Source organism: Humulus lupulus, chromosome 5, assembly GCF_963169125.1.
Source record: "Humulus lupulus chromosome 5, drHumLupu1.1, whole genome shotgun sequence".
Classification (NCBI taxonomy): domain Eukaryota; kingdom Viridiplantae; phylum Streptophyta; class Magnoliopsida; order Rosales; family Cannabaceae; genus Humulus; species Humulus lupulus.
This window is the reverse complement of record NC_084797.1, coordinates 217,890,164-217,962,252: the sequence shown is the minus strand read 5'-3', so window position 1 is coordinate 217,962,252 and position 72,089 is coordinate 217,890,164. Positions and strand designations below refer to the sequence as shown.

General features: G+C 39.5%; 2 protein-coding genes across 4 annotated transcripts; one reads left to right on the top strand and one right to left on the bottom strand.

The window, feature by feature from the left end:
- The first annotated feature begins 25,545 nt into the window (after positions 1 to 25,545).
- Positions 25,546 to 28,645, top strand: LOC133778172 (metal tolerance protein 1-like). 3 transcript variants are annotated; one of them, XM_062218035.1, is made up of 2 exons: positions 25,546 to 25,804; positions 27,251 to 28,645. In XM_062218035.1, the coding sequence occupies exon 2, from the start codon at positions 27,251 to 27,253 to the stop codon at positions 28,490 to 28,492; it is 1,242 nt and encodes a 413-aa protein (XP_062074019.1). In that variant the 5' UTR covers positions 25,546 to 25,804; the 3' UTR covers positions 28,493 to 28,645. The 3 variants fall into 3 exon arrangements, with proteins under 3 accessions (XP_062074019.1, XP_062074020.1, XP_062074021.1); XM_062218036.1 differs by lacking the exon at positions 25,546 to 25,804 and adding an exon at positions 25,839 to 25,965; XM_062218037.1 differs by lacking the exon at positions 25,546 to 25,804 and adding an exon at positions 26,398 to 26,421.
- Positions 28,646 to 29,220: 575 nt separating this feature from the next.
- Positions 29,221 to 30,684, bottom strand: LOC133778173 (caffeic acid 3-O-methyltransferase-like). Its single transcript, XM_062218038.1, has 4 exons — positions 30,235 to 30,684; positions 29,832 to 30,142; positions 29,683 to 29,747; positions 29,221 to 29,588 (listed from the first exon to the last, which is right to left on the bottom strand). Exons 1-4 carry the CDS (start codon positions 30,636 to 30,638, stop codon positions 29,292 to 29,294), a joined length of 1,077 nt encoding a protein of 358 aa, XP_062074022.1. The 5' UTR covers positions 30,639 to 30,684; the 3' UTR covers positions 29,221 to 29,291.
- Positions 30,685 to 72,089: the final 41,405 nt, after the last annotated feature.

Sequence of the window (72,089 nt, the reverse complement as noted above, 5' to 3'; positions counted from 1 at the left end):
TAAAAGTGCATGAAAACAATGCATGTACACGGGCATACGAAACTAAGAACTTAAACTTACACAATGTAGTCGGCGAAAACAGAGAGATTGATGACCGAACAAGTGGTTGCAAAGACGATCTCACGGAGTCGAAGAGGCTAACGTTGCTTTGTCTTCTTGGCTTGGAGAACATGCAAGAGCTGGGCAATTAAATTTATGGTTTTTCTCTTTTTCTCTCTCTGAAAGTTTGAAGGCAAAATTAAAATGGGGAAGATGATGGAAATGTATTTATAGACCCCTGGGAATGTTAAAAGCCGAACTAATCTGGGCCATTAGCCAGATTTCGTATCCGATCCGACGGTCAGGGACCAATGAGATGATAGTACCATAAAGTTGGCAGGCGAACGAACGTGGGCAGGATTCCAAGGCACTCAAGTACTTTGATTGGTCAATGCCGGGCTGACACGTGTCCACACTCGAATGTATTTGATGGTACAGTTTCAAAGAGGAGCAGTTCAAAAGTTTCCTTCTCATAGGATTCGAACTGATACTTTTGAGGGGGCAAAATGTTACACCCAGATTTCGAGACAAGAGGTTATGACCCTGGGCTCGTTAGGTGTGAGCTCGAAATGTAAGAAAACATCATATGGTCCAGCCGTAAAATCTCTGAAGTAAAACAATGACCTCGAAGATGTGTAACCTCGGAGTATTTTCTGAGTTTGAAATGGCATGACATTGGGATATATCTTTTATCGATTGTCTTTAGATAAGACTGTTATATTATTTTATAATATAATGTAATATTATATTATTTTATAATATAATGTTTTAGATTAAATAAATGTGACATAGAGTGTCACATATTGTAACATATAATAGAGAGTTACATTATTTGGATATATGTGAAATATCCAAACATGTAACATATTTGGTGTTACAAATTCATCACAAATTTGTAACTCCTAAATATCACCCATTATTGTGTAGATTTGTTGTTACACAATATTGAGATGAATTTCTTAAAGCCATATGAGAAATGGCTGATAGAGATGTGATTTTAACTCCCATATTGTGTATGGAAGTTACAAAATCAAGTGGGAATAAATTGGAACATTTTGGAAAAAACTGAAAATATGTTGCTGAAATTGACTGAGGGCCGCGGCGCCTGGAACTAGCGCCGCGGCCCTAATGGCTGACAACTTCTATAATTTCAGTTTTTTATCCAACTTTGAACGATTCCAACAGCTTAGTAACTCCCAATTCTCTATTTTAATTCCATAAAACACCCAATTAATCATTGGTAACAGCCATGGGGGTTGGTGGAATTTGAAATTCAAAGGGTGTCTCTAAACTCTATAAATAGGAGCCTAATGCTCACTTGTAAGACACACCATTTCTATCCACTAGAGCACTTGGCTAGAAACACCTTGAGGCTTGATTATTCCAGAAAGCATTTCCAAAATCTGAGAGAGATCCCTTAGTGCTTGAGTTAGGGGGAAATAAGCTTTTGGACAAAGGTTTTAAACCTTGTTCAAGTTGGTGATCCCCAATCCTCTTCACTTAGGTTGTGTAAGTAAGAGTTTGTTTGTGGTTTATGTTCTTCCTTTTATTCTATTGTTCTTCTTCTTATTCTCTTGTTTTATTTACTTGTATATTTTGTTTAAGAGTTGTAATCTCTTCATTTGGTCCAAACACTTTATTTTATTTGTAACTTTTGTTTTGAGTTGTACTTTACTATTCTCTTCTTCTTCATCATCTTCTTCATTTCCTTTGTTTTATATGTATTTTCAGTTATAGAGTTGTAACACTTTATTTAATCAATCTTGTCCATTGTAATATTTTGCATAGAGTTGTAACATTATCTTACCTTTTCCATTGAGGCAATATTATTTTTCCTAACAAAGACAAGTCCGAACTTGGGAAGTGCAAGCTCGGGTGTGACAGCCTCGATAGTACCTACCTATCCCGAGCATGGCCTGAAGTTGGGTGACAAGTTCGTAACAGTTCCATAAGTCTTGACAGTCACAATACCGACTGCTGATCTCGAAGACCTGATGAGTCACCTGGGATAGCCCATTACGTGTGAACATATTTATTGTTGTGTAATCCCAATATTTAAGGGATACCATTTAACCAATTATCCGTTCCCAATTTTCATGGGATGTTTCCATGTATATATGATATATTGCATTTAATATCATTATTTCAATTGATATGCAGATTATCTTCTCGAAATATGTGGGAATGTACTCTGTAACCTTTCCTATAAATAGAGAAGGAATCCCCACTAGTAGGGGGCTGATTCTCTGATTTCTGACTTCTGGAGAGAAAGCTTTGGGTAATTCATCTCAGAAGAATTTCCAGAAAACTCCAAATCTTAATAATATAGACTCGTGGACTAGGCAGAATTAACTGCTGAACCACGTAAAAACCTTCTGATCCTCTTCTTTAAATTCATTCACTCCATTTTCCATTTGCTTAATTGCTCTACTGTTTAAGTTGACGAAAAACGGCGTCAACACTTCTATATTAATCACAATTACTGTGTTATTGAAGAATTCACTTGAAATTCTGTTTTTAGTAATGACCAAATTAATTAAACCATGTGAATTAATTAAAGTCCAGAATGGTAATTAAATGTTTAAACAGATTTTAGTTCTGTCGGGACAAAATCCGAACTTGTCACGACAGAAACTTAACACAGTAAAAAGACTGTGCAAAAACAATAAAGAACACAACGAATTTTTTCAAGGTTCAGAAACTCTTTCGGATAACCTACTCATTGGGGTCATGCCCAGAGAATAAACCAACTAATAAAGAATCACAAGTACAAAATATTGACTTAAACAAAACAAGACTCCCTCTTGATATTTGCCGCAACTTTGTTGTACTTCTCTTCACTAATCTGATTCTGATTGAAACGCTCAACCACTTGAACTCCCTTCAATGGCCAGCGAGTGCTTGCATCCTCTCGATGCAAGACTTGTAAAAATCCTCTCCCGAAGATTATAAAAGTTGTGTTCAAATTACAATGTGTATTCACTCATGAACGTGATATAAACTCACCACAAAAACTAAACACTCATTTTTTCACAAGATCGCGTGAATACTATGATCTTGAATACAAATAAGGAACTCTCACAAATATTACAAAACACTAGGGGTGTACACGGTTTGGTTTAGAAGAATTTTTAAACCAAACCGCTCATGCGGTTTTTTCAAAATGAAAAACCAAACCAACCATTAAAATTAAAAAACCAAACCAAACCAAACCATAAATAAACGGTTTGGTGCGGTTTGGTTTGGTTTTAACCAAATAAACAAATTATTAAAATTTAAAACTTTTTTTATTATAAAATAATTAACTAAATAATTGTATTTAAATAATAATAATAAATTTAGCTTTACTTTTAAGACCATAAAAGTCTACAAGAAGCTTATTGTCTTTGTTGTTGTAAGTTTAAGTATTTTGAATCGTTTTATAGAAGTGAGAAAAAGAAATGTTTACTTTCTAAACAATGTGGGACTTTACATTTTTTTTTTTAGTTTTAGAAACTTGTGCATGTATTAAATACTACTAAAAACATATCATAAACAATTAAATTGTTTGGCTTGGATGGTTTGGTAGACTTTATATTAACTCAAGTGTAAGGAGGGTTCAAACCTTTGAACCATCATTTCTAAAAATTATTTTTTTAGAAAAAATCATGGTCTGGTCCAGTTTAATTGGTTTTAAAAAATAAAAAACCGTAACCAAACCATTAAAGTTGAGCGGTCCGGTTAAACCAAACCATCGAAAAACGGTTTCATTGGTTACAGTTTTTGGCGATTTGGTACTGTGTGGTTTGGTTCCAAACCGCGGTTTGCGGTTTATATGAACTGTTGGGGTTTTATGCCCTAATTAAAACCCAAATTCTTTGTAATCTCATTTTATTATCAATAAAAGAATAGAAATCATTTTTTGACTTGGTCAATCACTTTGCTCACATGTTTTATTTTCATGATTATTTGTTTAATATAAACTTCTATTAAATCCCGAGCATATAGCTAATCTTATTTATAGTGACGTAATCACAGTGGAATATAAATATGATTATATGTTCAAAATAAGTTAGTCCTATAATTAGTCAGTACACCGGATTTACACTGACTTGCCAATCTACGATATGATCTACTTACACATTACAGTGTTATGTTCTTTCCAGAACATTAGCAAAGTAGATAAGATCGGATGTATTTGTTACATCGGACAGGACCGATATTGACAGTTGATAAGATAAGTAAACATACCGTTATTATCTATTCTAGTCATATCATATAGTTGACCATAGGTCAATTCAATCTCAATTCTGAGTGGTTAGTATTCTAACTGATTGTATTATTTGAGTTCTTTGACTTGTTCGTTACCAGCTTACCCTACGGACTAGCCCATACTTACATCTTGGGAACTCGGTAGTATAATTGAGTGGGAGTGTTAATCATAGATATGAACATCTATAGCTTCTGATGAAGAAGTGAAACGATGGTTTCCTTTTATTTTGGTTCAAGGTGATAAATGATAGAGATCTCATTTCAGTAATTAAATTAGTTTACTGAAATATCATTTACAAGGAACTAAGTGTTTTAAGGATAAAATACAATGCGGGGTAAAATAGTATTTTAGTCCTATCTCATTGTAGACCGTCTATAGTGGATTGAGTGACAATTATGGTTGTAACAATGGATAATTAATAGCGTATCTATATTTGTTATAGAGCGTTCTATGAATTCAAGAGTGCAATTCCGAGTCTATAGTGGAGTCACGAGGAATTAATAAGTTAGTAAATTTATCTGTTAGATTTATGATAACTTATTGGAGCTTGATTTCATAGGCCCATGGTCCCCATTGTACCTTGGATAAAATCATCTAGATAGTCTCAATTAATTGATTTAATTATCAATTAGAATTATCAAAGTTGACCAGGTCAATTTTGGATAGTTTCATAGAGTTGTGTAATTTTGAGAAGAAAAGAGAAATTATGGCAGATTTATTAATTAAGATAAATTGGTATCTAAATTAATAACTAAATTTAAATCAAGGTTCAAATTATAAATAATTAATTTGATAAAGGATTTAAATAATTATTTAATTAATTAAATCAATAGAAAATAATACAGGCCTTGATTTTAAGTCCAATGGGCATATAATAAAATGGGAAATTTCACGGGCCTATTGCCCATGATAATTTCGACCTAGGGCTTCAAAATGACTGTTATTTTATTGATTTTTTAATTAAATTAAATGGCCTAATTGAGTCTATAAAAGGAGTGCTTAGAGAGAAGATTAAAGAGACGATAGATAAGTCACAAGTCAGATTTTCTGATAGTTTTATATTCTCTCTAAACACAAGTCATTTTCTAAGCCACTTTGTTATTTTCTCTTCTTCTCTCTATATCTATCTCATGTGTTGAAAATTGCCCACACTAGTCTAGGTGGTTCTAAGGATACATTGGAAGATCGTGAAGAAAATAGAAGATCGGTTCAGTTTCTTGATAATACTCTGCGACAAAAAGGATACAAGAGTTAGAGAAACTGAAGGAATGACTCTTAATTCCGCTGCGTATACTGTAAGTATTCTATTCTTTGTTTCTCTTGAATTCAATTTTAGAAACATGTTTTAGGCTATCTCGTTTTAATTTGTTTAATATTAGATATACATGAAAATAAACAAAGATCCTGTATGAGTTTTTGCAACATGAACACCCCTACAAAACACTCACAAATTATGCATCTAAGAGTTCACTCTTTCTCAATGCCTTAGAATCCTATTTATATAATCTATTTCGTGCTCATCAAGACTGAGAAAGAATCTCCTAATAAAGGCAATAATATTTGAAGATATTATTGATTGATGAAGAATTGTCTTTTTTAGAAGATGCTGATCCGACATATACGATTTTGGTGGAGACAGCTGTTACACCAAGATTTCGAGCCTTGAGAATTGTAATCTCGAAAGCTGGTTTCGTCAGGTGTGAGCTCTCAATATCTAGAATACGTGTTTGCACCCTAGGCACCGAACCTCGAAGCTGGGCAGCCTCGAAGTCCTTACAAGCTCGAAAGATAGAATATCAGAGTGCGTCCATTGTCGGGTAACCTCGGATCAAGTGGCCCGAGATTGGCTTGAGTGTGAGCTCGGGATAAGGCGGCCTCGGTGGTACTTACCCTTTCCGAACTGGTTTCGAGAGAGCAAGACAACTTATACTTTGCTCAGAGACTTAGACGGACATGGTGCCGATTGCTGACCTTGAACGGCTTAATAGGTCACTTGAAGAGACACAATCCATGCTTTCAAGAGATATTATTGTTGTAACTTCCCTACAATAAAGGGATATTTATTAGTCAGTTACACGCCCCCTGGTCTTCAGGGGATGTTTCCTTGTTGATAGGAGTTACAGGCTTTAGAGCCATTAAATTTATTAATATACAGAATAACTTCCCTGAACGTGTGGGATAGTATTAAGAGACTTCCTCTATAAATAGAGAAGTCATGTACCTTTGTAAAGGACCAAAATTTTGTGATCTTGAGAGAAACTCTAGAGAATTCGTCTTTGAAGAATTTCCAGAAATTTCCTAAGTTCTAGTAACAAAGACTCATGGACTAGGCAGAATTAACTGTTGAACCACGTAAAAAATCCTCCTTGTTTTGTTGTATTTTTAGGCCATAATTATTTACTGTTTACGTGCTCTACATTTCAAGTTGATGAAAAACGGCGTCAACAGTTTGGTGCTTTCATTGAGAGCCTTAAGCAGTGTGATCCCTGAACAAGTTATGACCGCAAACGATCAAAACATTCCTGAAGAAAACTATCCTAGACGTCCTGGGAAGCAGCCAATGGTAAACCCGGACATTGAGGAGAGAAGCGAGTCCTCCGATTCTCAGGGACCACCAACACCTCTAAGGGATGAGGATATGTACTACAATCCTGAACGGTATGTTCCCATTGTGGAACTTGAGAACCGACAGCTGAAAAAACAATTGGCTGAAGCTAATAAGCGGAATGAGGAGTTGGCTAGGTTAGCTGCAGAGGCTCGGGGAGCTCAGCCCCCACCTCCGCATGAAAACCAAGCCCCTCCTCTGAGGGACGTGCATGTTTCTCCCCACAGGCCTCTTGGACGTCCACGAAAAAAGGTTGCCACAAGGAGGCCAGAGCAACCTCCGGCACCAGCAGAGCCATCCGCTCCCTCGAGACCCCGAAGAAGTACCCGAGCTAAGGCTCCGGATAATTCAACTGCGGAGGTACCATCGGGAACTGGGAACAACCGAGCCCATGCAGAGGCTCAGACTCAAATCCCTGGTAACACGCAGAATGCAACCGATCCGTCTCGGGCGAACTCCGGACCGTCCAGGCCTCGGAATGGGAGGCAGCCACCGTCGCCTATACGTTTCCCACCATCGCCTATAAGATACCCTTCACCGCCTCGCAGGAATGCTCAACCAGTTCGAGATGATGAGGAAAGATGTGTGGGAAGGAGGCAAGGGAACAGAGAAGCCTTCAGAGAGCGGAGAGGCGCCCCATCTACAAGAAGTCAAATGTAAAGCCCCGATTTTCCTAATAAGGGTTAGGACCTTGATTAGGAGGCTGGGAGGGCCATAATTGAGTTATGATGCTATTTAATGATCATATGCATGTTTATGTGAATTATATTATTATATGATGGTAAATGCATGCATATGGGTTTATTTATGATTATAAGGGTATTTGGTAATTTGGCCGCTGTGGGCATAATTGTGTATTTTGGGTGCATGTTTGTGATTAATTAATATGGCCACATTATAAGGTGGATTGGTTCGAGCTATTCGGCATGAGACGATCATGAAATGTAAGTGTTCGGTCTAGTCATAACGGGTTTAAGTTCGGGGCTCGGGGTGAGTCTCGGGGTCATTCCGATGATTAGAACATTACCGGGAATTATAGGGTAATGGGATATGATTTATTGGCACTTGAGAATATTGGGAATAGCGGGAATTTGAGGGTGTTAATTATAATCAACGAGATAGGCTGGAAATGATGGTTTTACCCTTGGGAAGGCTTTAGAAACTTGTAATGACCTAGGGGCATTTAGGTCATTTGGGTTGGATTTATATTGACTTTCAAAGCTGTAGAAACTCATAACAAAAACAGAGCATCATCCTCATCTCCTTCCTTCTCTCCCGTACATGCTCTTCCCTTCACTTTCCTTTGAATTTTGAGAACCCAAACCGAGGCAACAAGCTAGGAGATCAGGTGGGAGCTTAGGAACTTGATTCAGCCATTGAAGGGGATTCAAAATCAAGTTTGAGGTAAGTTCCAGCCATGGAATTTCTGGTTTTACTCTGTTTTGGGCTTTAGTTTTCAGCTTGTGAATTCTTTGTGGAAAGTTTGGATTAATGGAAGTTTTGATTGATGTTTAACTTGGGTTTTGATGAGGGTGAGTTGTAGATGATGTTTAGTGGTTGAATTAGGTGTTAGGTTGATGTTTGGGACTGGTTTGAAGGATTGGTTTCAAAGAAAAACGCAGGGGAAGCAAGCTGGTGGCTTGCTGGTTTGCGTAAAGGGCCGCGGCCTGGCTATGGTGAGCCGCGGCCTATGTGTGTTTCTGGGGAGGATTTTACCTTTGTCTGAAGGTGAGCCACGGCATGGCTGTGATGAGCCGCGACCCATAGAGGCATATTTGGCCAGAAATGGGTTTTTGACTTGGGGATGCTAGCCATAGGCCTCGGGGTCGATCTTACTACCCGGTTAAGTGTGGATTGATGTCCCGGAGGCTAGATATTGGTTTGGGAACCTATGTTGATCATTTTTATTGATGGTATCCTATATTTGGTTATGACTAGGTGACCGCTAAAGGACTGAAAGTTGATCGTTCTCAAGGGTCGCTCTTTTAATCATTCTAGCTTAAATCTGAGGTAAGAAAACTACACCCTGTGTATATGTGACATGCATGGATATTCTTGATGCATGTTGGTTGATTATTAAACGTGACATGCATGGCTATTATTAGTGCATGTTGGATTGTTAAATATAATGCATATGATGCATGAGAAACATGTGATTAGGACATGCTTTATATACTGAGTATGATATCGTTCAGAGCTTGAGTCTCTGTGTTCGTGCATGGTCCTAATTGTACTTGTACTAGTTGAGTAAGCATGTTGAATACCTTGTATATGGATATTGGATATGTGATATATGTTTGGTGGCATGGCTTACTTGTGTGTGGCACTGACTTATTAACTAGAATCGACAATGGTGTTAGATCCATGTGTGAAGCTGTGATTTACTAGTCAAGTTCACAATGGGTTGAACACTGGTCGTGTTTTACTGACCTAAGAGTCAGAAGTGGCATAGCGTCATGAATGCCGAGCCAAATGAAGATTAGATCTAATCGATATCAGCAAGAATGACTCATATGGGGTATTAACGTTGGACCGACCCTAAGGTCGATGAACTTATAAGCGCTTGTCTGGTCTAAGACCAGTTATTCAGAGCTAGGGCATATGGCCCCGGTGACTGTTTGTCACATGGCTAGGGAACGTTGTTCCAAGGTTATGACTCTATGGTCATGGGGAAAAGGTTATGTTGGTGACTATTCACCATACATCTATCCTGTTCAGACTTATGAAAGGTTCACTTATCTGTTAAGCCCTGGTGACCCTATCGTCACATGGCTAAAGGGTGCTGTTCCCATATTAGAGACTTTTGTGATAGTCACCTATTTGTTTGGACTGTTGGTCCTGAATAAGTAATACAATCACTGTTGATATTATATCATGTTATATTGTGTTTTCTTGCTGGGCTTCGGCTCACGGGTGCTATGTGGTGCATGTAAAGGCAAAAGAAAGCTGGACCATCCTTGAGTTAGAGAGCTTAGGTGATGACGTGTACATATGCAGCTGCTCGTCCGCCACGGCCGAGGTTTAAAGAGGAACTAGGGTTAAACCCTGTTTTTCCGCATAGAACGGCCTATTGTAAATATTTTCTTGTAGTAGACTCTGAAATTATAATTTTGGGATCCCAACATATATATTAAGCGTTCTAATGAAACGTTACATCTTATCCAAAGCTTTTAATCCCTAAACCGCTAATCATACCTAGTACACGATTTTGGCCAAATGACTCGGTTAGCGAGTTTAGCACTGTTTACAAGGCACACCGTAACGGTCCCTGGAGTTTAGGGCGTTACATCAAATGTCCCAATCTCGCACTGCAGAGATGAGGCAGCATGAAAGAGACCCATCTCGAAATAATCATGCGACGAGTCTTACTAGTGATGACTCAAGAGATACTAGATCACTCAGTATGTATGATCGAGGTCGAAAGAATACTAGGAGCCCCAGGAATCGCCCCGACCTGCGGGAGCACTTGAATCAGAATCGGGGTAATGTTAACCCAACGAACTTGGACCTGAGGGATCGCCTAAATGGCCTTAAAGATCCCCTGAGGAGGCGCGAGCCTGGAATTATGATCAATGACAACCAATTTCAGGCAAGACCCTTCGCGGACTCGGTCCAGGAAATAATTGATCAGTTGGAGAAGGCCTTCAGACTTTTGCAAAATGAGCAAGGTCGAGGTCGACATGAAGATTCTGACGAGGAGCTCGAACAGTTCGCTCCCCATATTTCCAATACTCTGTTTCCTCAAGGATTTCGGATCCCTCATGTCCCACCTTTTGAGGGAAAGTCCGACCCGTATTGCCATCTGAGTACATTCAATACCATAATGAGATCAAGTAACGTGGGTTACGAGCTCAGGTGTATGTTATTTCCAGCATCGCTTACGGGACCAGCCAAGAGCTGGTTCGAGAAATATAAAAGACATTCAATCACTTCTTGGGAACAGCTATCTAAGGACTTCAAGAAGCAGTTCAGAGCCATGATGGGGGTTAGACCTGAGGCATCAACTCTGACTAACGTTCGGCAGCAGCCAGGCGAGACATTAAAAAGTTACCTTACGAGGTTTAACTTGGAAGTTTCCCGAGCTCGAAATGTGGATGACAGCGGTCATCTAATGGCTACCCAGGCTGGAGTAATGCCAGGAAGTGCTCTCTGGGACGACATGCAGAGAAAACTGGTGAGATCCTTTACCGAGTTTAACAAACGAGCACAGAGGTTTGTCAATGTAGAAGAGGCGAGGTCGACACTGAATATGACCTCCCAGCCCGTAACTACAACGATAAACGTAAACTCTGCTTCAACCTCGGCGGACCCACCAGCCTCAAAGCCGGCTGCGGAAAACCCTTCCAAGAGAAAGAAGAACGAAGGGAGTAACCCCGAGGTCGAAGGGGGAAAGAAGAAGAAGGGGGAAAGATATTTCTCCGTGTACAAAGTGTACACCGAGCTCAACGAGTCTCGATAGAAAATATACCTGGCTAATGAAAACCAAGTCCCCTTCAAACATCTAGACCCCATGAGAAATCAGAAGTCCAAGAAGGACTCCAGCAAATATTGTCGATTTCACAGAGACACCGGGCACACTACTGATGGGTGCCGATAATTGAAAGACAAGATCGAAGGATTGATCTCGAGAGGCTACTTTAGACAATATGTCAAAAACCAGAATACTAATCAGGCGTCTACAAGCCAGAGGGCAGCTGCGCCACAACCTGCACAAAACAACAATTCCCGAACCAGGGAAGAAGATAGGCCCCCTCCAATTGATGGAGAAGACGTGATAACCATTTCGGGAGGGCCTCATCTCGCGGGAATGGGCAGGAATGCCCAAAAAAGATATGTGAACGAGCTAAAAACTGGGGACGAGTCTCCTTATGAACCCGAACCTAGAGCTCCAAAAAGTCAAAAGATTGAGTCCCAACCAATAACCTTTACTGAGGACGACGCGTCCCATGTTCAGTTTCCTCACCATGATCTGCTGGTCATCACTCTCCAGCTGGAAAATAAGAGAGTTCACTGAGTTCTCATAGACAATGGGAGCTCAGTAAACATTCTCTATAAGGCCACCTTAGAGAAAATGGGACTCGCCCTTCGCGACCTAAAAGCATGTGCAACAACACTGTACGGTATTCAGGAGAAGGGACCACTTGCATGGGATCCATTGAACTCCTCGTAACCTTGGGAGACTACCCAGTCTCAGCAACCAAGATGATGGCCTTCGGCCTACAACGTGCTGCTCGGAAGACCCGCCCTAGTAGGGCTGGGGGCAGTCTCGTCTATAAGGCATCTGGCCATTAAGTTCCCTACTCCTAGTGGCATCGGGACATTGAAGGGGGGCCAGTTGGCTGGAAGGGAATGCTATAGCATCTCCCCAAGAGGAAAGAAACAGACGAGCGCATAGGCACTCGTCATTATTCAAAATAAAGATGGGATGATCTTGGAGATAGATGAAGAAATCAACTCAAGGGTGGAGGAGAAAACTGACCTCGAACCATTAGAAGAGCTCGAAGAAATCAAGCTTGAAGAATCAGATCCTTCCAAAACGATAATGTTCGGGAAACATCTCCAGGAGGAAACTAAATAATAATTAATTTGCTTCTTGAAGAAAAACCAGGATGTCTTCGTGTGGTCACATTCGGACATGGTAGGAATAAGTCCGAACATGGTGAGCCACGCACTAAATATCGATAAAAGCTTCCCACCGAAGCAACAAAAGCGAAGACAACTGGATGACGACAGAAAAAAGACACTGAAGGAGGAGGTCGACAGGTTAAAAGCAAACCGATTCATTAGGGATGCTTTTTACCCTGACTGGGTAGCCAATCCAGTGTTGGTCCCAAAGCCTAATGGGACTTGGCGAACTTGCATTGACTATTCGGACCTCAACAAGGCTTGTCCAAAGGACTGTTTTACCTTACCGAGGATTGACCAGCTCGTGGATGCCACGGCAGGGCATGGACTGATGTCGTTCATGGATGCCTATTCTGGATATAACCAGATTCCCATGCATGCCCCTGACCAGGAACATACGAGTTTTATAACAGACAAAGGACTATATTGTTACAACGTCATGCCATTCGGGCTCAAAAATGCTAGGGACACATACCAGCGGCTCGTGTACATGATGTTTTCGGAGCAAATAGGGAACAACATGGAAGTTTATGTTGATGACATGCTAGTCAAGTCTCAACTTAACGATAACCATGTTGATGACCTCGAAGAGTGTTTTGCCGTGCTCCGGAAGTATAACATGAAGCTTAACCCTTAGAAATGCTCCTTTGGGGTATCATCCGGAAAATTCCTGGGTTTCATTGTAAGCGCTCGTGGGATAGAAGCTAACCCAGACAAGATCTAGGCCTTGATCGACATGCCTTCACCTCGAAGACACAAAGATGTCCAAAGTTTGACCAGCAGGATGGCGGCGCTATGTAGGTTTATCTCGAAATCTACAGACCGTTGCCTTCCATTTTTCAACCTATTGAGGGAAGGCAAGAAATTTGAATGGACGAAAGAGTGCGAGCTGGCCTTCCAGGAGCTTAAAAAGCACCTCGCAGAACCCCCCATCTTATCAAAACCTATTACAGGAGAAGTGCTATACTTATATCTTGCCATTACTGAACACGCAATAAGTGCAGTGCTCGTGCGAGAGGAAGAAAAGGTACAGCGGCTCGTATATTACATCAGTAAAAGATTACTGAGGGCAGAGTCGAGATACCCCTTGATGGAAAAGCTAGCTCTCAGCTTAATTCATTCATCTCAAAAACTTCGACCCTACTTTCAGGCACACCCCATCCATGTATTAACTGACCAACCACTGAGGCAAGTCTTGTCTAAGCCAGAAGCTTCAGGTCGACTTCTTAAATGGGCGGTTGAACTCGGGCAATTCGAGATCACCTACCACCCAAGGACGACCATTAGGGCACAGGCCTTGGCAGACTTCATAGTGGAATGTACCGGCATGACCAACGATGAAGTTATAACCCTGACCCACGAGCTGTGGAAACTTTACGTTGATGGATCATCTAATGAGAATGGATCGGGGGCAGGGGTCATTTTGATTACTCCCGCAGGAAGAAAATTTCATTCTGCCTTAAGATTCGACTTCAACGCATCGAATAACGAGGCCGGATACGAGGCTTTACTGGCGGGGCTCCGTATAGCCAAAGAGCTAAAAGCTAAAGCAATACATTGCTACAACGACTCCCAGCTTGTGGTTAACCAAATTTTGGGAGAAAACCAAGCTCGTGGCACGAAAATGGCAGCTTACTTAGAAAAGGCAAAGTTCGCATTGGAACATTTTGAGTTTTATGCGATCGAACAGGTTCCCCGAGAGCAAAACTCAAATGAAGATGCCTTAGCTCGGCTCGCTACTTCCATCGAGAATGATGAACTAAATGTTGTTCCAATAGAACATCTCTCGGCGCCTAGCATTAACAAGCCGGAGCAGGAAGACGTGTGTATGATTGATTCTGAGCCTACCTGGATGACCCCGATAGTTGAATATCTCGAGACCGAAGTCCTTCCGAAAGATCGGAACCAGGCTCGAAAGTTAATGTATCAAATTCCCCTTTACACCATTTTGGATGGAAAGCTGTATAGAAGGAGATATTCCATACCATTAATTCGGTGTGTAACTCCACCCGAAGCCAAGAAGATCATTGAAGAAATTCATGAAGGGTTCTGTGGAGACCATACTGGGGGGCATAGCCTGTCCAAGAAAATCATACGCCAAGGTTATTTCTGGCCTACCATCAAATCAGATTCTTTCGAATACGTAAAGAAGTGTGATAAGTGCCAACGGTTCGCCACGATTCCTCGAGCTCCACCATCCGAACTGACCATGATGACTTCCCCATGGCCATTCGCTGTATGGGGAATCGACCTCATAGGCTCTCTCCTAACTGGCAAGGGCGGAGTGAAGTATGCTGTAGTTACCGTAGATTACTTCACGAAGTCGACAGAAGCTGAACCGTTAGCAACAATAACCTCCAAGAAAGTCCTTGACTTCGTGGTAAAGAACATTGTATGCCGATATGGGATGCCGAGGAAAATTTTATCCGACAACGGAACCCAGTTCGATAGCGACTTGTTCAACAACTTCTGCGAGAAAAATAGAATAATAAAGAGTTTTTCGTCAGTGGCTCATCCCCAGGCGAATGGCCAGGTCGAAGCTGTAAACAAAACTCTCAAGAGTTCGCTAAAGAAAAAGTTGGAGGAAGCAAAAGGACGATGGCCCGAAGAATTGCCCCAAATCCTATGGGGATATAGGACTACAGCCCGAACATCAACAGGGCATACCCCGTTCTCTCTGGCGTACAGTTGCGAGGCTATGTTGCCTATTGAGGTCAAAATTCCTACAATTCGAACCCACGCTTATGACCAAAGCTCGAACCACACTCAGCTCGAAGAAACCTTAGACCTGATTGAAGAAAGAAGAAACGAAGCTCAGCTAAGAAACGCTGCATACCAACAACGAACTACCAGGTAAAGTTCGGTGTGGGAGATTTGGTGCTAAGGCGTGTATTTTTGGCAACGCGAGATCCAGCAGGTGGCGTGCTCGGGCCAAATTGGGAAGGACCCTACCAGATAGAGTCAGTCATCCGATCTGGTGTCTACAAGCTAGCGAGATTGGATGGGAGCCTAATACCGCGAGCATGGAATGGAGAACACCTAAGACCTTACTATCAATAGTGTAGGAAGGATGTTGCCTGTAACCATGCTTGTCTATTTGTACTGTTTTGCCTACTTTTGGATTTTATCAAATAAAGAGTTATTTCGTCTGATATGATTTATTTCTGCGATCTCTCTTAATCTAATAACCTATGGTCATATTCATAGGATATTAAGGGGGCATCATTGGTATATATACAAATACTACCAGCTTGAAAAATAAATTAAGACACACAAAATACATACAAGTGTTTGGATATAACCAAATGCGCGAGCTAAGGTAATTTGGATATAACTGAATTATAAAAAACATATAAGTGTATGGATTACAAACCAACCACGACCTTAATAGGTTTGGAGCAAACCAGCTAAAACTAATCGACGATAAGTTGGAACATAAACCCACTTCGAGTTAAGTCGAGATCGAGGCTGGAGTATCTTATAAAACTATAGTTTCGAACTCATAACCTCGGAGAGATAACCGAGGACAAGAAAAAGTAACTAAAAAATAAGATATAACTAAACCGTTTGCATTACACACCATACAAGTACTTTCAGGTTCATGGTTAAAGTAATATCCGACCTTGACGAGTAACGAGATCGGAAGCGGATAATTCGAGCAAACTGTGCATGAATGCATTGAACCTCGAGCCTAAATCCAAACTATGTTTGTGAGAATAAACAAACATACACGATTCTTTAGTATAAAATGTGCAAAATATTTCGAATTAAGAAATGTAAAGCATATATATATATAAAAAAAAGAAATTGTATCAGCCCTACGGGCATAAATTAAAACAATTACAAAAAATAAAGGGACGCAGCCCCGAGATGAGATTCAAGAAGGAGCAGTCTCCTTAGACTTCTCAGCACTAGAATCTCCAGGACGAATAGCATGACTATCCTTCTGAGTAGCCTCCCGAGCAACCTCCTCCGCGTCAAGCCGAGCTTGCCATTTGGCCACAAACCCTTCCTCGAAAGAACCCAGAAAGCTGGTATCGAGGTCAGCGTTGCTAGCCCAGATCCTGTACATGGCTTGATCGACCGCTTTGTCCTTCTTCTCTTTGAACTTGTTAAGGAGGCGGGCCTTTTCATTTTCGATTATCTCGAAAGTGGCAGCCTTCTCCTCCTCGAGCTTGGCATTAGCTTTCTCCAGCTCCGCAAGCCGAGCATTAATCTTTTCAAGCTCTGTCTTCGAGTCCTTGAGTTCATCAGCCGTTTTAAGCTGGAGATTCCTCGACTCCTGGGCCAGGGACATGCTCGTGTGCACCTCATTGGTCAGCTTATAATTAAGTTGAGCCAAGACGACAAGAGCCTGAAACACAAAGAGATTGAATTAGAACATAAGCCAAGTCACATAAGCAATTAAAAGTATGTTGCGAAAATTACCGCGACAGTAAGTTCAATACTCTTATCATAAAGAGTATTGTAGTCTTAGGCCTTATTCACAAACTCCCAGTGATTAGCGTCGAATCCTGTAAGACTTTGACCCACTCGAGAAAGGATATCCGAGCCAATTACAGCTCCGTGGGCCCCGGCGGCACTATCAAGCACAAACTCATCAACATGAGGTCGGGCTAACGGCAGGAGTGACTTGGAGGTTAAGGGTTTCTTCGGGTTTGGCCGAATGTTGGAGGAATTGTGGCTGGAGGAAGCATGGCAGGTACGGTCGAGACGAATGCGTCGACCTGGGCATTCGGGTCCTCGGCTGTACTCGCAGCAGTTGGAGCCGGTGGAGTCTTCTCAGTGCGCTTGGGGATTTTGGAGGGTCTGTCTAACCTCCGCGAGCCTCTCGGGCGCTTACTCTTTTGAGCCCCCTCGCCACTGTAGAGCACGGCGTCAAGGTCAGAGTCCATAGCACCTGCACAGTTGCAATCAAGATTTAGCATGGTGCTAACAAACGTAGAAGATATAAAAAAAAAAACAAGTGGAGAAAAACCTAACTGGAACTCTCCTCCGAGCTTGGGCTCGGAGACCATGAAATTCCCCCATCTTCAGAAGAGGCGGGGGGAGTACCTTCCCTATAGGTATACATCAACCTCGAAAGGTCCCTATAGTTGTTGGTCCCGTATTGGACGGCTATTCCGTCCCATACCTCGTTCAGGCTATACAAAGTATCGTATTTCCTGAGCCAGCTATCGAACCTATGAACTTGTTCATCTACCCAAATCCATACATAAAAATGATCCCTATCGTCCTCGCACAATACTAACCTATCGGGTTTGTGTTTTAGTAAGGTGGGAGACCATATTTTCGAGCTTAGGATGACTATACCTTGATTATCCGAGCTTGAACTTGAGGCTTCATCGTTGGCCTCGTTCCCTGATTGCGGGCTCCTTCGGCGAACTGGAGGTGGAGGCCTCACCTCTCCCCTCGGGGGGAGGATGCCTGTAGGAAAGGGCACGAGCTCCCAGCGGTCGTATTTTTTGTTGGACCAGTCCGAGGTAGACTGGCCATCTACCAAAAGCCCGCAAGCTCGAAGTTTACCTTCATGCAAAAGGTACGAGAGGGACCTCCTGCCATAAGGGAGTTGGAGCAGGGTCTCCCTATGCTCCTTCATCTCGTTAGAAGGAGTGGGACGACGATAGTTGGCTGGAAAATAAGATACATTTCAACTAAGTACAAGCCTACAGACAAAAGTTTGAGCACAAAGATGAAGGAGGTTGGGATACTTACGAATCCGTCTGAATGAATAATATCGAGACGGAGATAGGCCATCCATCCAGAAGAAAGCCTTCTTAAAATCAGGAGGATGATTGGGAAGATCCTCAAACATCTTTTTCTCCTTCGGGTAGCTCGAAAGGTAATAGAAGCCATCTCCTCCCCGAGCTCGGGAGGGATTGCTTTTCAAACAGAAAAGATACAGGATCTCTTCTGGCGTCGGTCCTTCCCACTTCAGCTCATGGTATATCGACTTCAGGGCAGACATAACCCTGTATGAATTAGTGTTAAGCTAGAATGGAGCCAACCCAACAAAGTCCGTGAAGTCCTTGAAGAAAGACTTCAGAGGCAGTATTGCTTGATGGCTGTCGTGTACCACACAAATTTAACAATGATTTTTCTTTCAATACTTCCAATTATTTCAGTATAATAGCAAGCATAGGTCGAACCCACGAGGACTATCGTTCACTTTATTATTCAAGAATTAACACTAAAACTTAAAAGGGGATTTTGATTTTTAACTCAAAATTAAATAACATAAACTAGAAGCAATTAAAAATTGATAATACGATATTAAGAAACAGTTAAAGGTTAATCTCCACCCTCAACAATCATTCCTAATCACTAATAAAAAATATTATTCCAATTTCTCAATTAAACTATTAACCCCGCAGATAACGCTAAAGCAGTCAATTATCCCAGTCTCCCTATTATAAGTAATCAAGGTGAAGCGCTCAATAATTAACTCTTTTATCTAAGCAATAAATCTATGAAGCATACAATCTATTTAACTTAGATAAAGCATTAAGTCCTATGGAAACAAGTTAATCTAGGCAATAAATTAATGAATCATATAATTCATTTAACCTAGGTTCTATTTTTCATCACAATCAACAATTCTTTTGACATAACTATCTATTGTAATTTATCACATACACTTAGAATCCTAAACTATTAGGTTAGTAGTAATTCTAAGATGACAATTGAACAATGTAAAACCTTAATTAGTTGGCCACCTAACAAGAAATTACAAGATTCATAACATTCAATTGGAAAAATAGAAACAATCTAATATTGAGAGAAATTAAAGAACAATATTCATTATCAATAATCAAGAATTCATGTCTTGGGTTTTGAATTAACCCTTAACCTAAAAAGAACCTACTCCATAATAGTAATCATAATCACAAACATAATTATAATTAAAATTAAAGAGATTAAGGGAAGAAAAGAAACTAGATTGATGAACAAAAGTAGTGTAGTCTTGTAGTCTTCTCTTCAGCCCTTTCTCAGTTTTTTTCTCTCTTAAAACCGTAATAAAGATCCCTCTCAAATTAACCCTAATTATCCTTTATAGTCTCAATTATATTCTAATTAAAAAGTAATAAAAAATCTGAAAACGACATCGCAAGCTGCGACCTGAAAAATGCGAGCCGCGGGATAGAACAAAATCTGTGCCTAAATCTGTCCCTCAGGCAGCGGCCTGAAAATTATGCGCAGCGGCCTGGCACCCTAGGTAGTGGCCTGTCTGGAAGAAAAAATTCTGAAACTGCAATTCCATGTAAAGTGCTGCGGCCTACCTCCAATTTCTTCAATTCTTGATCTTAGATAGCTTCCACGCTGCCACCACTTCCACATTTCAATCCCGAAAGCTTTGAATACTCCTAAAACTTTATTTTAACTACACTTGCCATCAAAATGTCAGATTTATCATCATAAAACGCAACGTAGAAAATATGTTGTAGAATCACGAAACTTAGTTAAAACTATTAAAAATGCTATCATAACACCATCCAAGCATAGAAAAACTTAACAAATATTAATACCAAAATGACCTTATCATTGCTCCTGCCTTCATATGCTCCTGGCTCCAAGCCGCATACCTCAGCTTGTTGTCAGGATTTCCATCTCCTGGAGCATGGCAGCTTCGCTCGTGGGAAGTAGGGGCTCGACACCTTAACGAGCCTGATAATCTTATACTGTGAAAGGCCAAGATATCGTTTATCTGACCTAGCGAGGTAACCGAGCTCCAATAGTGCTCGACCTCGAAAAACTCCCTCCTTGGCTGCGAGGTAGAGGGCTCCCCCATTAGTGAAAATTGCAAGTCACCTGGTTTGAAGGCAACTGTCACTTTGAGTTTAGGTTCGAGGGGGATCGGTCTAGGCCCAGAGTCAGTCTCTGGGTAAAGAGCTTCTCGGAGAATCCTTCTTTTCTTCTCTATGACCTCGACAATTTGGCGATGGTAGTGAGCTCGGGTTTCTTCTTGTTCGCGAGCGAGATCGTATTCACGAATCAGACGTTGGTTCCGAGCAAACAACGACTTCGGGCTCGGAGTTTTTGGTGAATATGGGATAGCAAACGATGACCCCCACCGTCTTTCCAGATTCTGTGACATCTAGCAAGAAAGAAAAAAGTGGTGAGGGTCATGCATGCAAGGAGTCAAGAATGATGATCTTGGTAGGTCAAGCTCGAAAGTGCTAGGATACGAGGCGAGTTCGGTCCAGAAGACCCGATTAAGTGTCACGAGTGTATTCCACGAAAAAGGGAGGGAAGTGGATTTAATTTTTGAGAATCTCGAAATATCAGGGAAAAAGGTGGCGGTTATTCAAAAATGGTATCCTTGGGTATCATGCATTCTTTAAAATCAAGATTTTGTACCCGATATCTTGGTGTACAAGAGACGTCTACAAGAATTTGAAAACCCAGAGAAAAAAAAAGAAACTCATATTTGGGGTCTTCCTACATTTGAACTGGATTCATAACCAGTGATGGGGAACCTAAACTAATACCTATCTGTCAAAACTTCCTAGCATGTCAAACTAAAAAAAATAAAATAATAAACCAGCACATTCCCAGAAATAAAAAAAAACAGCATAGACAGAGACTGGCATAAAGAAAAAAGAAAAGATCATCAGATACTTACGCAATGAAGATGGCGATTGCAGAGAAATTGTTGATTGAAGGAGAGGCTGCAGGTATAACCTCACGATCTCGAACAAGCTGGCGGTCCTTTGCTTCTTTGGCTGGGAGAACATGCAAAAGCAAAAAGCTTTCTGGGATGGCCTCTGGTTTTGTCTCTTTTCTTTTTTCTCTGATGAACGTAAAGTAAGAGGAAGAAGATGTCCAAGGCCTTATATATAGACAATCAGAAATGGTAAAAAGGGGTTAATCCGAACCATTGGCCAGGATCCTTATCAAATCCAACGGATAGGGATATACGACAAGATGGTACCGAAAAAGTGGCAGGCGGACGATCGTGGGCAGATTTCCAAGGTACTCGAGTACCGTGAGTGGGCAATACCCAACAGACATGTGTCCATACTCGAGTATGTGTGACGGTACAGTTCCCAAGGAAAGTAGTTCAAAAGTTTCCTTCTCATATGATTCGAACAAATACTTTTGAGGGGGCAAAATGTTACACCCAGATTTCGAGCCTTGAGAATTGTAATATCGAAAGCTGGTTTCGTCAGGTGTGAGCTCGCAATATCTAGAATACGTGTTTGCACCCCAGGCGCCGAACCTCGAAGCTGGGCAGCCTCGAAGTCCTTACAAGCTCGAAAGATAGAATATCAGAGTGTGTCCATTGTTGGGTAACCTCGGATCAAGTGGCCCGAGATTGGCTTAAGTGTGAGCTCAGGATAAGGCGGCCTCGGTGGTACTTACCCTCTCCAAACTGGTTTCGGGAGAGCAAGACAACTTATACTTCGCTCAGAGACTTAGACGGACATGGTGCCAATTGCTGACCTTGAACGGCTTAATAGGTCACTTGAAGAGACACAGTCCATGCTTTCAAGAGATATTATTGTTGTAACTTCCCTACAATAAAGGGATATTTATTAGTCAGTTACACGCCCCCTGGTCTTCAAGGGACGTTTCCTTGTTGATAGGAGTTACAGGCTTTAGAGCCATTAAATTTATTAATATACAGAATAACTTCCCTGAATGTGTGGGATAGTATTCAGAGACTTCCTCTATAAATATAGAAGTCATGTACCTTTGTAAATGACCAACATTTTGTGATCTTGAGAGAAACTCTAGAGAATTCGTCTCTGAAGACTTTTCAAAAATTTCCTAAGTTCTAATAACAAAGACTCGTGGATTAGGCAGAATTAACTGCTGAACCACATAAAAAATCCTCATTGTTTTGTTGTATTTTCAAGCCATAATTATTTACTGTTTATGTGCTCTATATTTCAAGTTGACGAAAAATGGCGTCAACATAGATTAATCTAACTAATTTAGTTTTGACTGTTAGATTTTCGTTTGATTCAAGTTAATATGTCAAAACAACTCTTATTTATCCACGTTAAATAAACAAAGAATACAATTAACTTGTGTAAATTTAGTTAAACATTATTTTAATGTACAAAATGGTTATTAGTTTATGCATTTATTTGTTTTTAAAATGAACAGATATCGGCTCACAAAGGTGACAGAGACTACTCTACTCTACCATGCCAAATACTAGGCAGTCTTACCTTTTACAGAACCATTTATGTAACCATGCAACTTTTATTTTATTATTCGTTTTAATAATTCACATGCTACACCAATTCAAAATTTTATAAATTTTACAAATTATTTTTTTACTTAATATTATATTAAAAATAGAATAAATATTTTTTTGCCTGAATTTTTGACACTATTAAATTGTGCTCCTTAAAATATACTCTTGGTTGAAATTTCTCTTAAACTATTGATACTGTCAGATCGTGCCCCTTGTTACGATTTGCATAAAATAATTAGTATTTTTACCCGCGAACTTTGACAACTACCAAATTGTGCCTCATTTAATTATAAAAATTTAAAAATTTATTTTTCTGTTAGTTCTTAAAAAATTAAAAAAAAATTATTAAAAAATTCAATAAAAGACTAAAATTATTTGTACATTTAAGTTTAAAAATATTTTTTTAAAAGAAAAACTAAACTTTTACAATTAAAAAATATATTCCCTTTTTCTTCTTTATTATTTTTTCTAATTTCTTTCTATTCTTTTATTTTTGGCCCCTAAATTTATTTTAAAAATTAAACATATATAAAATATTACAATTTAAAATGTACTAATTTTAAAAGAAATATATAAAACTTAATTAATTAAAAACATTGAGAAAAAAAATGTAAGAATAGAAAGTAATTTAAAAAATATATTAAAAGAGAATAAAAAAGAAAGGAATATGTTTTTTTTATTTGTAACAATTTAATGTTTCTTTTACAATTTTTTTAAACTTAAATGTATTTAAAAGGAATTTTAAATAATTTTACTCTTTTATTGAATTTTTTAAATTTATTTTAAGAATTCATTAGAAAAAAATATTTTCAAATTTTTACAATTAAATGAGGCACAATTTGATAGTTGTCAAAGTTTGGGAGATAAAAATACTAATTATTTTATGCAAATCGTAATATAGAACACGATCTGATAGTATTAATAGTTTAAGAGAAATTTTAATAAATCGTATAATTTAGAGAGTACAATTTAGTAGGGTTAAAAATTCATAAGCAAAAATGTTATTTATTCTTCAAAATATGAGTATTGCTGTGCACCATGGTGTCCAATAGTCTAACACTATCTTTGTATTTATTGGTATAATTATATATTAATTTCACATACATTTAATTTTAAATAATAATAATAATAATAATAAGCGTTCATACTTTTTTGGACCTTGTGTTTTTTCCTATTACTTGTTTGGATCCTGTGTTTTGAAAAATTACTTTTTGGATCCTATGTTTTGTAAAATAGTTAAAATTGAACCCTAAACCCGATTTTGGTCCATGTTTTCTCAACTAAAATCACAAATAATTTACCAAACTAACAATTCAGAACAAAAATAAAACCATTCTACTTAAAAACTGTGTTGTTATATTCAATTTTTTTTTCATCAAAATTAAGTTTAGGGTTGTATTTTAACAATTTTACAAAATATAGGGTCTAAAAAGTAATTTGTCAAAACACATGGTCCAAACAGATAATGGGAAAAAACACAAGGTCCAAATAAGTATAAACCCTAATAATAATAATACTCTACTCTAATTCTAAGAATGAATCACATGGTTTATTAATATATTATATTGTATTAATCAAACAAAATTCAATTTTGGTTGGTGTGTAATGTGTTGTAGATGAGTGTGTATGATGCTATAATAGGACTTTCAGGAATGTGGGAGGTTTTTGGAAGAAAAACAAATACTAGGAATAGAGATTATTAATTTCCAAATACAACCCTCCCTAGTGTCCAATAATTTTATTGTTTAAAAAATAACATGTGGGGGGCGGAAATGACACCTCACTAAAATTCTCATAAAACTATATTATTTAAAAATAAAATATTCTGTTTATTATTATTTTGCTGTTTATTTGACATTTTATTATGATTATTACAGCAAAAATATCTGGATTCATATAAAAAATACACTCAAATATGTTACTTAGTCGACGTGATATCTCATAGTTTGGTCCAAATATATTAAATTTTATTTATTATGCACACAAATATATATTGATTTAAGATTTAAAAAGATAAAAATTATTATATGAAATATAATTTAAAAATAAAATATAAACTACAAATTCAAATTTATTTATTAATATAAAAAAATATAATAAAAAAACCTGAAATTTAAAATCTAGGTTGGTTTTAAAAATGTTGCTTGTGCTAATTTTAATGTGGTTGAAAAAGATAAACACACATTTGATTTCTTTTTAATTTGTTTGAATTTAGTTTTGAAAGTTATTAATAAATAAATGAATTATACATTAGATTTTAAATTTACTTTTTTATTGTTATTTTATAAATAAATAATTAATTACTTGTTTTATTAAAAATATAATTTTTTTACTCGAATCCTAATTTTTTAAAATATATGTCAAAATTATTATTCTAAAAATTCAATTCCAATAACACCTAAAAATAATGAGTCTATCTAGGTGATGATAACAATAGAAAACAATTGTACTTTGAATTTGTCCAATCCACTTTAAAAAAAAAAATCAAATAAAAATATGAATAGCAAAATCTTCCAAGTTTGACTTGCGATTTCAAGGAATCTATAAAATTCTAATTTTAAATTGAGTTATAAATAAATAAATACACATCATACATCATCATTTACAGTATATATATAACTTTTACAGCACATTAAATATTAATCATTATCATCATTCATTCACATGTTTAATTATTCATCCTTCTTAAAAAAAAAAATCCTGACAAAGTAACTATATACTTAGTTTGTCAGAGGTTTTGCAAAATAAATAAAAAATGAAAAAAAATTATAATTAAGAACTAGAATACAAATTACAATTTTCATGGAAAACAGAGATTGTCATCCCATTCACAGGAAACCCTAGATAAAGACACCCACTTTTAACAGTGACATTAGTATTTTTTTCTACATCCTTTTCTTGATTCTTGATACCATTTTTTCTTCTTCTAATAAATATTAATTCTGGGTCTATAATATATGAATATAAATCCATTCATATATTGTAGGTACTAGAAGAATCTGAGGACCTCACATTCATCTTTATCTGCTTGAATCTTTCACCTTTCCAAGTCAATAATCCTGCATTTGGATTCAAGGTCACCTCTCTTCTCTCTCTATTTTTTATTTGTTATCTTCTTTTCCCTGGTTTGTATATTGAATTCCTTTTCCTTTTCAAATCCCCAGATGGGATCCTCAAATAATATTTTATCCCAACAAGACCTTGGTTGATAGAGCTTACTGGGTTTATCTTGTATATGTATGTAATATTTATATATAAATATATAACATTTATAAACGAGGTGTTATCGCTGTTTATAAGATTTTGATTGTAATCTCAGTTTGTTTCGCGAGTTCTCTTGTTTGATTTTAATGTATATGAGTAACCAGAACATTTTATTACAAGTCTTGTGATTTTCCTGGGATTTTTTCTCTCCTGGAAAATCATTCAAAAATATACCATCTCCACCCAAGTCTTATTTTCTCTGTTGAAGACCTTGTTTGTTTTCATCTTATGCAATTGACTCACGCCGGTTTTCTAACGTGGGAAGTCAATGCTAAACCTGTTAGTTCTTCTAGGATTCATATTAAGATTTTTTGGAATATTACAAGTCCTAATTTTTATTTTTGAATTCTAGTTTAATTATGAATTTTAATTCCTTGAATCCTTTATTTGGACCAGGAGTCCGGACTAGGCTAGGACTGATTACTTTAGGTACTTTCTGGTTTCTTAGCATTCTAGAGTCCTTAAACGAGTATAAGCTTACAGCTTCACCCTCTTTTATGGCAGTGTTAACGTGATTGTGAGGAACTTATATGAAAATCAATGTTTTTGCTTATTTTGTTTTCCATCAAGGTGTCCACTGATTTTTCTAGGTGCTTCCACGCTATTTGTGGATGTCATGGAATATTGTAAGCTGCATTTTTTATTGCAGAAAGTGCCCTGAACAAAGCTGTAGAATTTTTTTTTGTTAGGATATTTATCTTTTTTCAAGTTTAGAAAATTCTCAACGAGAGTAGGGTAGGAAATTGGTTTTGTTAATTACATTCATATAGTATTATAAATCTCATTAGATATTGTATTTTGTTTTACACACAACTTTACTGTACTGTGAATGGTGCGACAAAAATTTCAACATTCAGGCTACGTATGAATTTGACTTTATGTAACCTTCTGAACATAGTTATAAGTTATTTACTTGAAATAAGAATTCTGTTTTTGTGCTAGTCTATTTAAGATGTGGGAGGTAGTGTATTACATATTCTGTCACTTTCATCTTTCTATCTCTTTGGTCTACTTTTAGTAGTGTGATGATGTATTAGATGGAGCCAAGCTTTTTTAAAGCTTTTACCTTTGGGATCAATATCATCGTGTTACGCTTCAGTTGTGTAGTACTGTGCCGCAGGCTTTATATATTGCCTGTTGATAATAAATGATTCTAGAATTTTATTCTCGTGGTTGTGATAGGGGGGTGATTTCCTTCCGCATATTCATTGATAAAATTTGAATTGAAAATCTTTTTTCTATTGCTTGTTTGTTTCAGATGGAAGTGCACAATTCTGAACATGGACATATTATTGAAGTACGAGGAAATGTTCCAGCTGAAGACAAAAGCTTTCGTGGGATTAAGGTATGTGGTGAAGCGCCATGTGGGTTTGCAGATGCTAAAACAAGTTCTAAAGATGCAGAGGAACGATCAGCCTCAATGCGGAAACTTTTGACAGCAGTTGTACTCTGTGTCATTTTCATGAGTGTAGAAGTTGTTGGAGGTATTAAAGCCAACAGTCTCGCAATTTTGACAGATGCAGCTCACTTATTGTCAGATGTTGCAGCATTTGCAATTTCTTTGTTCTCAATATGGGCATCAGGGTGGGAGGCAACTCCTCGTCAGTCTTATGGTTTCTTTAGGATTGAAATACTGGGTGCTCTTGTATCCATTCAAATGATATGGCTTCTTGCTGGAATCCTTGTCTATGAAGCCATTGCCAGACTTATCAATGAAACTGGGGAAGTTAAGGGTTTTCTCATGTTTGCGGTCTCTGCATTTGGTTTAGTGGTTAATATTGCCATGGCACTGTTGTTGGGCCACGATCATGGCCACAGTCATGATCATGGACATGGGGGGCATGATCATGGATATGGAAAGCATCACCACAGCCATGGGGATCACGGTGACACACATCATCACGGGATCAGTGTGACCAGACATCATCATCATCACCATGGGGGTCCGTCACAGCATGATCATGAGCATGATGCTCATGGAGATGATATCAATGCACCTCTGCTTAAGAATCACTGTGAAGATGAAGTTGAAACAGAAAGTGGAGTTAAACAGAAAAAGCAGTGGAATATCAACATACAGGGGGCTTATCTCCATGTGCTGGGGGATTCCATTCAGAGTGTTGGAGTGATGATTGGTGGAGCAATTATATGGTATAAACCTGAGTGGAAGATTATTGATCTGATATGCACACTCATTTTCTCAGTAGTTGTGCTGGGAACGACTATCAGGATGCTGCGGAACATCTTGGAAGTTCTGATGGAGAGCACACCTAGAGAGATTGATGCCACAAAACTCGAGAAAGGTCTTTGTGAGATGGATGAAGTTGTTGCCATCCATGAGCTTCACATTTGGGCTATTACTGTTGGGAAGGTCTTGCTGGCTTGCCATGTTATAGTGAAGCCTGATGCTGATGCTGACATGGTGCTAGATAAGGTCATTAACTACATAAAGAGAGAGTATAACATTAGCCATGTTACAATTCAAATAGAGCGCGAGTAGATCTGGAGGGCTGTATTTAGGCGAGACAGTCTTTCAAACTTGATATTTTTCTATGTAATTTGAAATATTATTTTAGCAGGCCTTTTGCTTTAAATAATATTTGTCTCTTATTTCATATATTCCAAATAATTTTGGTAGAAAGTTATTTTTCAAGTGTATCTCTGTGTGGCAATCTTTCACAGTTTTCTTTACTCAGACAAAAGTGGTTCCCAGAAAGGATCTTTCCGTGAACATACAACAAAGAGCTCTCTTGAGCCCAAAATTCGAACAGAACTCAGTCAAACCTTTGACCTTTCATTCAAATTTCTTTGAAATTTCAATTGCAAGGAAGTTGAGAAAGCATAAAATTTCTCTTCTCTACTCTGTCTATGAACATATCCAAAGTTTTCAAGTTCTAAGAACAAGGTTGTCTTTTCAAAGTTTCTTAGAAAATAATTCTATGGTTGATGAGTTAGCTATGGCAAGGTTTGGATTGCAATCTCGAAATGTCTTGTGGTCATTTTTTGCTTGTGTTACCAATTATGTTAGTTTGGATGGACATGTTTATTAAAGTACATACACTTTAAAAAAAAATTGATTTCTTGTTCTGTTTGTGTTTTATCTAATTGCTAATTTAATAAAATGCATTGTCTTTTATTCTAGATTATTGTTCTGGCAAAGCTTCTTATGGCCCCTGGTAGTCTCATTATATATATATATATGTATGTCCATCTGTATATATATATATATGCTTCGAAGTACACAGTTTTATTGAGTGGAATGGTACAGGAAATCAGAAAGAACATCTGAAATTTCATGCTTATTTGAAAAGTTCAACAACGGAAAAATCATAAGCAGAACAAGCCACACAAATGCTAGAAAACCCTGCTGCTTTTGCTAGGCCTTCAAATTCTCTTTTTGTTCTTTCCTTCCCTGTGATATTGTTATTCATCATGAACGTATCGAACTGATATAAGCTTCTAGCAGCTAAGCTTGTTTCTGGGGCTTCCAATATCACCATATCCACTACTATAACTTTCCCGGATTCTGGCAACGCTTCATAGCAATTTTTTAGTATTATCAAGCAATGCTCATCATCCCAACCATGCAATATCCACTGTTTCATTCGAGCCTTTTCATTAGTTTAAAGTAACAATTTTCTCATAATTGTACATTCATTTGAATAAGATTTAAGAACCATCTAAACTGACCTTCATGAAAATGGTTTCTCCTTTGGGAATGTTTACAAACATATCTCCTGAACAATGCTCAATACCTAAAGCAAAATCCTCCAAAATGATTATAAAGTGAAAAAAAACACGAGTTGTATTACTATTAGATTTATCTTTTGGATTCATACCAGGAAATGAAGAAGACTTGTCTAGTATAGCAGGTAAATCAAAGTTGATACCCTTGATAGCAGGGTACTTGGGGATGATCATGTTAAGGTTGGCGCCATCACCACCACCCACATCAACTAATGAAGTTAAACCTTTAAAACCTTCATAAATTTCCAAAATCCTTTTCATGAAAATGGGGTTGAATTCCTTCATTGACAACTGGAAAAGCTCACCAAATCTACTGTCCTTCCTCACGTATTCGACCATATTCATCCCATGTGCTCTGTTACATGGATGACCTCCTTCCAAAACCGCATCTTTCAAATGGTACCTTTGACCACACATATAGAAACATCATGATTTAAATCAATCCAACAAGACTCTAGTTATACAAATCTATATAACACATCGAAAAATCATTACCATATATCGATATACGCCTTGTCCTGCATGGTGCATAGTAAAGGTGCTAGTGAAACTCCATCAATACCATTTCTAACGAAGTACATGGCAACTGGGGCCAGCCCATATAGCCTGAGGATCTTCCCATCACGAGACTGGTCAGGGGAAAGAGAACAAGCGAGAACAGAATGAGATGAGAGGAGGCAAAGCAGGCGATCAAGAAGCATAGGGGCATCTGGGTTGTGAGTTGGGAGCTCGGAAGCTATTTGGGCCGGGGAGAGAAGAGCTCCTGGGCCTGCTCTCTCGATTATGTCAAGAAGGCCCAGCTCAACTGTTGCTTTGAGAACCATTGGTAGTACGGACGAGGTCGCAAGTTGCATGGCATATTGAGAGTGATTCTCCTCTTTGATTTCATCGGAGTTCATCTCTTTTGTTTGAGAATTGATGAATCAATTAATTTAATTTCCTTATGCTGTTATTTGATATTATGTGTGTAAATATATATTTATATATAGGAATGTTTGAGATGAGTGATTGTTTTGAGTTTTGGGGTCAAATTTTGTTTGTTTGTATCAAATCAAACTTTGGACAAAATAAATAATTTAAGGTTAAGGTGTGACAGCTAACTTCTTGCTTAGGTGGAGATTCTAATAGCCGCTCCAGAGTTTAAAATAGTCATAGCAGCCGCGGCACTTGAAAAAAAATTAGATCTGAATTGGTATCCAATTTGAAAATATTTGGAAAACAAAAAAATGAGCAGGACCTATAAAAATAAGTGAATGTGAAGATATTTTTGAAAACTAAATCAAAGCATGTTTACTTAAGGTGAATAAGAATCATATTATTTATGCGGTAATAATTTTCATTCACATGTTTACTAAAATAAAGAATGTGAGAAGTTAGTTGGATAAAGAAAAAAAGAATGAGAATGCTTCTCCCCTAATATTTAAGGAATGCCATTAAAGTAATGACTTTTATTTTTGTTATTTTACTTTTTATAAATAAAAAATTAAAAGACAATTTTGTACTTTGAAAATAAATCTCACAAAATACGTATTTTATATTTCCAAAAAGGAAATTTGGTCAATTTAAGCATTCTGTTTACGTTTGCTAATGATGTAAATAACATAAAATGCTTCTGATTCATTATCTGAATAGTTTTAGTAAACAACAATATAAATAATAATTAAGATTCTTTTTTATTTTATTCTCATTAATTTTTCAATTGATTTATTCCAATTTCGGTTACACTTTAGTAAACATGCCAATCTAAATTCTAGTTTTTTGTTGTAGAATGAAAAACAATAAAATGACATTCTCCACCTTTCCTAAAATTTTATCCAAAAACTATTTTTTTCCCTCCCCTCTTTCTCTTCAGTAGCCACCTTATAATCTGTCATTGCCATGCAATCCATACCCATGCGTGAAGGTTGGGAGACTCTTGACGATGGTCATCAGCGAACATGTTATTGAGAAAAGAGAGCTTATTGTGGGGAGACTCTCGTCTCGGTGGTGCTCTACTATTTTTCTTCATACATTATTTTTGAATAAATATAATTTTGCCCCCCGAACTATGACCACTATATGATTGTGCCCCTGAATGATTCAGAATATTAAAATTTTCCCCCGAATTATACACATTACTGAAATATGAGACTTTTGTTAGATTTCGTCCTAGGTGGCTAATAGATTGATGATGTGGCATTTTGTTTGGTGATGTGACAGTACCATGTATATAATAATTAATAATTTTGCCCCCCGAACATTGACCACTTCCAAATTGTGCCATCTTTCTTAAAACTAATTTAAATTTTCATCTTAAAAATATTAATTAAATCCTTAAAAAATTAAAAATCTAATTAGTAACAAATAACTCCTTTTTACTTTTTCCTTTTATTTTCTTTTACAATATAAAATAAATCTATTTGAGAATGAAAATTTAAAATAAATACTACAACAAAGAAAAAATTTTTAATTAAAAAGGAGGATGAAGGATGAAGAACTCAAACAAATAAAAAACTTTTAATTTAAAAGGAGGAGGACGAAGGGGAAAAAACTTTGTTTTAAGATTTATTTTTAATTTTTTTTTAAGATATATTTATTTTATATTATAAAAGAAAAGAAAAAGTACAAAAAAATTATTTGTTATTAATTAGGTTTTTAATTTTTGAATATTTAAGAAATTATTTAATTAATTTGAAACTTTTCATATTATTTATTTTATCAATCTTTTAAATTTATTTTTTAAAAAAATTTGTAATGATTTAATTATTATTTTTAAGAAAAAAAATTAGATTTTCTTAAAAAAATTTAAATTAGTTTTAATAAAAAAGGACACAATTTGGTAGTGGTTAAAGTGCGACGGAAAAAATTGCTAATTATTCCACACATGGCACTGCCACATCAACAAACAAAATGGCACATCATCAATCTGTTAGCCACGTAGGACGAATTCTAACACAAGTCCCATATTTTAGTAACGTGTATAGTTCAAGGATAATTTTTAACATCGCGAATCATTCGGGGGACATGTTCATATAGTGGTCATAGTTCGGGGGCAAAAATGATATTTATTCTTATTTTTAAATGTTTCTTATATCTTCTCTAAATTAGGGATGACAAAAAAACCTGGTGAATCGGGGTGGATCGGAGGCCGAACCCGATGAGGCGACCCCCAATATGATATAAGTGGGGCAAGACCCAACTTGACATGCTAACGATTGAAGCTGGTCAGATCACGACCTGACCCAGTTTAGGTTTATTTATTTTTAAATAAATTATTAAGAAAACCAATTACAACCATAATTTAGGGTTATCCACGATCCAAATAAATATATATACATATTTCTATGTGTTATCCCCAAAAATTGGAGTTCGATGACATGGCAATAGAAGTGACAAGTGGAAATACATGGTCTGTAAACGACACATTAATAGTCAATAAATGTATTGGCTCTTTGGAGTTGTGATAAAGTGATCTGACTGACCTGGTAGAGATTCTGTCAGACCGATAAGGATTTTTGACTGACCAGTCAAGTGTCATGACCGACCAGTCATGTGCTTGTCTGTCCAGTCATGTTCTTGTCCGACCAGTCATGTGCTTGTCTGCCCAGTCATGTGCTTGTTCGACCAGTGAGGTGTTGGTTCGACCAGTTAAGTGTTTGGCCGACCAGTGAAGTATTTGGCCGACCGGTGGAGTTCATGGCCGACCAGTCATTTGTTTTGCCCAACCAGTAGAGTGTTTTGCTAGACCAGAGGTGTGCTAGAGGAGTGCTTTGCCTATGAGAGGTGCTTGCCTATTTCATCAGTAACAACTTCAACCCGAATCATTCTCAACTACCGCGGGAATCTCTCAGATATCCCGGAATAATAGCCATATTGTTGTAATATTAGTTTTATTTATATTTTATTAATTAAAGTTTGTTGGAAGAACTAGTGACCCGGTAAAAGGGAGATATTTATGTACGATCCATGAGCCTATAAATAAATGACTCATGGCATCATTTGGGGGGATCTGATTTTTTGAGACTGAGAAAAACTCTCTAGTTTGGGACTGTTACTTGGGGATTCTTGGGGCATTTTCTAAGAAAGTTAGAGAGAGAAACTATGTATTTTCCTACTTACACTTAAGAAACTCAGTTGGCTCAAGTTCATCTGATCTTAAGTGTAGGATATATATTACAACTCCAAGTGGATTAGGCTATTACCAATAAATTGGGGCTGAACCACTATAAAATAATCTGTGTCGTATTTTTCTCTTGAAGGTTCATTGTAGTTTTGACGTCTACTCGTCGTTGGCCAAAATCATGGTCAACACTATGTTCTATTTATTAAAATGATATAATGTTAGATTTTAAGTAATAAAGAGATAAGTGTGACAAAATGAGTTTATTATATTTTGTAGCATATTTTTGGGAGTTACAAATCTTACAAACCAGTAACCATTTGTAATCTCCAAAAGATTCACCAAATTAAATATGCAAATGAGAGTTACATATCTTTAAATTTGAATTATATAAGATATTGCATTTGATAGTTGTTGGAGACATGATTTTGACTGCCATTAGGTGTATGGAAGTTACAAAATCAAATGAGAATGAATTGAGACGTTTTATATGACAAAAATGCAACTTGGATTGTCAGATTTTGAACGTTTTCAACACCTCTTGTAACTCCCAATTCATCATTTTAATTCCTTAAACAACCAATTAATCATTGGTAACAACCAAGGTTATTGATGGAGTTTGAAATTCAAATGGTGAATCAAAGCTCTATAAATTGAGACCATTTTACTCACTTGTGAATATGATTTTTTCCATCCATTTTGGTACTTGGTTGGAAAATACAAGGCTTGATAATTCCAGAGAGCTATTTCTTAAACTTTGAGAGTCCCTTAGTGTTAAGAGAATAGGGGAAATAAGCTTTTAGACAAAGATTTTGGACCTTGTTCAAGTTTAGTGATCCTCACTACTTTTCACTTTGGTAGTGTGAGTGACTGTATATTTTCTTCCTTCATCCTTATTTCTATTGTGTTTATTTGTAGATTATTGTCTTGAGTTGTATTCTCTCTTCATCTACTTTATCTCCATTTATTTGTATTTTCAAGTATTGAGTTGTAACTGTATTTTATCAATCTTATTATCCAATTGTATTCTTGTTTTGAGTTGTAATTTTGGTCTCTATTATTCCATTGAATTTATAATATTCTCTAACAATTAAAAGATTAGATGTCAAAAAGGGAAAATAATTGAGAATTCTTTATTAATAATAATTCTTAAATATTCAATGATACATGTCTCAACGAGAAGACATTACAAAATTGGAGAAGCAATTTTGAATCTTAAAACCAAAGTGGTGACTAAATTGGTGAGAGTTTTGTTCACTTTGGTTCAAAATAAATAAAAGGATATATGTTTAAATTAATCTCCATGAGGAGATCATTTTAAATCATACGAAATAAAAGTGTTTAAATAAATGAATGAGGATTTATTTTTCCTTGACTTAAAGTGGTTATGAGATTGGCACTTCTAAATTGATTTTAATGAGAAAATCAATGGATGTCAAAATAGTGTTTACAAAAGAATCTCAAAGAGACTCTTAGAAAATGGACAAAAGTTGTTTAAGTGATTTTGATATTATTTAGACAACTAAAAATGAAAATTAGTGATTATTTGCTTGAGAAATTTTCACAAAGTATTTGTGTTCACACATTTCATTTTGTGAAATATAAAAAGAAAGCAAACCAAGTGAATGTTACTTTCAAAAGGGTATGTCTAGCTTTTGCAAGTAAATAAGTCGAAATAAGCTAACATTGAAGTTTTGTTTATCTTGACCTACCTTGGTGAAAATCTAAAAGTATCATGAGGCTTTAAAGACTCATGATAATTCTTTAAGATTATAAGTTTAATAGAAATGAAGCGATTTCTATTACAAAGTGATATTTTATTATCATCTTATGTGAGAAATGTGGGAGTGGTGCTCCAAGATTAGTCAATTTATTTTGTTTGAAAATGATTGATTAATTTGATCATCTTATTAAAATATATACATACAAGTTATGTGATTTGGAATTCTACATGCTAATTCATTTTAGCTATATATGTGTATAATATGGATAAGCTAGATATGCTTGATGTCTAAGAGTAATCCGTGAGATATTTGGTTCAAGAATGAATCAATCTAAAACATAAAAGGAGTTATAGAGACAAGGAAGTTTCTAGAATTAATATTCAAGAAATATACTATCTTGAATATTAATAAAATGTGAAAATAGTGACTTAGGTCAAACTCACTATTTTGATAAAATGTGTAATTGTTTTATTCAAACTATAGCTAGCACAAAGTTTGAATGAAATAAAAGAGTGTGATTCACATGCATGAGAAAAGAAAATGACTCAAAATAGAATCAATTTTATGAGGTTAAGTGAAAACTTGACAAAGAACATCTAGATGGATGAGACTAAACTCCAAATATAGATTCATCATTTATGGTAGCCTATCTTAACACTAGTTACTCAAACTAGTGTTTGGTTCAATAGGTAATGATAAATGAATAGTGTAAGTGATGATTAGTGCTGGTTGTTACCATTGGAGGGTTAAGTGTAACGCCCTGGATAACCAAGACCTCTACACTGTGTGTTTAAAATAGTGCAGGACTTGCTAATCAAGTCTTTTAAATGAAATTGTGATCCTAAAGTCATAAACAAGTTAGAATTAAAAGTTTTTTGTCATAAGCGAATAATTTTCATTAAAATAAATGTTTAGTAGATGGGATCCCCAAAACAGGGTTTAAAAAACATATTTACAAAATTTCCAAAAGTTATAAACAATCGAGGCCATTCTAATGGCAAAATACACATTTTAGGTTTCCGTCCCTGTACAAACCCTCAACTGTGGTGACCGAGCAGCTGACAATGTACACTTCGCCCTCAGAGCTCTCCAACCCATGGTTGATCCATCTTACCCTTGCCTTTACCTGCACCACGTAGCACCCATGAGCCAAGGCCCAGCAAGAAAACCATACTACAGAGCATAATCAATAATCAACAATCAGATAATTCACAAATCATCAGTCAGACATTCAGCAGACCACATTGTTCACATAATTAGTGATATCAATCAGCAAACCAATAATCAATTATCCAGATGATTAACATGCCATAATCATCAGATTAATAACAGTAAACGTACCATACAATAACTAGGGTCGACGCCCTTAGGCCGCACCCTCTGCTTAAGTCACTGTCTTTGGCTCACTTAGGCCGAGCCTAGTGTTCAACCCACTGACTCTGGCTCACTTAGGCCAATCTCAGTGATTATTTAATTAACCTCAGCTATCAGTGGTCGAGCCGCATTCTTGTGCGCCAATATTAATTCTAGCACTCTTAGGCCGTTTATTTCATACTCACATGGCATAATACCATCATAAAATAATGCATACAAATATAGGGAACTCTTAGTCCCAACTTATCCACATAACCAGGTGCAGTTTTCTTACCTTTGATTCTGAGCAGAGAAGGTGAACTGATTCCGAGCACGATCCTTAGCCTCAATCCTTGACGATAAACCTAGTCACAAAGGCCATGGATATCTATCAACTTCCAATTAGAGACAAACTACCTAGGGAACAAAACTAACCTCCAGGACCTCAATCTCTACTAAATCGGGTAGTATAAATTGTCCCGAGCCCCTAGGTTCGAACCCCTGAGCCTTAATAATACTTAGAATTCTTCCAAGACCAAACCTCCCAAGCGGGTCGCGACTTGGCTCAGCAAGTCGCGACTTGCCCTAAGTCAGAGAGCAAGCTCCCCTGCCAAAGGGGAGGCGGGTCGCGACTTGGCCAGGCAAGTTGCAGCGCGCCCCTAAGTCAGAGAGCATCCCAAACCAGAAGGCCACACCCGCCGCAGCGCCCCTACCTAGGTCGCGGTGCACCCCCTTCGACCCAGAAAATTCTGGGTTTTCCTCCTCCTTCTTCCCAGCCAAGAACACCCATTAAGCCCTAAATTTTCCCCTCAATTCAACACTAAACCAACTACGGATTTAAGAATTAAATCACTTACTATAAACATAAATCCCCTAAACAATTATACCACAAACAATACCTCAATCCAGACACAATAATCACTGCTATATCCCTGAAATTTCTACTCAACTTATCAATCAAAACAGAACCAGCCAACACTTATAATTTCACCAAAATTCAACCAGAAACTTTAAAGATGGTGTTCTAGAATTTTACCTCAAATTACAACTAAATTCCCAGCTGAAGTTCCCTTAAGCTTCTCTTCCAAGACCCCATCTTCCTTCAACAATTCAAGCCTTCCCTTTCCTTTAATTTTCTTTAGCCCATGCCTTAGCTTATGCTCCTTTTTACCCTTAGCTTCAAAGCTTCACTTTCACCAAGAGAGTGAGAGGATACGTGAGAGATGAGAGAGGGTGAGCTGAGAGCTTTCCTTTAGCTTCTAGTCCCCTCTAATTTCCTAAGTATGAGTATATCACTTAACCCAAATGACCATTTGCCCTCCCACAACCATTAATACTAAAGTCCATCTAAGGGTATAGTGGTCATTTTGTCCCCGGTTCCCGTTAATTCCTCAAATGTTCCTAGTATTTACCAATTAATCTCGTCATCCAAAATTACTCACCAATTATTTTCCCCAATGTCTAATAACCCTCAATATAATTTCTAAGTTCCCGAAAATACCCCCAAGCTCCCTCGAGCCGGGTATAAATCCCCGCCGTGACTATTTCGCCAAATTGCTCACTAGGACCGTCTCAAGCCATATGCTGCAAATATATCCACATAATAATGTGGTCTCAACAATGTATCACATATAATTACATTCATGCCCTCAACGGGCCAAAATTACAAATATGCCCTTATAAACTAAACAAGGCCCACATGCATATTAATTCTCATAAACATGCATTTCACATATCCATATAATCATAGGATCATGCATATCACATAATCATGCATTTATTCATTTACTCATATAAATACCAATTATGCCCTCCTGACACACTACTCAAGACCCTTAAGCCTTATTAGTAATTTTGGGTCGTTACAACTATCCCCTCCTTACAACAATTTCGTCCTCGAAATTTATTCGAACACATCAGGTAATAAACCTCATACCTCTGACCATAATTCCAGAGCCCAATTCTTCACCTTTTATCCTTCAATAACACTCTTACTAGAGTGAAAAATCTTGCTCCATAAGGTCCCATCTTGTGACTATAATTTTATTAACCCTTCCTTGTACAACAACTCTGTTGAAAATCCAGGGTCTGTTTATCTCATCAGCGATCATTTTTCCGTCTTGTCATTGATGCTAGTAATACTCATAAGCCATCACCCATACTAGGGTAAGGCTAACTTGTAGGCCCTCGGCCTAAACCTTTGTACGATCTCAGAACTATTACGGATCGGGAGCCAAAACTCCCCTTTCTTCCCCAGAATATCATACTCTTTCTTGTCTGTCTCTTATCCTGGAACTTCATGTTCCAAAGCGTACAACTTACAAACTCTTATGTCCATAATTCTAACAGCTTCATTGGTTTTCCCCCCGAACCAATACTGAACCAAAATACTCACTGCCTTTCATTTCTTTACTTAGAATAAGTACCTCTTGCTTTCCATCTTACCATATCTTATGCCGTGTCACCTTAACTATAATCCATCATTTATCACTGTGACTATTTCATCATGGGACTATACTATCCTTAAATCCTAAGCATTTGCACATTTAATGCATAATTCCTTAGAATAACCATTAAGTCTTCAGATTGCCATACTATCTATAGTCAACCAATAATTCCAGGTTCCAACCTCATTCCCTTCGTTCTCTAATTTCTTTCCAAAACTTGGAAAACTAAAGGGTCTAAACCCGTCACTATCAATTATCACGCCACGACACTCATTCACACGAACCAAAATGTGCTAGCTCAATTTGCTAAGTTGTAACCTTCCATGTCCAATCATCTCACTTATAGACTAATGTGGTTCACTCTTACAATCCACCACTATACCATTTTACCTTCCAATATATGAATTTTAAACCTTATCACCCATTTAAACTTCCTGACTACCATATGCCTAAGAAGGTAGTACAATGTTCATTCAAGACTTTCATCTCCACACCAAATTCCATCGGATCACACATCCGATCTTTATATTTTAACTCATATTATTCTGGTAGGGTTCTTCACTGTTTCCACAAGATTCTCTTTCTGAATTCCATTGTCCAAAGAAATATATATTTGTCCATAACCAATCACAGATGCGACAACAATCACATTCGTTACCTTGCCTGACCTTACCATAATCCGTGGTGTTCTATCCAACTGACACAAATCTTCTCAAGTAGAAGATCCGCTCCCAATTAAATTTTCTTCTTGTACAGTGAAGGGTTTCTAACATGAATCACCCATTGGTCTCATCAAATCTTGGTCTAAGGGTTATCTTTCTTACAAATGACCAAACGTTCAAATCCCTTACGTTATGCATTCATTGTTAACTTAATGTTCCATGTATACCGGCCACTTTCCCATTCTTTCACCTCCCGCTAGGCACAAACCATCATCTCATCACTCTATAACTGGGCGTGTCTCAGCCTTTGATGGACCGCTTACAGTTTCATGTCTTAACAAAGACAAAGTCCTTCACGTTACCCTTCCATTTCCATCCATTACACACATATTCCTATACCACAGGGTGCTAACCAATCCTTATTCTGTCTTCTAAAAATATGATACAAAGTTGTCCATTCAGTCTAACTTTAAGTTCTTCTGTCATTCTAATCTCTGGTATAGCTGCCTTTGAAGATACGTATGTAGTAGATGATGTGTTCACAGGTCTTGTTGTGCTTCTTATCCCTCAGATGTTCTTCAGTAATTTCTTAGTGGTTTCTGACTGAGTTTCTTATTACTTGACCCCTTCTCTTCTTGTAGCATAACCTTGAATACCCTTGAAGAAATGAAGATAATACCTTTTGGAACCTTAACTGCGACCCCACTGCTTCAGTCTTGGTATCATCAACGTAGTAGTCATCCACATTCCGCTTCTAACTAAGGAGTAGATCAACACATCTCTAACAAACCTGAAGGTGCCTCATCCAAATTGTTCCTATACTCTATGCTTGTTGAACTTACCTGTGCCGTTGAAGCTTAAGTCAGTTAAGAACCTTTACTAATAATCCATCACACCCCACTGGATACAAGTAATAACTCTTAAAATGTCTCTTTCCTTGATCCTCAGCTGGTAATAACCAAATCGAAGATCAATTCTTGAAGACATTGTCCTGTCTTGTAACCGGGCATTTAAACTCTTCATCCCTAACAGGCGATGTCAACGAATCCTACGATACGATGCTCCGTCTAATATATTCCCAAGTTAAGAACTTCTTCCACTGAACTGGTAATTCTTTCCGCCAAACTAATACCATCCTTCATAGTGTCCCTGATACCGAGTCTGTTCATAGCCCTATCCTGAAGCGTACCCAATCACTCCTTACATACCCATCTGAATCCTTACTGACCAGCTCAGTTTCCATTCAATCCAACTAATTTACTTTGAGTGATGCCCCCTACTCTTTACTTTGGTAGTGTGAGTGAGAGTTATTTCCTAAACTTTGAGAGACCCTTAGTGCCAAGAGAATAGGGGAAATAAGCTTTTGGACAAAGGTTTTGAACCTTGTTTAAGTCTAGTGATCCCCACTACTCTTCACTTTGGTAGTGTGAGTGAGAGTTTATTTTCACCCTTCATCCTTATTTTTATTGTGTTTATTTGTACATTATTGTCTTGAGTTGTATTCTCTTTCCATCTACTTTATCTCCATCTATTTGTATTTGCAATTATTGAGTTGTAACTTTATTTTATCAATCTTATTATCCAATTGTATTCTTGTTTTGAATTGTGTTGACTGCCTTTTTTCGCTATCAACTTAATAACAGAACTTAAAGAAAATAAAAAAGATTAACACTAATATTTTACATGGTTCAGGTTATAAAACAACCCTAGTCCACGAGGCTCTTGTATTAGTGTTCTTGAAGCTTGAGATGACAAGCTTCAATGGAGGTTTTCTCAAGCAGTGTATAGAGTGCTTTGAGTACAAGAAATTGTGAGCCCTTTTACAATGGTACCCTGGCCCTATTTATAGAGGCTGAGAGTCATTAACTCTCTTAATGAGGAGTTATTACAAGAATATTCCCACATAAAAGGGATTAAAAGCCTAATTAAAACACCTGTATATGACAAAGGCGACGGTGGGCCCATGCAGATCTCATGGGGCCCAATTCGCAGGTTGCACCCAACTCTTTCAGGAGAAGCATGTCTTTGACCATGTCAGAATATGACTTCACGTTTTCATGTGTCAGGCACCGTTATGAGAAATGCAAATTTTTGAGTGTACGAACTCGACACCATTACTCGAGAGACCCAAAAACCTATCAGACGATCTTGTGGTGGCCCAAGGCTATAGTGACTGGGACCTGGCGCTTTCTCCAGGCTCTGAGGACAAAATTCTTAGACTTGGAGGACTATCAGGTCAAGAAGGCGGGATGACCACTAGGGTGGTCCTCGAGATATGGCCTCAATTGGAGACATCCCTGCCTAAAAAAGGATCATGACTTGCTGGGAGGAGACTCCACTCCGAGGAGCTCTGGGCGAGCTCTACGAATCTTTACTGTCTCACAAGGAGCTTAATTACTTCTCTAATGACTGCCAGGTGTCCAATGATGAAATTACAGACAAAATTTTCCCCCAAGTCTTCACTTGTCCTAAAACTGTGGAGACTTAAGACTGACGAGTAGTCTCAAAAGTCTACGGGAGGTGATGTTTTGGCTCCATGACGCCGCATTTCCAAAAAGGTATCACCACGCGTCAACTCCCCATTGTTAGGCCCATCAATTGGTGTAATTAATGAGGAGTTTGTGTGATGCCTAAGACGTCCAATCTGTACTCAAAGTGTCCTTTCGCCCTTTATCCAATGCTTCCTTTTCCCATGCTAATGATCTCGATCCGTGCCTTGATAATTATGACCGTTGGATCACGCTCGGGTGCCTACCTCGTAGGTGATCAATGGTCGGGGTGGAGTTTCTTCCACCCCAATCTCTTCGAGTATAAAACTTGGGAACCGCCTCTCACATATTCACTTTGGCCATTTAAAATTTGAAAACACCAGAGCCTTCAAACTCTCCCTAAGCTTCATTAATTCCAAACCCCAAAAATTTCACTAGTTCTTGCGTTTCTGACGACTTGGACAGCTGGAGGGAATCATCATTCTTCTGGTCAAACAACAAGAAGTATTTTTGGGTCCGTACATGACACAATACCTATAGGCACTTTATATCGAGTAAGTATGCCTAAACTACTCTTGCTTTATGTTCTGGTTTGTTGAGTGTGTAGTGGCATGCTTAGGGCTTTAAAATTTCTGGCATCTGGAGGTCTTTTTGACTTTTAGTTATTTTGGGCTCATTTTGACGTATAAAATGGTCAAAATGGCCTATTCCATGCTTTATGCGATTTTCCACATTTATGGACATTCGACCGGAAATTGGAAGATTTCTAGATTCCAGCGAAGTTCATGAACTCCGGTGGTGTTCTGCGACCCCAATTTGTTGGTTCTGAGGACACCCCAATACCTTAGAATTCTTTCTTCTCCACTCCCCGAGCAGTAGTCTTAGGGGTTCTCATTTTGGCCTACCTTTCTTCTGGTTAAGGTGCTAACTGCTTGGTTTTGTTTCAGATGTCCGAAGAGCTACAACACCTCCAGCAACAAGGATTCTATCACTTCGACCACAAGATATTGGAGATGGCACGAGATGTGGGACGAATTCCCGAGAAGGGGAAACGAGTGGCCACAGAGCAGAGTAGGGGCCTCGTGTTGAGGGAAGACAACCCTTCGATGATGGAGAGGCCTCTTCGACTTGGCATCTCGGAGGAGGAGGCCAGCATGGGTCCCTTGGCAAGGGACAATAAATGTACCACCCCAGAATCCCTAATAAAATTAATTGCATAGATAAGCGTGCTAGGAGGGCACATGGGGGTAATTATGGGTTAATTAATTGAATTATATGAATAATAGTATGCATGATTATGTGTATTATATGTGTTTAAAGGCCCAATTTTGTTAAAAAAAGGGCATTTTCATAATTTTGGCCTGTTGAGGGTATATTTGTAATTTTATATGCTATGTGAGTGAGACTACATTATTATGTGGATATATTTGTGATATTTAACTTGAGTTGATCCTTTTATGAAATTTAGCATAAAAGTCACAACTGAGATTTATACCTGGCTTGGGGTAAGCTAAGGGGTATTTTAGTAATTTTGTGTGTTGACGGTGAAATCTCGTCAACGAAATTAGATCGGAAAACTCAAAGATATTTATGGAGATATTTAGATAAGAACTTAGAATAAACTTTAAGGAAAAGTAAACACAGATCAACAATGGAGTAAGCCTTTGAATATTGCTTAATAGCCTGAGTGTACAATAGTTTTTCAACCCCTTTTCTGGAGGGGTTATGTAACGCCCTGGATAGCCAAGACCGTTACACTGTGTGTTTATAAAGTGCTAGACTTGCTAATCAAGTCATTTGATTAAAAACGTGTTATTGAAACTATAAAGGAACTAGGGTTAAAAATGTTTTGGTCCCAAAAGCCAAATTTTTCATAAAGAGACGTTTTCTATTTACACGGGATCCCAAAAATATCAAGATTAAAGACCGTTTACAAAAACATAAGGTTTAAATACAATATCAAGCCATAGTAAGGCAAACCATATAGTTAGGAAATCCCTGTCCTGATCCACTCCTCGACCATGGCGATCAAACAGATGGCTATGTACATTCAACCCCGCAGCTCTCCATCTCAGGATTGGTCCAACTTGCCTTTGCCTTTACCTGCACCACGTAGCACCCGTGAGCCAAGGCCCAGCAAGAAAACACAACAACAGAGCATAAGCAATCAACAGACAATTCAGTATCTCATATCGCATCACATATTCTCAACCATATAAACATTCAGTATAATCAAGTATTCCACATACTAAACATATCAACTCATATCATATATCAGTTCACAAATGATAACTAGGGCTAGCGCCCTTAGGCCGCTCCCTCCGTTATCCCACTGACTCCGGCCCGCTTAAGCCGAACTCAGTGAATATTAAGCTGTCCTCGGCTACCAGTGGCCAAGCCGCGCCCTGTGCGCAAATATTGTGTACGGCACCCTTAGGCCGCTATCACATTTCCCATGGCATAATACCATCATTGACATAATACAAATATCGGGAGCACTTAGTCCTATCACAAACATATAACCGGGTGTAGTTTTCTTACCTTTCAATTCGCTAGCTTTGATCACTTGACTCCTTGAGCACGATCCCTCTCGAGCCCTAGCGCTTACCTAAACACAACCATAGGTTAAAGTCATCACCAAACCTCAATTCCAAAACCTAGCCTCGGGACCAATCCCGAGCCCCCGGGAAGTCCTAGTTCCACCAAACAAGGTGGTGGAACCAAACCCCAAACCCTTGGTCAAAAACCCTTGAAAACAACCCTAAAATCCCTTTCTGAAAACAAGGCAGCGCTACAGCGCTCTTAGGAGGGCGCTACAGTGCTACAAGTAGAAGAAAAATCCCCCAGGAAGCTTGGCCTAGCACTACAGCACCCAAAGGCTAGCGCTGTAGCGCTAGTCACAGACAGGCAACCTCCCAATTTTCCCTCCTGCGATTTCCTCGAACCAAACTCAACCAAAACTTCTCCAAACCTTCACCAAACTAAAAAAAAACCTTATTAACACACTCCACTCATCCCAAGCACCCCAAATACCCAAAACTCAAGCACATGCATCCCTAATCTCAAAATTCACCATAGCCACTCCTAGACATCAAAACTCAGCAGAAACCAGCCAAAACATCAGAGTTAAAAGCTTAGAATTCATACCTTTAATGGGAATTCGATTTCAAGACAACCTCTACACATCCTTAGCTTGCTCTTCCTCACCCTTTGGCCTGAATTCCCTAAAGTTCCCATCAAGTTCAGCTTATACACCATAGTTCAAAACCAAAACCAGAAACTGAAGAAACTACAAAGCCTTACCTCAAGTGTTAGGGTGTTCTTGCTAAACCTCTGCCAATACTCCAAGCCTAGCTTAGGATTCTTTATTCTTAGCTTAACTTACCTCCTCCCTGAGCTTTGCTCCAAAAAAACCCAAGAAAAGTGGTGAGAGAACCACAAACCGACCCTAGAGAAAACAGCTCTGTTTTTCCTCCCCTTTCTTTCCTTTCTTTTCCTTCTTTTCTTTCTTTCCTCAGCCTTCTACCCTTTTCTACAATTCCCACTAAGTATAAAGCCTCAGAATACTTAACTCCTGCAAGCCAGATGACCATTATGCCCTCCCTTTTAATTCTAACCCTTTAGTCCACTTAGGGGCATTTTAGTCATTTCACCCCAATTCTCGCTAACTCCTCGAGTGTCTCTAATATTTACCGCTTAATTCCCGATACCTAATTTATCACCAATAATATTCCTCGATGTCACAATAGACTCCAATATACTCACTAAATTCCCATTTATACCCCTAGGCTCACCCCGAGCCGGGTTTAAATCCCCGCCATGACTTTTTCACTAATCTGCTCACTAGGATCGTCTTAAGCCACAGATCACAGATATATCCACATAATAATATGGCCTCAACAATTATCACATACATCAATACAGTTATGCCCATAATGGCCAAAATTACGATCATGCCCTTCTAACCTAACCAGGGCCTACATGCATACTAATACACATAGTCATGCATCTCGAATATTCAAATAGTCATATAACATGCTTTAAATCAAAATCATGCATTCTATTCATTAAAGTCGTACATAATTCCCATTATGCCCTCCAGGCACACTAATCAAGGCCCTTAAGCCTTATTAGCGAATTTGGGTCGTTACAGGTGATGATCTATTTATACTGGAGCTCTAATGGCCCTTCATACATTGTGGTCCCAAGGGACAAGATTTTACATAGGTACATTGTCAGGGTTGTGGCATAAGTCATAGTGGTGTTTAAGGAGCGGTGGTCGGCTCTGGTACGTGTTAGGGGCCTGCAAAAGTACTCCTGCATTGGTACCACATTATACCTCCACTACTCGCATGACACATATGTCAGGGCCACACTTTTGTCCTCCACATGGTCGTACGTCCTGCACCCGTACACGTATGGGTGCCTTATACCTGACGGTGATCCTCGCATCTTCAAGGCGTGTGCTTGCTCAAAGCTACTCCACGTGCGACTAAGTGTAGGAAAGCTTGTGTGTTAACGTGACCGATATACTCAGTTGTCTATACCAATATTGGCTTGATACCAAATAGTTATTGGGTCTCTCTTTGTGCCCCTCATCTGCCCCTTCTAGTGGTCTTAGACCCCATACGGGTATGTGAGGCGTTGACCTCACGACATAGAGGAATCTGGGTGAGATGAAGTGTGGCACGGGTACATGACACCTCAACATGGCTGAGCGAGGTGTGGTATGAGGCCCTAGTGCGCGGGGTCGTGATGTCTTGCAAGATGCCAGGTACGTGGCAGGTGGGCGAGGCGTGATGCGCCTCACTGTGCGAGGCTGGGGGCGAGACGCCAGGCACACGGTATGCCTTTGCGTGGCGTGAGATGCATGGCCTCACTAGGCGAGGCTTGGGGCAAGATGCCAGGCGCAAGGTTTGCTTCTTGTGGTGCGAGACGCATGGCCTCGCTATGTGCGGCTTGAGACGAGACACATGGGTGTGCGAGGCCCTCGGGGTGAGATGCCAGGCGCAAGGTGCACCTCTTATGGCACGAGACGCATGGGTGCGCGAGGCCCTTGGGGCGAGATGCCAGGCGCAAGGTGCGCCTCTTGTGGCATGAGAAGCATGGGTGTGCGAGGCCCTTGGGGTGAGATGCCAGGCGTAAGGTGTGCCTTTGCGTGGCGCGAGACACTTGGCCTCACCGTGAGAGGCTCTACGAGGGTGCAAGGTGTGAGGTACCATCTTGGGGAGCTGGAGTCTGAGGTGTGAGTCAAAGTGCACCTCGCTGTGCGTGACCCTTCCCGCGGCATGGACCCGGGTGCACAAGGCACCTAAGCGAGGCCATGTCTTGCGAGACGCCCGCGGGCGAGGCAAGGTGTGTGACACCCTTGGTGCGCGTTGTGCCTCCGGATGCGAGACTATCCCTCATGAGATGCAAGGTGGGCTCATGGGTCATTGGCGCAAGACACCCACAGTACCCCCAGGAGCCTCTTCGCGAGATGTGGGTGATAGGCTTGCGAGACGGGGGGTCTCGCGAAGTGCCTGGGTACTTGGTGCTCTTTGCATGTAGATAGGTGTATGCCTCGAGTGTCTTTGGCAATGTTTACGCATGTGAGTGCATCTTGACCCATGAGCATGTCAAGCTCGCGCAAGCACGTCGGACCTCACTATGTGAGGGCCTTGTGCACCTTTCCTCTTGCAATATTTATTCTGCCCTCTTAGCTTAGCAGGGCCAAACCTCATCGCTCATAACGTGTTGTTTCTCTTGAGACAATATCCTATATTCAAAAAGGCCTACAGGCTCAGGCCCATTAGTGTGACTAAGTGACCTTTATCCCTGTGTTCCAACTAGGGACTAGAGATTTTTTTTTCTTTGGTGGATTTTTGGCATCCACATTGTGTATTTTGGAAATTTATGGAATATGAGATATTGTTTGGGAAAAATATTGGTGTTTGGAAGATTAGAGGATTACTTGGGAATTAGAGGTGTAATTTGAGGTTAGTGAAGAATTTAATGTAGAATGACCAAAGTACCCTTGGGGACTAGTCTTGAGAATAAGTAAAGTTGAGGGCAAAAACAGGCTAAGTGTGGAGGCAGCCAGCCTTCCCACGTGTTCCCTTCTTTGACTCATAGTGTATTTTTCCTCTAAAATACATTAAGGCAATCTACTCACCCTGGACACCAATCTTTGAATTGTGGAATAATTTTTGAAGGAATTTGGGCAGCAAGAGAAGGATTTGAAAGCCACCAAGATCACACATCAGTTAGGAATTTCAAAATTTGAAGTGGAAAAAGGTAAGTCTTGAAGCTTGTCATCATCTTTTTAATTTCTTTATGTGCTCTTGGTGCTCATCATAGTTTTGGATTGTTTTGGGATTTAAGCTTTAGTTATTGAATCTAAATCATAGGGTTGGAAGAATTGGGTATAGAATCTATGTAGAGGTTTAGTTACGGCTCGAAATTTGAGTTGAAATTCTGGTTTTAATTGTTGGATTTTCGAATTATGATTTGAAAGTTTGAGTTTGAAACTCAAACTAGTGAGTTATGGTTTTAAGGTATGTTTGATGTGTTTGTTGATGCCTTGAAGTGGTATTTGGGTTATATAGTTGTTTTATGGTCGATTGGAGGTGTCAAATTTATTAAAAAATGATTTAGGATTGTTTGGTGCTAGATATCGCAGGGGCTCGATTAGGGGAGAACAAGAACTTTATGAGTTCATTTTTGTATTTCCAAGGACCTAGTGTGACTGTGCTAAGGTGTGGCACAATTGCGCTAGGGTCCTAGAACCTTAGGAATTCAGTTTCAATTTGGGGTTTCGAGATTAGGGGGCGACCGCGCTGGGTAGGGCATGACCGCGCTAGTGCCCCAGAAACCCAAAAGTTTCTATGGGCGCGACTGCACTAGGTGCTCCCAAGTGTGTGTTTTTCTGAATTTTTGGATTAACGCTTGGAGTCTCAAAAATATGTTTTGGGGGTCCACTTGGGGATATTAGTTCCAAGAGCTAGAATTTAGATTAGAACTCGAGTTTGGATTTAATCCCTAATTTGAGTATCATTTGCGTTGTGACTACGGTTTCCGCGACTCATGACAGGGATCGCACTCAAAGTCGTTTCACCTTCCGCATAGGACCTGTGGTGAGAAAACTGGTGCTTGCACCAAGATTAGGGCATTGGCTCTGGTTAAAGAACGTGGTTATAACCATGCTATGTACATCTGTGTAAATGTGAACGTCTTTCAAATATGTCTAATTGTGCTCTACATGTGGTTCATATCTGTTTGTATTTGTTTTGATTGTTCGGATATAGAGCCGTAATTGGAAATAAGCATGTGTAATGTTGGCTGTGTGGCAGTGATCAATAAATTATGATATGCAAGTATACCCATTTGATTCAAGTAATATAGATAGTGAATAAGAATCGTTCCTACAAAGACTATAACCTAATTACCAATAATTTCTCTTTACTTTCTTTTTGGCAAGTAAAATTAAGATGAATAAATCTAATTACAAACACAATTTCAATAACTGTAAACAAAACAATTAATCAAAAGATAAAAATCAATAATAAAAAGACCTAGGGTATTAACTTCATCAACTTTTCATTATGTTAATTTACTAATTAGTTATAAATTTCTTTCTTCCTATTCTAATAGCAGGTTAACAAAAATCGATTCCTATTCTTTTTCAAGATATAAGATCTTAACCTATATACATGTTTTCTACATCTCTGTGATAAACTTAAAGTAGCAGGCATTAAACATAGAAACCTAATTGCTACACAAGCCATACAAGTACTTTCATCCAATATGTAACCTATGTCTATATAACGATAGTATATTCAATTCACATCTTTCGAATTTTGAATCAAAATCATAAATCAAACAAATATTTATCAGATATTTACTAGGATTAAACAATTAAATATAGATTAGGATAAGAAGATGAATCAATAGAACGTCATAATAACATTAAATAGAAATCCAAGCGACTACATTAACCCCTAGATAGAGGATTTAGTTCATATCAGACATGACTAAAACAAAAAAATAATTATTCAGAAACATAAAATTCAAAAGATCGAAGAAGGAATAAAAATATGAAAGTGCAGAAAAATGTCTCAAAATCAAATTTGCTCTCTAAATTCGTAATTAGAAATTTTACCTAAGCCTAATTAAAACCTAAAGTATGAATTTATGCTAAAAAAACCGTTTTCCTCTTTTTTTCAAAACTCTACACCAAACAACTAACACAAACTAGACACACAAACACACAACAAAACAACACAAACAAAACCAACAAAAAATAAGCTCCCTCCCCCAAACTTAAGCTAAACATGGTCCCCAATGTTTAAAAATTAGTAAAGAAAGAAAACTTACCTGCTACGAATCATGTCAAAATGGTGGTGGGTCTTGGAAAGGATGCCAATGTGGTGGATAAGGAAAATAATGCTTGTCCTCCTCCTGGTTAGACCACCGGTAAACAAACTCATTTTTCCTGTCCGCTTGGGCTCAATGATAAAAATTATGGGTATGTTGGTTGTAACGTCCCAAATTACCTAATAAGGTTTAGGGCCTTGATTAGGGGGCCAGGATGAAAAATTATGAAAATTACGTGATTATGTGATTTCATGATATATATGTGCATCATTATGTGAGTTATATTATAATATGACTTGATATGCATGTTTTGGGTGTATTAATTATGCATGTGGGCCCATTTCTGATTAAAAGGACAATTGTTGTAATTTGGCTTGTTATGGGTATATTTGGCATATATGTGTTATGTGTGTGGGACCACATTATTATGTGAATATGTTTGGGTTACTCGGCACGAGACGATCCTAGGGAGCAAGCTAGTGGGAAAGTCACAACAGGATCAATACTTGTCTCGGAGTGAGTTAAGGGGTATATTGGGTATTTAGCACATTACCAGGATATTGGGTAATGAGAATAATTATTTGATGATATTGGAAGTAATGAGAATTACAAGGCGTTGATTGTGATTATCGGGCTATGCGACAAATGACAAAACTGCCCTTGAAGGGCTTTGGGAGAGTGTTTTGATCCTAGGGGCATAGTGATCATTTTGAGCCAAAATCAGTGACTTAGTCACCTTTCCCCTCTGCTGAAGTAATCACAAAATAGAGCATCATCTCTCTCTCTCTCTCTTTCTCTTTCTCTCGGTTTCTCTCTTCCTCTCCCTATTTTGGTTTGAATTTTTGAGGAAATTAATGGATACCTTAAGCTTGGAATGAAGGCTTGCTTTGGGGCTTGATTAGTTGCAGATAGGAGGGCATAATCACCATTGAGGTAGGCTTCAAACTCTGTTCTTGATTGAGTTATATTTTAGTTTTTGTGTTCTTGAGCTTTGAAGCTCAAGGTCTTGGATTGAGTTATTGGTAGGTGTTTTGATTGAAGTTAAGCTTGGGTTTTGATGGTGTTAGTGTGTTGTTAATGGTTGGGGGTTTGAATTATGGTTTTTGGGTATTGATTGGGATGATTTTGGTAAGGTTTTGGCTAAGGAAAAACAGAGATTTCTGGGTTCGTGGGGTCATGCTGCGACTTTGTTCTTGGGTTTCGCGGCCTGTGTGAACCCAGAGCACTGAGGCAGTTCTGACTGGGGAGCATGCCACGACCCTCATGGGCATGCCGCGGCCCTTAAGGGCAAGTTGCAGAATGCCTGGGCAGCTTTAGCCAAAAGTGGGTTTTAGTCATGGGAATTCAAACCTAAGGGCTCGGGATCGATCCTACTACCCAGTTTAGTAGAGTTTGACGTCCCGGAGGCTAGGACTTTGTTCGAGAGCCTTTATTCGCTCATTATTGATGGGATTCTATATTATGGTTGTGACTAGGTGATCGCTAGGGGTTCAGAACCAGGGTCGTGCTCGAGGGTCGTTCATTATTAACCTGTGCTTGGACAAAAGGTAAGAAAACTACACCCAGTATGTGATGCATGTGATGCATATGATTTTGGCATGGCCTAAATGTTGAATATGGAATTGATCAGAGCTTGAGTCTGTAAATGTGCATGATTATGATTATGCTTGTGATTATTGATTAAGCATGCTGAATGGCGTATATCTGGATATTTGACATATGATATATGCATGTTTGCATCACCTTATTGAGGACGCACTAACTTATCAGTCAGGAATGACTATAGTGCTGAGTGCTGGTCGTATTGGTTAGGCTAACCAGAAGCATCAAGTACGCTTATACAGAGGATATGGCTAAGAGACTTGAGGTGACTTAATAGTCACATATCCTAGCATTGACTTATTAGTCAAGAACGACCTTAGCATGTGGAGTGTTGGTCAGCGCCAGGTACGCTTATACAGAGGATATGGATAAGAGACCTGAGGTGACTTAATAGTCACATATCCTAGCATTGGCTTATTAGTCCAGAATGCCTTAGCACGTTGAGTGCTGGTCAGCGTCAGGTATGCTTATACAGAGGTTATGGCTAAGGGACCTGAGGTGACTTAATAGTCACATATCCTAGCATTGACTTATTAGTCAAGAGCAGCAATAGCGCTGAGCGCTGGTCGAAAGGCACTGACTTATTAGTCAAGGATGGCAATAAGACACTGAATGCTGGTCGTAAGGTGTTGACAGTAAGAACTAGTCAACTAAGTTAGATCGAGAACTTTGTGAGTTATAATAGAAGTAGATTCAAATCAAATGAACTTCAAGAAAACTTTCTTATGATTTCAGGAACACAAAATGTAAATGCTGATGTTTTAGAATGAAAAATAGAGAGAATGTAGAGTGTCTCTTTCCATTAAAAATGAGTGGTTACAAAATTATCTCTCCAAAAAATCTCTCTCAAAATCCCCCCCTTTCAGATGAAGGGAGGTCATATTTATAGCAGAGTACTAATGACTCTTAGTACACTGTGGTCCCTGGGGAGAAGACCCTGCATATGCAATTTACAGGTGGTAGTGGTGCCAGGAACGTGGTGGTTGGTTTTAGTACATGCAGAGGGTTTATTTGAGCACCTCAACTTTAGTACTTAGATGTACCTCCACCACTTGTTTAGTACGGGTGTCAGAGGTTGGCTGATTAGGACCACACCAGGTACCTTACTCGTACGACCACTACTTGTCTGGCGTGTACATCGTGTCCGTACTCTGACTCCTTTTGGTTTGTAGGTACATTTCATATTTGTACGAACTCCTCGAGCTACAAGTTTTCACCCTCGCAAGGTACCTTCTTCCTAAGGGCTTCAAGTGCTGAAATACTTATATGTTATTCCCAGATACCTGGCAATCAAGGATCTCATGAGATGACCCTATGAAAATGATATGAGAAGGGCCTCTTAACCCCAAGCGCATATTCTGGGCACAAAGTGTGGCTCTGTAGGCGTATGTGGCAGGGCACATAGGGTGTTTTCGTGAGACTGTAGTGCGAGGCGTGGCTGTGGTGCGAGGCGCCTGGTGTGAGGTGCATGGCACAAGAGCATCTTGTGTGGCATGGGCTGGTGGCGCGAGGTGCCTAGTGCAAGGTGCACGGTGCGAGAGCGTCTCGCGTAGCGTGGGCTTGTGGCACGAGGCGCCTGGTGCAAGGTGCATGGCACGAGAGCATCTCGCGTGGCATGGGCTGGTGGCACGAGGCGCCTGGTGTGAGGTGCACAACACAAGAGCGTCTCGCGTGGTGTTGGCAAGATGGAGTTGCGAGGCGTGGTCTTTGGGCACCTAGGTGAAGTGTGGCATGCCCCGCTATGCGAGGTCATCATGGCTTCTAGGCACCCGAGTGAGACCTCTGAGTCAAGCGCGAGGCGAGTGCCTCGCAGGACCACTCGTGTGAAACGGCTGTGTTAGGCATGACGCAAGGCCGAAATGGTGGTAATGCTAAGACCGTGTTTGATGCCTTTTTCACTGAGTCAGTGCTCCAAGAGACCAACGGGGAGTTGGTCATGGTTGCTTTGGACCTTCAGAGGACCATAAACACAAGATGTGGGTTTTTCATTGGTGTGGAATTTTTAGCAGCCACACTTGCCCCCTAGTCTACGAGAGGGTCTTTAGGCTCTTTAGTAGACTTCAAGGTGCGATGTTTTTGGGATGCCTGCAAGGTATTGCCTTGCTTCTTCATTTTGACATTATAGAGAAACACACTTTGGAGTTGAGGACTATTATGAGATTTTGAGAGTGAATGTGAGCTTATTATTGTGCTCCGCGGATCCCAAGGCGAGTGCGAAGCCCTCTTCTTGACCATTGATCAAGCATTGGATCCAACGACTAAGATGAGTTTGTGGTTCTTATAAATAGACCTTCATATCATGCATAATATTTACATTTTCTCTTCTTAGCTTGGTGGCATTTGTGTCTTCACTTCCTCCAAGAGGTAAGGGGTTCAATTCCTCACAAAGTCATATTCCTTTATTTTATGTAAATGTCTATATAGGCGCTTGGAGACTAAAACCCCTTTCTCTTTTATTTTAGCAGACGCATACTTTCGACCCTTTGCATTCCTTCGGCCGCGACAGTGCTTTTGACCCTTGGCTTTCTTTCGACTGTGATAGTTCTTTTGACCCTTGGCCTTCTTTCGATCGTGACAGTGCTTTTGACTCTCTGCATTCCTCCGACTGTGACAGTGCTCAATTTTACTTACTCAAGGTATACTTTCTTTCTTTCTTATGTTCAATGGGTCTAAATTAGCACTACTCGGGATGGGTTTCCTTGGACAAAGCTCCTCATGAGCTAATCCACACACATGCCCTTGCTTGTAACCCGTAGTTGGTGATTTCGAGCACTTGTGTATAGAGGTTTTGAGCCTATTCCTTTGTGTTTTGTAGGACCCCCTTCACCTACACTTGCACCCTTATTATTAATGAGACAAGGTTTCATGGCATGTGAGGGGTCGTTTGGCGTTCCTCCGAGGGTCGAGTTTGTAGACTTATCTTCAAACTCGAGGTCCCCCGAGAACAACCCTTACCTAGACTATGACACTTTGAGGAAGGCCCGTATATGTCACCTTGAGCACATGGATAAACTTAGGCATAAAATATGGGTGGTAGAGAGCGAAATAGATTCGATTTTGAGGGGTGATGGAGTCCCTTTCCCCTTTGACCTTAGTGACCACATTTGTAACGCCCTGGATAGCCAAGACCGCTACACTGTGTGTTTATAAAGGTGTGAGACTTTATAATCAAGTCATTTAATCAAAACGTGTCATTTGTTAAAGTGTTCTAGGGCTAAAAGACATTTTGGCCGCAAAAGATACATTTTATAAATTATAAACAATTTACAGAAGGGATCCCCAAAATCACAATGTTTAAAAGCTGGTTTATAAAATTCAACAGTTAAGTGTAAACATTAGCCATACTAAGGCAAAATACAAGGTTCTGGTCCTCTCGTCCCTGTAATCTCCTCAACCGTGGCGGCTGAGCGGCCTGTCATGTACATTCACCCCGCAGAGCTCTCCAATCAGAGTTGATCGATCTTGCTCTTGCCTTTACCTGCACCACGCAGCACCCATGAGCCAAGGCCCAGCAAGAAAACAACATATACAATAATGACGATCAAGTACTATAATAAGCATGTTCAATCATTCAATCCATAGCATGTAAGCATACTTCAAGGTACAAACAATCCACATCTATACTTAGATTATTCAACATTCTCATTAATCAACATTTATAGCCAAATACAATAATCAATTTACACAAATACTAGGGCCGACATCTTAGGCCGCACCCTCTGTTTAACCCACTGACTCCGGCCCGCTTAAACCGAGCTCAGTGCATAGTAAGCTGTCCTCGGATACCAGTGTCTGAGCCGTGCCAATTGCACAAGTTAACCGTGGCATGCTTAGGCCGTTGGTTTACAATTTACATGGCATAATACCATTCTTTCAATCATATATTTCAGGGAGCCCTTAGTCCCGTTCAAATATTCAACCGGGTGTAGTTTTCTTACCTTTGGCTTTCAAACGAACTAGATACAAGCAATGCTCATTGAGTGCAATCCGATCCCCGAGCCTTAGCTTAGCACCTAGTCACAACCAAGATAAAGGATACCATTAACAATCTTAAATGAGCTTCTAGACAAAGTTCTAGTCCCCGGAACATTGAACTTCACCAAATATGGTAAAAGATTCAATCCCGAGCACCCTAGGTTGAATTCCCAAGCCTAGAATCTCAAAATCCCAAAATCCCTTAAGGGCCCCAGCATAGGCCACCCATGCCACGGCATGGCCCCAATCAGAAACCTCCAAAGGCCCAAAAACAGGTAAGGGCCGCGGCACTACATGGACCATGCTGCGGCCCACCCTCCTTCCTCAGCACAACTCAGCTTCCAAGGGCCGCGGCTCACCAAAAACCATGCTGTGGCCCGCCCCTTCGAACCCAGAAAAATCCACCATTTTCAGTCTCTAAACCTCACCTTAAGCCATCACAAAGCTCCCAACTCAAAACCAATCAATAACAACATCATTAGAATGATTTAAACAACACATTTCAACCAAAAATCCAGCCTAACACTCACCAAAATCCCAATTCCAATTTATGAAATTCCAAACCTAAAAATTCAAAACCAGCCATGGAAATTCTAAAATTCAACCATCAAACTTGAATTGAAACTTACCTCAGCTGCAGAATCGCTTCTCCAAGAGTCCCCTGACCTATCTTCAAAGTTTCAAGCCTCAATTTCCACCTTAAATGCCAAAACCACAGATATTTAAAACTCAGCCATTTCTCTAAATTCGTAACCTCAGAAACAAAAATTCAAAGCTTACCTTGGCTCTATTTCAGTCCTTGATCAGATCCTGAGCTAATCCTCCAGATTATTCCCTTCAATTCCCAAATATTCAGCTTGTTTCTCTTGAAAATTCAGAGTTGTTCTTCTTCCTTAAGAGAGAGAAGAGAGAGAAGGCCGAGAGGGTCGGTTAACACTTTCTGTCTAGTATTTTCTAAGTCTTTCCAAGTATATCCTTAGGTGATTAAACTAATCCCAAAGGTCGGGGTACCGGAAATGTCCTCGAGGGCAAAACAGTAAAATTCCCCAGTATTCCCGCCTAGACGTCCTAACCTCAAATATATCTCCAATTATTTATTTTCATAACCCGATAGTCTAAATCACTAACCGACACCTATATTACCCCTGACTTGTCCAAAGTCAATTATAATTCCCCGTTGTGACTTTTCCCGCTATCTAGCCCTAGGATCGCCCCAAGTCGCCGGCTGCAGATTTATCCACATAATAAATGTGGTTCTCACATTTATCACATATATATATATCATATTATCATCAATTATCATACAAAAATTATTAATCATATAATTTCACATTTAAATCACATTAAATCCATCGTTGCCCTCCTGGCACACTAATCAAGACCCTTAAGCCTCATTAGCGAATTTGGGTCGTTACAACATTGCAAACCTTAGAGTGAGCCTTTTTGATCTACAAATGGAGTTGAAGTTCATGGAGGGAAACCTCCCACCTAAACCTCCTGCCTCGTTCTCCCCCTATAGTTGCCATGAGGTCACCCCGGGTTCCCCTCAACCCTTTTCTTTGATCCACCCATGTTCGATGCTTCCTCACTCAATGCCTCATTGGAAAACTCTTGCTAGAAAGAAAAAATGGAGGGTAAAGTGCCCTGTTTCGACCTAACCTTTTTCTTCGGGTTTTGAAAATATGGCAAAGAGAATGCGGCAACAGCTGGCTCCCGGGAGGCTAGATTCTGGTCCTCTATTGGCGTCTACTATCGTGTCCAACGTGTCAGAGAACCGACTGTTGGAGTTATCCGAGAAATACCATATTGGCAAGGAGTACAAGCTGTACATTCCTTCCAACAAGTGCCGGGCCGATAATCCCCCCCAGGAGTACGTGGCCATGAGCGAGCATATCCTGAAGGCAGGTAGGACCATTCCCTTACACCTGTTCTTCATCATGGTCCTCAACCACTTCGACCTTGCTCCACTCTAGTTGGCGCCTAACAGCTGGTTGACTTTGAGCTGCCTATATATGGCGTTTATGGAGCTTAACCATTGTGCTCCTACGGCCCAAGAGGTGCACTTTATGTACAACCTCATGCCCACTCCTAAATCCAAAGGCTTTCATTTCCTGCAGAAAGCCAATTCTGAGGTCTCCCTGATAAAGAGTTTCGTATCCAACCCGGGTTCTTGGAAGCATGACTTTTTCTTCGTGAAAGGTCTCCTTTCCGTACGTGAACATTTTCGCTCATCCCCAAGTAAGTACTCCAATCTTTTTTTTTCCTTTTATATTGAATTTGATATTTTGGAACTTATGCTCATATTGATAACTGTGTTGATTGTTCAGAGAGCTTCAGTATCCTTGACGTTCCTGAGTCGGAGCTAGCACCAGTGGACACCTTTCTTGATGCCAACCCCGCTATAAAAATGGCCGCCCGTCTCTTCACTGTGCCTAACCTTAACTGCTATGGTCCATCCACGATTTTAGAGCTCGATTTGCTGCGGCATATTTCCGAACACAAGAAGAAGGCGACTCTATTCGAGCCTCACTCGGACGGGGGTGATGTGGAGTGGGTGCCTGAGGAGGTTTCCCCAAAATCTAGGCACCCACCCCGGTCATCTTCGTCTCCCAGGGGGTGCCCTCCTTTTGTCCTTGTGGACCGCGATATGGCCTCTCACTCCCGCGATCCCTAGGCCATGCCAGGGTGCTTCGTCGTGCCCTTCTCCGAGGACTACGATAACCTTCCTCATGCTCCCATTAATCTTGGTCCTTCGGGGCCCCATTTTTCCGATGTTCTTGTGCCTCCTCTTCTTTCGGTGAGTTGGTCATCAGTCCCTGTTCACCCGGGCGCCCCTGATTTAGGGGGGACGTCCTGGGTGAGTCGCATGGTGGCCTCTTACTGGCAAAGGTATACCCGAGTCACCGAGGGTATTCCTGAGACCGAGTGGAGAGGTCTCGGGAATTTTACCATGGCGGAGCTTGGGGAGACCCTTGTGCACTCCATAGCCTGGGTGAGTTCATGTGTCTTACATTGGTCTTTCTCTTTTTTTGTTTGTTTGGGTTCTTTGTTTGCTCATCATTTTTTTTCTTTTTGCTTTCTTACAGGCTTCTCTGGTGGCTCAACGCTTCGCCGACTCGGCACAGGACCTCTCTTCACCGAACGCTGAAAGGGACCATCTAGCGGTCAAAGTTCAAGAGCTTGAGAGGGAGCTTATTGACACCAAGCTTAAGTTGGAGAAGGCCCTGGCAAAGGTCTCTTCATCGTCAAAAAAGAGGAGGAGAGCGGAAGCCAAGGTTGTGATGTTGCAGGAGAGGGTCATTCGCCTGGAGGCTGATTTGAGGGGAGCGAAAACCAAGGTTGCGATGTTGCAGGAGAGGGTCACTCTCCTGAAGGCTAATTTGACTGAGGTCGAGTACAAGTCCATTGAGCTCACCCTCTATGGAATGTGGAGGCAAAATCCTAACTTCGATTTCTCCTCCTTTGGTGATCATGCCATCGCCAAGGTGGCTGAGTGGAATGCTCGCGGCAGGAGGCCTTGAGATTTTGCTTCTACAGTTTTTACCTTTTAATTCGATTTGGTTGTATGCTCATTTGAACCTCATTTTTTGGAACTTTTCTAAGTCCTGCCACATTATCATAACTTTATTTTGTTAGGAGTATGTCCTAAAAGCATGTAAATGACATTTATTATTTCAATGAATAAATAAATACAATGGTCTCTTATTGTTATATTTAGATTATTAAATTATTGTTTGAATAATTTTTTTGTAAATATCAGAAAAATTCCATATTCATTATTGAGAATGTGATCTTGTATTAGTACGAGAGAATTAAGATCAGGTGAATGAATAAAAATAGTCAACAACAAATTGAAGTTATGGAATTCTTTAATTAGGGTTGTAAGTATGGTTTACTGAGTATCATGTTGATACAAATAATCTAGATTCAGATTATTGATGTGGTAAGACATCTCAGTAAAGGTGCTTTATATAATATGATTATATATGACAAGGACCGATATGAATAAAAGTCTTTATCCAAAAACCATTTAATAATAAATATTTGTAATTCATATCATAACTGATGATCATTTATAGATCAACCTAAATCCTGAGTGTTCATGAACTCCTGATTATGTTTATTAAATCTTTTGATTCATTCGTTAAGGTCTCTTCATAGATTGAGACTAATGACTTTGGAGATTTAATATCATGGATGGCTGGGAACATGTATCAACTATATGGAATCTAATCTTTCCTAACGGATCGTATAATGGTTCCCTTAAGGGTTAATTATGGAATTGAATGATTTTGAGCTCAAATCTATAATTAGATTATAGATTAATTATTCACTAGTGAATTAATGGTACTTAAGGAATAAGAAGTAAATTAGAAAGGTAAAATGGTAATTATTCCATTCTAATTTATGAACTAATTAATTAGAGGGTTGAGCTATTGTAAGATGGTTATATCAATGGACAACTTAAAATAAGATTTCTGTAAAAGTATATCTATAACATAAAGAGTTCAATTCTGAATTTATAGTGGGGAAATATCATAATTAATAAATTAACTATTATGATTAAAGAGTTTAATTATTTAGTTTTAATTTATTGGAGCTTAATGTTATAGGTCTATGGTCTCCGAAATAGCTCAAACAAACACTGACAAAGATAAATACAAAAATGGGCAAAATGACTTATTTGATAAGTAAAATATTTTTCTATGCACTAAACATAATTATTGAATAATTATGTGTAATTAATTAATTATTTTATTTAACAAAAATATAATTAATTTTTGAATTAATTTATTTTTGGGATTTTTGGTATTTAAATAATGATGAAAATTGGGAAAATCACATGCCCTCCTTAGCACGGGTTGGGCGTGTAGCACAGTGCACAGACACTATGCTACATGCACAAGAAGATTCCAGGGGAATCTTGGTTCAACAATTTTAGTTATTTAAATATTAAATAAATAATGAGATATTTTAATGTGATTAAAATATTATTATTTAAACAAAAATCTGATAACTGATTAGTTATTTTTAAATTGTTTAAAATAACTAATATTATTTATTTTAATATATATTGGATATATTAAATAAAGGAGATCAGTTTTTCAGAGCGATACTTTTCAGAAATAGAAAATATATCGTGAAATCTCCCTGAGAGAAATAGAACAGTGCTACAAGCATAGGTCACTGTTCTTCACAAATTTAGGTCCAAACTTTATTAGATCTCATGTGTTGAGAACATCTGATAAATAGATTTTCCCTATTGTTTTGTATAACGAGCCCACACTCGTTCTTTGTGTGTTGAGAACATTTTGGAAGATCTTGGTGTGAGATCTCAAGGATTTTTCCGTACAAAAAGATAGCAGCAAGGAAGGACTTGAGGTAATTTTTCTATTCATCTCTTTGATTCAATATATATATATATATGTATGTGAAGAAGTAGATCTAGATATCTTGTGGGGTTAAATTAACAATTTTGATTGTTATTCCGCTGTGTATAATCTCTGATTTGATCTATAAATACCAACATCTTTCTCATTTTTATATATATGTGATAAATTGTTGTTGCTTCTCTATGCTTGAGGTCCTTTTAAGTCCGCAAAAAGGGGTTCAATAGGTATTTTTTTAATTATACTTGAGGTCCTTTTGAACCCACGCGAAGGGGTTCGATAGGTCTTTCTTTGGTGCACCTTGATTGTATCTATAAGGATATGTTGACTCTTTGGGTTCTAGTCATCCTTTTATATACTTTTGCGCGCGCTTATTATTTCTTGCGAGAAGCATCCTTCTCGTCACTATGCATAGTACTATTTTTGCAAGGGTCTCTTTTAGGTCCCTTTTTGCCTAGACGGCTTGGTGGCCGCTCTAGGCTTATTGGTGGATGCTCTTCCTGAGGCCTTTCCTCTTGTGGAGGCATCAACCTTTATTAGGAGGCTCTTCCTGAGGCTTTTCCTCTCATGGAGGCATCAACCTTTATTAGGAGGCTCTTCTTGTAGGACCTTTTGACCCTCTTGATGTTCATAAGGGTAGTTGATCCTTGTGAACTCGAGAGATGCCTTGCAAGGTTTTCTTATATTTTTTTTGCAAGGGTCTCTTTTAGGAACCTTTTTGGCTGTGTACTCTGCCCCCCAAGTGGTTGTCGAGATTTATCTTGTCGGGTACTTTGATCATTTTTCTCATGCACTTTGATAATTCCAATTGGTGATAGGTACACAAGAGTTAGATAAATGCTCACGTAGATGAGGAGTGTGATATGCCAATAAGAAACATATTCATTAAAAATAAGGAGAAACACATTCATTAAAAATAAGGAGAGTACATAGGTATTTGTGGCGACAAAGTTCTTACTACATATCAGGGCATCTAAGTTACCCCTCTAATTCATAACTATTGGGGGGCTAACTATGGTAACCCTTTTGATTTATCATACTGAAAGTTGAGCTTTACCCGATGTTCCCTCTCAGGCGCGTATGCACAACCATCGATTCTGATCTCCTCAGTAACTTTGGGGTTGAACTCGCTCGGGTTTGTGTTCCCATGCACTACCATCGCTGTTGCGATATTTTTGCTATGCAAGTGCACACAGTCGCAAATTCGTAATAAAATGGTAAAACCAAGTATCGTCCTTAAGGACTGATTTATCAATTACCAGTCAATTAATTTCTTGTTCTATTTGATGAATTGAAATTCTTGATTTTTGTAAATACAGCAAAAGAAACTATAAATTGCAGAAACAATAATTGAAAATTGAATGGAATAACAACTAATAGAAAAACTTTTAATTTAATCACTGAGAAACAATTAGGATATTCAATCTCATCAACTATCCTCCCTATTATTCCCTAATGCAAAGTGTGAATTCTTCTTCTTTTTACCTAATTCAATTAACAAGTTGATACAGCAGCCTATAATCATACTATGAATTATAAACTCAACCTAGGTGACAATTTCCTATATTTCTATGGTAAATTGAACCACACAGGTAGCATTAATCTCAACAACTTAATAACAGTTACACAATTAATTCAGATACTTTCGTTCTAAATTAGAATTATGTCCAATATAACCACAGCAGAATTAAATCTCACTTCTCAGATTTTGACTTAAAAACATATGTAAATGACTAAAGATGGCCAATCAATAATCAATCTATAAGAACAGGTTATATGGAATTGAAGAAGATTGAAGAAGAAGAATATTAAAATTGCATTAGTTCATAACAGGGATTCAAGTGATTCAATTAAACATCCTAAACAGAAAATTAGTTCATAGCCATAGTGCTAATCACAACAAAAATTAAAGATAACAACAGGAAAAGAAGAAAAACATGTAAAAATACTCTAAGCTTGAGCCTTCAAAACCAACACTTCTCTCCCTCGTCCGTACGTCCCCCTTTTCTTCTCTTTTTTGCCATATTAAAAACCTAGGACTTCAAATTTTAAAGAGGCGGGCCGCGGCTCTACATACACTATGCCGCGGCCCGTGTCCAATTTCCTGGGCAAAAAGCTCTTTCCATGCCGCGGCCCGTGTCGACGAGTTCTGGGCAAAATGTCCATCTATGCCGCAGCTCTCTCTAGCCATGCCGCGGCCCGAGGATTTCCTTAAAAACATTGCTTCTGTTTCCCACCTAGCCGCGGCTGCACTTTGCTCATGCCGTGGCTCTTAAGGGATTTCTCAATTCTTCAAGTTTTCATCCCAAAAATTCACCAACACTTCCAAATTATGTTGAGAACCATTCTTTCTCGAAATATGATGAAAAACGTGGTTATTTCTTCCCTTTCTTTGACATTTCTTCCATGTGCTCAATTCTTCCTGATATTCACAAAGGCAGACAAACAAAGCATAAACCCGCACTAAATGAAAGAAAAACAAAATAAAAGACCACTAAAAACATCACCTAAACATGACAAAAACTAGACTCAACAATCGCCACAAGTTCTGGCGGTCTCATGGCTGTGCAAAGGGACGTGTTATAACATTCCCTTACTTCTTTTTGCTCCCCTTTTATGCTCGCTACCCCCTTAGGAGTTGGGAATTTTATGGCCAAGTGGTATACCGAGGTTATCGCCTTAAATTATTTCAAGGAGGGTCTCCCTAATATCACGTTGAAGGCCGAGGAACAGCTCATTACGACAAAGTTCGTAATTATAGTGGTCTGTCTTGGAAGCTCTCCCAAAGTGAGGGCTCTCCCTAATATCACGTTGAAGGCCGAGGAACAGCTCATTACGACAAAGTTCGTAATTATAGTGGTCTGTCTTGGAAGCTCTCCCAAAGTGAGGGCTAACTTGATTGTGCCCAGGGGCTGTATCGAGTCTCCTATAAACCCATACTGGGAGGTGTCACAGGGTTTTAGGTTCCTGATGCCCAATCCCATCTTCTCTAAGGCCGAGCGATATAGGATGTCTACGGAGCTTCCATTGTCTACCAGGACCTGATGTACCCTCATGTTAGCAAGCTGAACAGTCAACACCAAGGGGTCATTGTGAGGGAAATGCACACCCCGCGCATCTTCTTCGCTGAAGGTTATCGAATCGTTCTCCCCCTTAAAGCTCTTTGGGGGGCGTTGTTCCAAACTTAAGATGCACAGGCTTCCCTGGCATACTTGTCTCGTCCTTTCCTTGATTCACCTCCAAACCCTGGCCCTCCAAAGATGGTCCTAACTCCTCCTTGCACCTCTGGGGCGTCATCTCATGCCCGTGGTGAGGGTACTCTTTCTTCTGGTCTTTGGTTTTCTTTGCGGACGTATCTACCCAAGTGTCCCCTGCATATAAGCTCTTCAATTTCCATCTTCAAATGAGTGCATTCTGCGGTGATGAGACCAATGTCTTTATGATACTGACAGTACTTTCCAGGATCTCTTTTTAACCAATCCCTTTTCATTGGCAGGGGTCTCCTAAAGGGGATTTGATTCTCATTCGCTACTAAGATATGTTCCCTAGTATGTGTTACGTCTGTGTAGAAAGTGTGGGATGTTCGCTTGGGGATACCTCCGTGCTTGTGCTTCCTCTGGTGGTCATCTCTTGGCCCTTCATGCACTCTTTTCTTCTTCGTGTCATTCGAACCTTCAGGGGCTGAATGCTTGACAAGTGATGCCTTCAGGTTCTCATGGCCATCTTCGACACGAATGTACTCTTGGCCTCATTCGTAGAAATCGTCTAAGTCAGTAACCTCCCTCTTTAGCATGTTATCCCACAACTTACTACCCGGGTGCACCCTGACTGTAATGGCCATTTTTAACTCCCCACGGGTTAGGCTTCCCACTTTGGTTGCCTCCATATTGAACTTATGGATGTAGCTCTTCAGGCTCTCTTCCTCTCCTTATTTGCGAGGCTGGTGCCTGACATGGTGTAATCACGCACAGCGTGATGTTGCTGGAGAATTCACCAGAAATTGTTGCCAATACCTGATGGACGCTGGCCGGAGTCTCTTAAACCACTTGTACGCAAGACCCTTTAACGTGATAGCAAAACAATGGCATCTGGCTTTGCTAGTAATTCCTTTAGCTTCATTAGGTCATTAAACGCATCCATATGGTATTTTGGATCTGTATTGCCCTCGTAAGGGGTCATGTGAGGCTCTTTGAAGATGGCCGGGAGCCGCACAGCTTGGATTTCTTTAATGAAGGGTGATTCGTAATCAAAATCATCGTCGACAACGTGTCTCCCAGACACGGTGATTATATTACTCCACAGGCTCCTCATTTCAGCGTCTAAGTCTCTCCTCCTTTTGTTCAAGGAGTCTCTCAAGCCAGATGGGTTAGCCTTTCCCTTCCCTTTGTCTTCCTAGGGAGTCATAGGAGGTGTAGTCCTCTTGTTCGTCCTTTTCTTGTTAAGCTCTTCCCTTAAGTCTGAGGGTGTTTTCCTTGAAGTGACTTCGACTTTGTTACGAGGGTCTGTGTTGTTCTTCTGCTCTAGCCTCTGGGGCTGCTTTGATTGTTTGGGACGTTCATGCTACTTCGTCCGAGGGGTATTACTAGTGGAAAGTCGAGTCCTCCCATCATCTACTAGGGCTGTGGTTTCTGCCCCCTCTTGGCCTTTCTCTTTTTGCCTAGGAAGAGACATGCTTGATTTCCCCTGTAGCAGGCCATTCAACACCTCTTGCATATTCTCTAAGGTGGTTTCTAGCCTTTGGTTCTTCCGGTGTAATTCGCGTATCTCTTCTTCGTAAAATTGAGACCTAGAGTTCGAGCTTATGGAATGGACTCGAGGATTCTTGTCAGGCCTGCGAGTTGATGGACCCGGATCTTGCCGGCCGGAGTTCGACACTTGTGGTGGCCTTGGGGGAGGAAACTCTCCAGCATCTCTTGCGGGAGCAACCGCTGATCTCAGACGGTTCTCATCAGGTGGGGCAGCTGGGGACGAGACTTCCCTTTTGTCTTTAGGAACCCTGGGATCCTTTGGTGCATCCACATTTTTGGGTGGTGGAGGATTCTTTATTGAGACCTTCAGCTGACCTCCATCGAGGTGGACCTCAACCTCCCGTGGTTCTCTCAATCGCTTAGAGCATCTCAGCATCTTCCTTTGCTAGAATCAATGGAAGAACAGTGACTTGGCACTTATTCTTCCCACAGACGGCGCCAAACTGTTGACGGTAATAACTCGTCAACTAAGTTAGACCGAGATCTTTGTGAGTTATAATAGAAGTAGATTCAAATCAAATGAACTTCAAGCAAACTTTCTTATGATTTCAGGAACACAAAATGTAAATGCTGATGTTTTAGAATGAAAAATAGAGAAAATGTAGAGTATCTCTTTCCATTAACAATGAGTGGTTACAAAATTCTCTCTCCGAAAAATCTCTCTCAAAATCCCCCCCTTTCAGATGAAGGGAGGTCATATTTATAGCAGAGTACTAATGACTCTTAGTACATTGTGGTCCCTGGGGACACAACCCTGCATATGCAGTTTACAGGTGGTAGTGGTGCCAGGAACGTGGTGGTTGGTTTTAGTACATGTAGAGGGTTTATTTGAGCACCTCAACTTTAGTACTTAGATGTACCTCCACCACTTGTTTAGTACGGGCGTCAGAGGTTGGCTGATTAGGACCACACTAGGTACCTTACTCGTACGACCACTACTTGTCTGGAGTGTACATCGTGTCCGTACTCCGACTCCTTTTGGTTTGTAGGTACATTTCGTATTTGTACGAGCTCCTCGAGCTACAAGTTTTCACCCTCGCAAGGTACCTTCTTCCTAAGGGCTTCAAGTGCTGAAATACTTATATGTTATTCCCAGATACCTGGAAATCAAGGATCTCATGAGATAGCCCTATGAAAATGATATAGAAGGGCCTCTCGACCCCAAGCACATATTCTGGGCACAAAGTGTGGCTCTGTAGGCGTATATGGTGGGGCACACAGGGTATTCTCGTGAGACCATGGTGCGAGGCGAGGCTGTGGTGCGAGGCGCCTGGTGCGAGGTGCATGACATGAGAGCATCTCGCGTGGCGTGGGTGGTGACGCGAGTCGCCTGGTGCGAGTCTTGCATGGCATGTGCTGGTGACGCGAAGCGCCTGGTGTGAGGTGCACGACATGAGAGCGTCTCGCGTGGCGTGGGCTGTTGGCGCAAGGCGCCTGGCGAGGTGCATGGTGGTATGAGAGTGTCTCGCGTGGCGTGGGCTGGTGGTGCAAGGTGCACGGCGCGAGAGCGTCTCACGTGGTGTTGGAAAGACAGAGTCGCGAGGCATGGTCTCTAGGCGCCTAGGTAAAGTGAGGCGTGCCCCACTATCCGAGGCCATAATGGCTTCTAGGAACCCGAGCGAGACCTCTGAGTTAAGCACGAGGTGAGCGCCTCGCAAGACCACTCGTGTGAAACATTTGTGTTAGGCATGACGCAAGGCCAAAACGGTGGTAATGCTGAGACCATGTTTGATGCCTTTTTCACTGAGTCAGTGCTCCAAGAGACCAACACGACGTTGGTCATGGTTACTTTGGACCTTCAGAGGACCATAAACACGAGATGTGGGTCTTTCACCGGTGTGGAATTTTTAGCATCCACATTAGGCATTGACTTATTAGTCAAGTAGGGCAATAACGCGCTAAGTGCTGGTTCATATGATCTAGCTTAACCTAAAGCGCATCATACGCTTGACCGATCTATTGATTGAAGACAACCTAGCGCCGAGTACGCTAGATCAACTCGAAAGCTGGTTATACATAGGACAGGGCACATGGCCCTAGGGTGACTTATTAGTCCCATGTCTTAGGGCATCGAGCCAGAATGATTCCCTAATCATTTATTAGTACTTGCTTGCATGCATGAGTAGGGTTATTACTGCTAGGCATACTTATTATGATATGGTGACATGTTATTAACTGCTTATGAGCATGTTTAAGTTTTCTTGTCGAGCCTCAACTCACGGGTGCTGTGTGGTACAGGTAAAGGTAAAAGAAAGCTGGACCATCCTTAAGTTGGAGAGCTTAGGTGACGATATGTACATATGCGGTTGCTCGACCACCACGATCGAGGGTTTAAAGAGGAACTAGGGTTAAACCCTATTTTGCCGCTTAGGTCGGCTGGTTGTAACTTTTTTTTTTTAATTGTAATTAACCTTTTAAATGTATTTTGGGATCCCAATGTGTACAACAAACCTTTTGATGAAACGTTTGTCTCTTTGACCAAAATTTTTAACTTTAAATCGTTATTCACATTAAGTTACACGATTATGGCCAAAGGACTCGTTTAGCTAGTTTGGCACTATTTAAAATACACAGTGTAACAGTCCCTAGGTAGTAGGGCGTTACAACTTGGTATCAGAGCGAGCCAAGGTTAAAGGTTCCTGTAGACAAGCTGGGCATGTACACTCGTCACTATAGACAATCTCCACTCAAGGTATGGTAACTATTTATGTGGTTATGTGCTTAACTGCTTAAATATGATATAAATGCTTTACCTGCGTATCTTATTAGGAAGAATGAGATTCTGATAGGGCCTGGCCCTTGACTATTGATATGATTATGTGATTACCTGCTCATTGAATATATGAATGTGTTATCTGCATGCTAGAGTGGAGAGCATGGTATGTATGTTTGAAAGAGCAGGGGTTATGTATTGATGTATGAATATTGTGGGCATGTTTTTAGCATTGCAGTGGTTTATGAATGTGGTGTTGTGTGATTGTTCTCGCGGGGAAGGTTTCTAAATGTGCTTATCATGCTTAATGGGTCAAGTTATTAACTGCAGACTCAATCAGAGGTTATGTACCCAAGGCAGTTAATGGGAACCGGTGGTGCTTATACCGAGGTTAGGAATTTCAGCCAGGGCCTGAGCCCTTTGTCTTCCCGTCAGAGTTGGCAGCAAGTGTTTTCAGATATGCAATTAAGATTGCAGAAGCAAGAGTAAGAGATTAGGTGTTTGAAACAGTAGTAGGTTTTGTCAAGGAACATATCTTCCTTTGCTATGCCAGGAGTGGCACCAGTATTGGCTTAGCCTGAGATTTCAGGAATATTACCCTTCAGTTTTTTAGGGAGGCCTAGATCCATTCAAAGCTGAGTAATGGATGGGTATGATCAGTTCCATCCTCGATAATATGGGGGGTGGTAGGTCACGATAGGGTGATCTGTGCTACATATGTATTGTGGGAAGATGCTCGAACGTGGTGGGAAGTGGTATCCTAGACACGAGATACAACTGCGGTGAGTTGGAAAGAATTTAGGCAGTTGTTTAATGACAGATATTACTATGATGTAGTTAAGACTGCTAAGACAAATGAGTTTCTGAACCTGGTTTTGGGAAAGGCAACATTAACCGAGTATGTTAACATATTCAATGGGTTGGCCAAGTTTGATTTTGATATGGTACCCACGGATGTAGCTCGGAGGGAAAGATTTATCTAGGGATTGAATCCTAGAACAACTCAGGGCGTTGGCATCGCCCCAGTACATGAAATCTTTACCTACTCTCAGGTGGTAGAGAAGGCTCTTATTATTGAGAGCACAAAAAATGAGATTTGGAAGGATAGTGCTGGAGAGCTTGGAGCTCAGACAGTGATACCTCAGTTTATTGGATTGGGCAAGGACGAGGATTGGAAATGATACTCAAAATGCGCTCGGTGTAAGAGACACCATCTGGGAGAATGCTTAGCAAAGGCATGTTTCTTATGTGGGATGGTTAGGCACCTCAGGAGGGATTGCCCAGGGCTAAGGAAGGATGAACTAAAGGGGGCGGATAGCTCGACTCCAGCTCGAGTGTTCACTCTGACGCAGTCAGAGTCAAAGACTGAGACTGAGACTGAGACTGAGACTGGGGCTGGTTCCTCAGTAGTGGCAGGTCAACTTCCTAGTTCTGATTTTTGGTTTTATGTGGATTAGTTTCGGTGCCATGTTGTTCTTTGCTTTGCTGCATCTAGAGAGGCATATACTTGATATGCATATTACACGGTTATGTTGTGATGAGAATGTAGTACTTTACTGGTAATTTTAAGAGATGGGTTAGGTTATGGTGAGAAGGGACTCATCAGCTGACTTGATAGAGTTGGTTATGACCGACTTTGATATGATCTTGGATATGGACTGGTTAGCCAAGTATGGGGCAATGATATATCGTAAGGAAAGGATAGAAACCCTCGGGCTTGAGAGTGAGAATTCCTTGTATTTGTAGGAACTTTGCATGGACCCATATACTTATGAAATTTGTACTTAGAACTAGAGACCCATTGCAGGAGGATGCATAAGACTCTTAGCTAGTTTGGTGGATACCACTCAGGTCATGCCAGTGGGACCAAGATAGACTGGATTAGTCTGTGAGTTTCTGAATGTGTTTCAAGGGATTTTCCAGGGTTACCTTTACACAAAGAGACAAAATGGTGATTATGTTGGTGTCAGGGACGAAACCAGGTCTAGGGCACAGTATTGAACGGCTTCAATAGAGCTGTAGGAACTAAAGGTTCATTGATTGAGTAAGATGGTATTCTCCAAGGTGGATCTTCCATCTGGTTATTACCAGCTGAAGATCAGGGAGAAGGATAGGGAGAAGAATGCCTTTTGATATCATTTATGGGCACTCGGAGTGCTAAGTTATGTCTTGTGGATTTGATTAATGCCTTGGTTGTTTTGATGGATTAGATGAATAGGGTATTCAAGGATTATCTGAATTGGATTTGTGATCGTCCTTATCAGCGATATTGTGGTATACTCGCAGTCAGAAATTAGCCAAGGTCAAGGAACGCCTCAAAGGTCAGGAGTTTACTTGGACGGGCAATATATTACATGTGCTTCGTAGAAGAGTTCTAGTTCTTTCGCAGTGGTAGTCATTCGGCATAAGTCGTGGATACTAGTTGTGTAACTCGTCCAATATCTATGGAGAGTCCTTTCATTGAAGCATAGACAAGAAGACATTGATCAGTTCCCACTTCAGATAAGTGAGTGTTGGGCATAAGCCTCGCACTCACAAAAAGAGTCCAAGCCTTTGCCACCCTATTCATTTGAAACCGTCTGAAATGCTTCGGTTGTCCATCTTGCATTACAAAACTAGTGCCAGGAATGCCCAAAGTTTCAGCCACATCAACCCAATCATTCTCACTATGATAAGCCATATGATAATATTCATCCTCCTCCGGGGACAACATCGAAAATCCATATAATACATCAATATTATCAATATGGCACTCCACCAATACCCCTCTCACAAAGACCTTCCTATTTACCA

What these genes read in the sequence shown, in the direction of transcription:
- LOC133778172 (XM_062218035.1), top strand. Translation starts at nt 27,251, where the DNA reads ATGGAAGTGCACAATTCTGAACATGGACATATTATTGAAGTACGAGGA.
- LOC133778173 (XM_062218038.1), bottom strand. Translation starts at nt 30,638, where the DNA reads ATGAACTCCGATGAAATCAAAGAGGAGAATCACTCTCAATATGCCATG. An exon ending in AAGGCGTATATCGATATATG is followed by an intron (nt 30,143 to 30,234) that starts GTAATGATTTTT and finishes GTGTGGTCAAAG; the next exon opens with GTACCATTTGAAAGATGCGG. An exon ending in GAGAAACCATTTTCATGAAG is followed by an intron (nt 29,589 to 29,682) that starts GTCAGTTTAGAT and finishes CGAATGAAACAG; the next exon opens with TGGATATTGCATGGTTGGGA.